This window comes from Esox lucius, chromosome 12, assembly GCF_011004845.1.
Source record: "Esox lucius isolate fEsoLuc1 chromosome 12, fEsoLuc1.pri, whole genome shotgun sequence".
NCBI classification, from domain to species: Eukaryota; Metazoa; Chordata; class Actinopteri; order Esociformes; family Esocidae; genus Esox; species Esox lucius.
This window is the reverse complement of record NC_047580.1, coordinates 32606529-32667476: the sequence shown is the minus strand read 5'-3', so window position 1 is coordinate 32667476 and position 60948 is coordinate 32606529. Positions and strand designations below refer to the sequence as shown.

Genomic DNA, 60948 nt, shown 5'->3' with positions numbered 1-60948 from the left:
AGGCACATACAAACAATGTATTACACATCCAGTCCAAAATGGCCGAAACTAAACAAACCTGTAGTGTCCCTGATTGCATCTATGCATTTTTTTTATAGTTTATACTGGTACCGAAAACATTTATTGGAAAAGAAAAGTGTATGCACACTACTGCATCATGTCAAACGAAGATATACAAAATGGATGCATTTAAAAAGGTGTACCCTCTATACTGCACATGGAACTATAAATGAGATGATTAAATCGAACCTCACTTTTCCTCAAACCTTTGTCACTTCAGCACAGATCAATGTGAGACAGAGAGACCGCTAATGAAGTGTGTCTGTCTTCTTGTATGTCTGAAAAGCAGGCCTGGTTTGTTTGACTGGTGGCCATAGTACCAAAAAGGTGGTGGAGGCCTTATCCTGTCTGCCCAGGATCTGGCTCCAAATCTTGGGCAAGGCTACCGGGACCCGTGGTAGATTTATGGACAGCCATCTCTCACCACAGCAGTTAAAGCGTAATTATGTACAGATATAAAATGGTGGGCTTTATGGGTGTGTTCCTCTGTCACCCGGCAGAGTCTGTACAGAGCCAGCCACAGGGAGGGAGAAATAATGTGAGAGAGGGTAAAGCAAAGAGGAGGAACACATCCACAGAGAGAAAGGAGAGTGACATCCACAGAGAGACAGCCAGAGAGAGAGAGAGAGACACACGCACACAGAGAGAGAGAGTGAGACAGCCTGAGAAAATGACAACCAAAGAGTCAGAGAGACTGCCAGAGAGCGAGATAGACAGAAAGACAGTTGGACCCCATGGCTCCAAATATTATTCCACTAATGGTTATTTTAAGTTTGCTTTGGGGCGTTGAAGGGCGACGCCTTTGTAGCCTTTTAAAGAGAGGTTTTCTAGCTTTGTTTTGTTTTGTTTTTTTGTTCTTCATAAAAAACACGCTGTGATTGTTTTAACAATGTTGTGCTTTTAAAAAGTGCTTCGTGCTCCTTGTCCCAAAGCCTGCGTATACAGTTTCAGAAACCTCCCCAACGCTGCTCCTTGTCCCAAAGCCTGCGGAAGCAGTTTCAGAAACCTCCCCAACACTGCTCACTGTTAGATATGCGCTGTATAGTATATATCCCAAAAAAACACGGTTTGGGCGGTGGGAATTGTTTGAACAGGAAATGGGAATTTCCCGCCTGTCTACCTCGAAGCAGACAGCTGATATCTTGGGGGGAAGTGAGTCAGGTGCCCCTGACCAGAAACTGTAGAACTTTGGTTCAGACATGTCTATGGAGGCAATTATCACCCCCCGTTTGTGTTTCTGTACTATGTGGTGTTTTCATTGGGACGCTTAGGCGGTTGTGTCTCAACATCTCAGGCTTCTCTGATTGTAAGGACAAGGGGGTTAGTTGACACTCAAGGACTCTGCTGGAATGCTGCATGAGAGCTTTATCTTGGACTCAGCAGATTTGCTGGCTGGTGGTGTAACATCTGCTGGTGGTGTAACATCTGCTGGTGGTGTAACATCTGTTGAATACACATTTGTGTGTCACTGGCATGAAAGGAAGCTTTTTTGCCTAATTCGCTTCAATATGGCCACTTGATATTGGACACCGACAAACAAACAACAGGGTTTTGGCCAGCAGTACGGGCTCCGCTGGTCGCTGAAGTATGGCACTGTGGGAAAAAAATCCTAATTTGACTGCTGTGTTGTTGCAGGAACTATAAACAATATTCAGAGTTACATTTTTTTACCAATTCAGGGTAAACTTTTCTTTTTAAAGGTTTGTAGTGTCCACTCCAAACACTCCTTTCTCCCCCCCCCCCCCCCCGCGCATTAATTATAAACTGCGTGTCAATTTACCTTTCCTTTACTATGTGAGACTGGCTCAAATGAAGCTTTGCTGTTTCTCTCCATAAACTAAGAGGCTGATGCTTTCCAACCACAAACATACTGTAACAAACATTCAACTTGAACTTAATGCAGGTTACTCACGTTTCTTCGTGGGCAGTAGCTCTGGGGAAGTGGAAATTAGGGTATTTTTAGAGGTAAACTATATTTATTGAATTTTTTTTGTGGCTCTGGGGGTGGATGGATGGTTTGATGATGAATGTTATGTCTGATGTAAACAAACCCGGAGAAGTCTTGCCACTGAATGTGCTCCAGAGCATCAGAATTTTGACATAAAAAAAAAACCCTTCAAAGTTGTGTGTCTATTTATGGACAATTATGTAAGAATTATGCTATACTTACTCATTCAATGGAATAGGAGCCAATATAGAGGTTATTTACAGTTTTTATTTTTATTTCAAACACACTAAAACTGAACTATATGAACACCATTTGCTAAATTCTTGTTTTAGGCAGAAAACACTACCATTCAACAACAAAACTCTCATCATCGCAATCGTATCACTGTCAACAGTTGCGATGTGTAAACAAGCATAATTAGTCAATGACAATCAGGATGTTGGCGGGAATTTTGGAACAAATGTGTTTTGGAACGGTGGATGACATCATCAGAGAGAGAGAGGAAAAGGAAGAGGAAGATTGAGAGGAGGTAGACGAGGGAGATGAAGTGAAACCAGGCCCATGACCTCTTTAGCAAGCAAGCAAGCACATTTATTTATATAACACAATTCATACATCGAAGCAATTCAATGTGCTTTACAAATAAAAATAAAAATATAAAAATACAATAACATAAAAAACAAATACTCAAATGAAAACATCAAAACAAATGAAAACATCATAATAATAAAAAATACAATAAGAAAACATATAAAGATTAAAAATGGGATTAAAACATAGGAAGCTATAAGGCTAAACAGTGTGGTTAAGTTTAAGTGCTCAGTCATAGGCACGTGAGAAGAGAAGTGTTTTTATTGTGCTGGGGGAGATTGGGTCAGTTCTCCTTCTTCACTAAGTTCTCCGTCTCCACTATAAATCCTTGTTGATATGAGGAATGCATTTTTTGAATTTCCCCTGTCTCCTCCCGTTTTGAACTTAGGAGGGCATGAGGTCCTGGCCCACATCTGCGGAGTACCTGGCTTGGGGGACCTGTTGCTGTCCCTGTCCAGAGTCCTCCTGGTTGTGTTGCAGATCGAGACGATGCCTGACGATTTCAGCTGCCACTGTGCACCCCCCCCCCCCGTGTTGTCCCTTCCTTTTCCTACCTGGACTAAGTTTAAATAGACTCTGGACTCAACCCACACGCATGTATTAATTATTACAATTGTAATCTCAATATGTTCACCTGCCACAGCTAGAAGAGGACTGGTCACCCCTCTGAGCCTGGGTCCTCTCTAGGTTTCCTCCTACATTTTGGCATTCTTAGGGAGTTTTTCCTAGCCACTGAAATTCAACACTACTGTTGTTTGCTCCTTGGGGTTTAAGGCCAGGTGTTTTGTAAAAGCACTTTGTGACATCTGCTGATGTTAAAAGGGCTTTATAAATACATTTGATTGATTGATTTAACCTGGATTTAAAAATGTATATGTTTGGGGCACGTCTAATATCTTCGGGTAGTTTATTCCAGTTGTGTACAGCATAAGTGCTAAAAGCAGCTTCTCCATGTTAAGTTTGGACTCTGGGCTCTACTAGCTGACCTGTGTTCATGGATCTAAGAGCCCTGCTCGGATTATATTCTTCAAACATATCAGAAATGTATTCGGGTCCTAAATCATTCAGAGATTTATAAACTAAAAGCACAACTTTGAAATCTATTCTGTAACTGAATGGAAGCCAATGCACAGATTAAAGAACCGGACTGATGTGCTTTGTTCTCTTGGTCCTAGTTAACATTCTAGCAGCAGCATTCTGAATGAGCTGCAGCTGTTTTACAGTCTTTTTTGGGAGTTCAGTTGAGGCCATTACAGTAGTCAACCCTACTAGAGATAAATAACTTCTCTTGGTCTTTTTGGGACACCAAGCCCTTTGATTCTGGCTATATGTTTTAGATGATAGAATGTTGTTTTGGCGACAGCTTTGATATGACTTAAACGTGAGGTCTGAGTCTATCAGAACACCAAGATTACCAAGATTACAGTTGCATCAATTGCTGGGATTTTCAGAAATAAAAATAGAGTACTTACTGTAAATCTGACTACTGTGCTGACGATTCTGTATTCATCAGCAAGCCCAAGACTGTACTGTTTGGTTTTGTGTGAGAAGCCTGTTTTTTTTCAGTATGGTGTTTTGAGAAGTGTGTTTACAGTTTTGGACAGTCATTCATAGTGGAAGCTGATCTGGAACCGGAGGAGTGGTCCCAGCTGTTGGCCTGATGACTCTCTCTACCTGCCCAACCTGAGTCAACTGACCGAGCTGTGTGGGCGGGACCTCCTGACCTTGCCTCCAGGCTGAAACAGAACCAGCTACTAGACAGCAGGAGCCGCTGCAACCCCTAGTCCTCTCCATCTGTGGATTGGATGAAATACGACTATACCAAGCCAATACGTGCTGTGACCAGATGCCCTTTAGCTATCCAACAAACTTTTTTTCTCTGCCAAAGCAGATCCAGCTGATACCTTCTATGTGTCTCTGGGCTAGCCTGACATCTGAGCCTTGGTTCTCCTGCTTGACCGGGCTTCTGTAAAAGTGGAATCTGTAAAGTGGAACCACCACCACCACACCGATTTCTGTTGGACCATACAGAACTGCAGTTACTGTGGCCCCGGGCGCTCCGCTGGTCTGAGCTGCCGAATCCGGTAAACTGGGATTGCTGCGGCGAGGGTTTGAAACTCTTAATTTACCTTGGGACTGAGTGTGCGGCGTTCTTTCTGTATGTTATACTGATGACCAGCAGAGGGCGCTATGTCCCGTGTGGGACCAGCGCCACATGAAGCCAGCTGTGGAGCTCCTGGCTCTAAGACGACAGAGCAGGGTGGTAGATATCTCTAAGAGGCAGACGGCTACCAACAACAGAGGCATATCTTTATTCAGAAGCTATCGATCTGCAGTCTATCTACAATAACATGGGGGCTTTTACAAAGGACATTGATAGGCTACATAATGCTAATTAATTCTTGGTGTGAAGGTAATCCGTTCACTATGGACTAAATGAAATGTTATATTTTACCTCAGAAAAAAGGGCGTACTATAATCAAGATGGTTGAAAGAAGTAAAATGTTTCCTAAGTCTGCCGGGTCTGTTTCCTGGTTTACACTCGCGCTATCACAGTCTCAAGGACCACAGGTATGTTGACATAAAAGGGGCACCTTCCCTTACCTGGCAACACTAATGTGTGTTCCAAATGGAACACTATTTCCCATATAGAACACTGCACATAAGCCTATTCTATGTCAAAGCACTATATGTTGGGTGCAAATTAAGGAGGGTTCACGGCTGTTGTTTTCACCGCTCACTTATCCTTCGGTTACTATTTACTTTGAATGCGATATCCACACTTTGCCCGAAACAGAAGGCCTTTGCTTGGGAAGGACAGCCAAGATAAGAAAGCAAAGGCGTGTCCCAAATCACACCTCCTTTCTGCCTGCACCAGTTGATGATGGTAGACTAAATCTCAAGAACAGTCGACACTGGCATTTAAAGGTATACAGACATTCAGAAAATATAGCCTGCGAAGTTGGTGAAAATCTCTGATCCAGGTCAGATACAGGATGCTGAGAATAATCTGTTATCTTGAGGACTATAACCCTATACCTGTCCAAAACCACTTGTGCAATGTGCATTCAATTGTGTCATTGTATTGGATGCTTTTGTGTGACATTCGAGGGGAATGTTTCATTTAGATTCCAGATAACATGGTTTTGAGTATACTGTTTAGTTGTGTGTATATTTCTGGGGTTTTGTCAATTTAATGTGAGTTTCGAGACATATTTCTATAGTTTTTGGAAAATCTAGTACATAAAACTGTAATGTGGAGAAGCAGACCGATTGCCACAATAAAACCTATTGAACCGCAGTACTTTGTTTTTGTATTATTTTCTGTCATTTTATGCTTTATGGATTGGAGAAAGTGGGGAAAGACAGAGACGCTGCCCAGTGTTGAACCAGTACAATACCCGGATGACGGGCCTCCCCTTCTGGACCCACCAAAGCCACTCAATCACAGCATATCTACTGCGTTGCATGGTTCAATCAAGCTGTCAAACCTTGTTCCCCAACAATGCGTTTTCGTGACAAAAGACTAGCGTTTTAGCCCGCAGATATCACAAACAAACATATGCTGAACTGTTGGACTGGAGAAGGCAACACAGCTGGAGGAGGCGTCGTCCTCACGCCAAGGAGGTCCAGATATCTTCTAAAAATACCACAGGCAGTTTGCGTTCGGTCACACACAAACACATACGCTTAGAGTCGGACTACTGAGCTGAGCAAAACCGCTTATCTCAGAAGCAACCGAGTGTCCAGACCGCTGCCTTGCTGTATTGCATATTGGTAAATAACCAATACAGGCCTACTACAGGGCTTCTGAGCCACAGAATTTCACTTAGCGTTATCCTGTTTTGCTGTTGATTGTGGTTGAGTCGGGGAACGCTGACCGATGCTAACATCTGCTTGGCAATGCTTACACCAACAGGGATGTGGTTTTGAATGCCTCTTATAACCCTTTGAAAATGCGACTGTATGCGCTTTTCGTTGCCTCCAGGCCAGTGTGTGTTTCCGACGAAGGTTTCACAGTGGGTTGATACGAGGGGAGAAACAGACCAGCGGCTGGGTTTAGACAATAGGCCTTTGGCCGTGTAGAAACAACCTGTGAGCTTTGTTGGGGTTTGCGACGGTGTCAATGTTCTGGCTTGACCTACACAGCCCATCTTGTATTTGGAAACTTTTGTGCCACATTTTCAACGTAACGTTTGCCCACACTGTCAAAACATTGTCACGGCAGCTGCCTCTTCACTGAATCTACATGCAAGACTCATCGGGGATAGACAGGAGGGAAATCCTCTGCAACTTGACGCGTTGGTAAATGCGGTTAAAGGGGACAAGCAGTGAGCAGTGGACGAGACGATTCTTTTCACTGCATTTTACGGATTTAGCAGATGCTCTCATCCAGGGTGACTGACAGGAGCGGTTAGGCTCAAGTGCCTCCACAGAAAGCGTCTGTGCTGATTTTTAAGGACATACTGAATGTAAGAACTCAACACAACCGTCTGTAACAGTTTATTTTGAAACTCCCAAAGGTGTGTCTGTAGATGCTTTACAGATTATCTACGGACTATAATTACATTTTTACTATCTACTAAGTCTAACTCTAACCCTTACTCTATCCTTAAACCAATCCTTAAACTTAACCCTTACAATAAATCTTCATCTAAACCTACCCCAAAAAGTTGCTTTTCAGCAGGTTGTTGAAGGTTTGTTGTTAGTACTACTCTACCGTAGGAAACATAATGTAACCCAACCATTCTGTGAATAATTACCTGCATGTACAGAGGTACAACAGCAACATGGCGGTAAAATAACGTTAATTATTCCCTTGAAGAACATAAATAAAGATAAAAACACCTTTATTCAGTAATTTTGTTTAATAACTCCAACTGTGGTATTATGTACAACAAGCCCATAAATACACATCTCATCAGTATGTTGACATACAATTATAGGTGATTTTGATGTAATGCTTTCCCATGACCCTTGGGCAAACACATGGGCCTGTATTTACAAAGGAAGCAGTTCTGATCTAGGATCAGTTTTGCCTTTAACAACAAACTAAATATAATCAGCCATGAGGCTAAATTAGCACAGATCCTAGATCTGCTCGGTAAATAAGGGTTCCTGATTTCCTTTGACTCGCCTTCATGGAGGTTAAACATCTTCATGTGAAAACTGTTAAGTGATTATGATTATCATTAGAGTTCTGTAGACATCATGTCCCAGTGTTGTATGTACAGAGATTGTCACCCACCCACTGCCCAGCATTAGTCCCTCTGATACAGTATGGGCAGGAAAGAAATATAATAAGAAATAGGAAGAAATGGACCAGGCTTGTAACCTTCAACCCTTGCATTAGATGCAGTAAAGAGGTCAGTGTACAAACGTAAGCAAACAGCACAATCAAAGAAATCATACGCGCCAACATTTCATTAAACTCCTTTAAGATTTATATAAACCGACTCACAAATGTCCAACAGAACTAAACATGGAGAGGGCATTCCTGCAGTCTGGCCCAGACACCCACAGTGTCTGTCCCCCATGCATTTCCATGACCTTTCCATTGTTTAGATGGAGTTCCCTTGACTAAACACGCTCTATTTGACCGGTTAACTCACGGGTCCCAATCACAAAGCCTCCCTGGTGTGCAGTCATTTCCATGGCTATTTCAAGTGTTCCTATTCATGATCCCATTATGCTAGCCGTCTTGGCTCACACAATTAAATGTTTGTTCCGATAACGTCAGTTGAACTGATTAAACAAATCACCACACGGACCGACGGGCGCCCCTCCCTCTCTGCGCCGTGTCGGTGTCCCCCCCCCCGCCCCCCCCCCCCCCGCGCCTTGTTCATCAGATTTCCCCTGCGGAAATGGCGTCTATGTAACACACCTGTGCACATGTACAGTAGACTTCGACATGCCCATCATCACCATGGACCAGGGAGTGTGTGCCGCTGTGATCAGGGACAGGAGTTGAGGGGGGTCCACTAGCCCCAGGAAAGGCTTCTTCACACGAGATAGTAGTAAATGTGACTAACTACCCCAGGAGGCCAATGACCTAAATCCTTAATTTCCATCCCACGTAGCATGTGTGTGGGGGGGCAGGAACCTGTCCAAGCAAAGCATTATGCAAAATGACGCTAAACAATTCGGATGGACTCAGTAATGTTGTATTAAAAGATAAAGTCCCAATCTCCATGTTGGCTTTCTTTCCTGTTCTGGGCCTTGTAAATCCTCGACCAGACGAGCTGTCCATGCAAATTAAAATGCTGATTAAGACCGTGGAAGTGGCCCTGTTAAGTGGTACGCAGTCTTTGATAAGATTAGTGTAAGCCGCGGTCCCAAATGCCCGCCTGCGTGTTGTCCACTATTTAGGGGACACGCCGTCATTTAGGATGCTGCCACACGACTTTCTTCAGAGTGCAAGGGGAGACCAGATGGGATGAGATCAAGAAGCCGGGCAAGTGAAGCATCCCTTTATCTCCCAAGGCTTTTGCCGAAAGAGGGATAAATGTGTCTTAAGAGCTTCTCCTCTCTCGTTAAAGATGCCGCCCTCCCCAGAAACTGTGTGCCCAGAGCCTCAGCCACTCACGCACACAGACACAGCCCCGAAACCAAAGGGCTAGGTAGAGTCTTCTTCAGAAGCTCCCTCAGTTGGAACGATGGAATGCAGAGCTGCAGCCGCCCAGCCCGTTTACCCCCAGTTTCTCCTTCCCTCTCTCCCTCCTTTCTATCTCTCCATCCAGCTTAAACCCAGCCAAATTCCATCCCTTTTTTTCGGTAACGGATCAGCATTAGAGGGAACGAGGGGGTTTTCATTTGAGGGATTACAAAACTGTTGCATCAGGGCCGATACCTCCCTAATGTGTACACATCCTAGCAGGGTGAAGAAGAGGAGGGCAGCGCTGTCTCCTTCCTGTCCTTCTTGTGCCTTAAGATCCCCGAATCATGAGATTGGTGTTTACTCCACAGCTGACCCACTGCTACCTTCAGCTACGTTGAATTCACATTTACATTAACATTACATTCATGTTTGGCGTTAGCCAGCTCAAACCAATACGCCTTAATGAAACCTATGAAGACGAACCTTGTTGTTGGGTAATTGGAACATCTGCAACCCTTTAAGTCACTTGTTATTTTTCTATAATAATTACTACGACAATCTGACGTAGATCAACCAAACCTCGAAGCTCTACGCACACGTTGTCCCCTGAAGGATATCTGAAGGATCAGATACCTTCGAACTTCAAAAACACCCACTGGCCTTTTCACCCCATTGACAGTGTCAGCTGTCAGTCAAAATTCAGTCTTCAATTCCGTTTGTTACAAAGATGTCCGTCTCATGAACACGAAGACTAACACTATTGCACGTTTAACCCTTACATTACCCTGGTTTCACCATTCAAACCCTTAACCTCCCTGAAACGCACAAACATCCCTAAACCTGTCGCTAGCCCCTTAAGGAAAGAGCGCACGTTTTCAGAGATCACGTGTGGACAACACGCATGGCGGCACGTGGTTCTTCTGAAAGGGTTCCCTCAAGCCTTTGCCCCAGGAGGCACCCCCCCCCCACCACCCCCAACACCCCCCCCCCCCCACCACCCCCACCACCCCCCCCCCCCACCACCCCACCCCCAGGCTGGCCGCTACACATTCATGAAAGATAACAATGACGACGCCGTCGAATCCAGTCAACCGCTGTCCCTCTGCCGACACATCCGCGCGGGACTTCCGTTCCTGGGGCAAACAAGGAAGGGTAGAAACTCTGCCTCCTCCGGGGGTCACTTAGATGTTGTTGTGCTCCATTGGGGGTTTCGGCGGCAGGGCGTTGCTCTGAGGGGAGGGTGCTTCGACCTCGGCCGGTCCGGTCGGCGGCAGCAGCTTGGGATTCCTGTTCCCGTTCGGGTTGTCGTCCTCCTTCCTGCCCTTCTCACTGGTCTGGGTCAGCATGGCCGGGCCGTCCTTGCAGCAGAAGTACTGCTTCCATATTTTCAGGAAGGCGTCGCGGAACTTCTTGATGCGGAAGGCGTAGACGATGGGGTTGACGGCCGAGTTGCCGTGCGTGAGCAGGATGGCGATGTAGAGGAGAAACAGGGGTTTGTCGCAGGTCGGACAGAACAGCGTGATGCAGTTGATGACGTGCAGGGGGAGCCAGCTGACAGCGAACAGGAAGAGGACCAAGGCCAACGACTTGGCGAGTTTCAGCTCCTTGTCGTAGTACCGGTTGGGGTCGGCGTGGCTGGTGGTGCAGGCCTGCCAGAAGACATACCACCATCTCTTTAGTACGCAGGTTATTATTTGAGGACACTAATCACCGTTGCCTCAATACACAGACCCCGCGGGCTGCAACACCCCCCCAACCCCCCCCCGAACCAATACGGCAGCCGTGTTGGCCAGTCAATCTGATCTTTTTTAGAAACGGCGTGTCAAACGAATAGCCACTGGACTACTTCATCCCCACCATCCTCTGTCTATCTGGACAGGTACCTTCTTATTGAGCTGTTTGTGGATCATGTAGAAGATCTCAGCGTAGATGAGCAGCATCAGAAGTAATGGAGGCAACACCTGTGAAGTAGCAGACATCATTACTCCGGTCCGCTAGGCCAAAAAGGTGCAGTTAGAAATGCAGTGTTGTTTTCCCCTGCCTCACTCGTTCTGTGGTAACGGAGGATATTCCCGTAAATTTAAGAGACATCGGGCATCTCGGGCTTCCGTTTTTACGATAAGAAATATATGAGGTAAAGAAGGAAAAGAGTTACGATACCCAGCCGAAGAAGTTGAAGTAGACCATGTAGTCCATACTGATGACGTTCTCAAACTGACAGGTGATGATCAGATCATCTTTCAGCGAGCCGTTCTGCTGCAGTCTGCAGAGAGGCGCAAAGAGAGTGTGAGAGATAATATAACATACATATACAGGGACAGAAAGAGGGTGAGATAGCATTTTTCATTTTGAAACTGGGAGCAAAACCAAACAAAACAACTTCAAAAGGCATTTAGAATATAATGCCACCATAATACTATAAACTCAACAGCTGATGAGGGCCCAGTTACTATTTCATTATTATAAGGACACTGTCACGCAGGGATTAGAACCAAACCACTATAACTTTACCGAAACAACATTGCTCCCGGACTAGTTTTGCTTCCTCATACATCAACGCAGACAAGGATACTGTAGACAGCTGGTTGATGGATGACACAACAGCAAACACAATACGGTCGTTTGGAGATAAATACCTCCAGAGATTGTTCCATCCCAGCATCGGGGTGAGGCCCACTATGAAGGCCACGGTCCAGCAGACCACCACCGCCACAGCTGCCCGCTGCTTCGTCACCACACGCTTATAGCTGAGGAGAGAGTGTTTGTTATTTCGTTTGTGCCGACGCCTTTGTTGTTTACACAGGCGTTTGGTTCTTTCTATAATTTTGTAATAAGCACTGGCTAAATATTCCCCTGCCCTGCTTGTATAATATTCTCATAAAATGCTTGTACTTCTTGTTTATAATGCTAATGTTATGAACCAGAGAAACCAGAATGACGAGGAGTTTGGTTTTAGCTGTGCCATTGCTTAGGTACCCGACACTTCCACGTTGTGAGGACAGAAATGCCAGTGTGTCTGTGTGTATCTCTTGAAAAGAAACGTGCAGAGGTGAAAGTATCGGCGAAAAGAAAAGACGGATCGATACCCCTTCTACACCTTCACTCCTCATCCCTCCATCTTTCCTTTCTGATGATGCCCCAACCTCCCACTCTTCCTCTCTACTTCCGTCCCTACCTCCCCTTTCAAACGCAAACCTTTTCCCAACATTTATTCCCCATTGGGAAAAGTCAATAAGGTGAACGTCAATAAGGTGTATTCTGCTTCACCCTCCCTCCTCCTTGCCTCCCCAGCCCCTCCCTCCTCCTTGCCTCCCCAGCCCCTCCCTCCTCCTTGCCTCCCCAGCCCCTCCCTCCTCCTTGCCTCCCCAGCCCCTCCCTCCAAGAACTGCAGCCACCTCTCTCTGTGTTGGCAGTGTTTCATTGTTTCTTAAACTTGACTTCATCTCCATATTCAGGCACAGTATCACTGTATCAGGTCTGTTCTGGTGATAAAGGGAGACTGCAGAGATTTCATGCACCAGCACCATGGTACACACACACACACACACACAGACACACACCCACTCACAAACACACACAGACACACACACACACAGACACACACACACACACAGACACACACCCACTCACAAACACACACACACAAACACACACACACACACACCCACTCACAAACACACACACAGACACACTCACTCACACACAGACACACACACAGACACACACACAGACACACACAACCACACACACACACACACTGTCACTATCTCCCTTTCCCATTCTCTCCCCCTTTTGTTACCAGTAGAGAAAGAGGCAGGAGAGATGTGCGCACAGTCGCACACAAAAGCATAAAACACACACACAAAACACTAGCATAAAACACACATGCATAAAACACACACACAAAACACTAGCATAAAACACACATGCATAAAACACACACATGAAACACTAGCATAAATCACACACCAAACACACATGCATAAAACACACACACGAAACACTAGCATAAATCACACACGAAACACTAGCATTAATCACACACAAAACAAACAAGCATAAATCACACACGAAACACTAGCATTAATCACACACAAAACACACATGCATAAAACACACACATGTATCAGTGGAGCCCAGCACAGGAGACGAAAATAAATCCTTCCAGTCAGGGAGTCAATGTCCACCACTGCAGGGTGAGTCAGGGTGAGTCATGATGAGTCAGTGAGTCAGGGTGAGTCATGATGAGTCAGTGAGTCAGGGTGAGTCTGGGTGAGTCAGTGAGTCAGGGTAAGTCAGGGTGAGTCTGGGTGAGTCAGTGAGTCAGGGTGAGTCAGTGAGTCTGGGTGAGTCAGGGTAAGTCAGGGTGAGTCAGTGTGATTCAGTGTTTCAGGGTAAGTCAGTGAGTCAGTGTTTCAGGGTGATGCCTCTGTTAGCATCATGAGCCTGTTACTAACCAGTAGCCTAACATTGAGATGATGACATAAAGACATCGAGCAACTTGGAGTAGACAAACCCTAGGTCATGACAAAAATCTGAATCAGGATATACTTTGTTTGCCGACTATATTAACGCATACTTAGACTCTGGCGTAATGGCGATGCCATCTGTTGACAACATTGCTACGCAAAGATGACGTGCGGCTACGCGGCGACAGATGGCTACATGATGATCTACTGAAGAAGGACTGCAGAGACCATTTCATACACACAGGTTTACAGGTTTCCACCTTCACAGGCTCAGTCTAGATGCCTGGTGGACAGAGTGCAGGGTAGTGCAGCTATGTAATTTACAATTGTGATGTGGCGATCATAAGCCTTATTAGCCTCTGGTAAAGGTCACAGCAAGAAGCTGTTCAGATATCTATGTTTTTTGGTCATGATTGATCTGTGCTGTTCTCCTGCTCTATAATTACTGGATGTTCATTTTTAGAAGGTTGTTTTCTTTTACAGACTCGGAAACCCCCAGATGAAGTAGCTGAGAATGGACTCATTAAAACAAATCCGGTTGTCTTGGAGATGCTTTTTTTTTCTGAGCTGCCGCACGCGGTAAATCTGCTGCACGTGCTAGAACTGGTCGGGAAAGCAAAATGAATTCAAAAACAGGGAGAATTCTGAGAATGACTTGGACAGTTAATGGCCACATTAGTACAGAGACAGATGATGCTCGATGAAAGCGGCACTGGGACGTGAGATTGACAGGAAATGCCTCAGTCCAGCAGCCCCTCCTTCAGCAGACTCAGTTTTGACAGTCAGGGGTCGAGGACCGTGAGCCAGGCATTGGCCAAGGCCCTCCCCTCAGACACGCCACCCATACTTTACCCATATTTCAATAAACCACGGGCCACCGATTCATTCAATTAATAATATTTGACGACATCAGCATTACAACCCAAGTATCGCGCCGTCCACCAGCAGAACACCCGGAGAAGAGAAATTAGCGGTATCAGCAGTCCCAGGGGGATTCAGGACAGGGCTACCTCCCCAGAGTCAGACCTAGCAGGAGGTACTGTATAGAGGCAAATCCTCTACAGGGGAAGAATCAACAGGCTTTGTTGTGCCTGTCATCTGAAAGATCGGCCTCCCTGGCTGTGGCTCTGAGTAACCGGGCATATGTAACACAGAGACACAACGCTCATGGCCAAGCCAACGCCGAGCTGTTAACTGAAAACACACCCCCACATCCCTCTGCTCCTACATACACGCAAATACTGGAAATTTAAATATCTAAATTGGTGCTGTCTACTTTAGATACATGTAAAGGATACTCAAACATATCCCACTGGCTTTCAGTACATGCTCAAAACACCCATTGGATATGAATGAAGATTCTGAGCCTAAATTGACCTGTGCTAACAGCAACATGACAGGTGCAATTCTGAGTAGATGTAAATGTCCTTAGCAAAATAAAAGTGCTGTCAGTAGCAGGTAGTGAACTAAAATACCATCATACAAACGGTGCAGACTGTATGAAGCATCCACAGAGACTCAATGCACCGACAATCTTACTTGAAACGGAATAACCGATCCTCATTCCCTCCCTGAAAGCGTCAGAAATGGGCAGCCAACCGGCAGGGCCTTGTGCTTGTCAGAAATCGATCAGAATAAACCACTATTGATGTTGTCGGATTTAACACGCCACTTTGAGTCCGGGAATATGGCCTTCGGAGGCAACGCAAACAGAATACGTATGAACCTGAACTGGGTTCCTGTGGGATAGGGAGGCCCAGAGAGTTTTTCAGGGCTACGGCTGGCCCTGTGTCAAACCTGCTGTAGAACCGGTTTAGTTTATTCAGCAAAGAGAGGTTGCCTGCAGCCGAGGGAGCAGTTGTTTTGTAATCTGCCTGATGCAGTTCCACATCCTTCACTAAGGAACTGCACCAGCCCGACTTTATTAAACTGGCTATCCTAGTTCCTGACTGAAGACTCCCAGTATTGGGTTCTGTGTATGCTCCTGAGGTCCTCCTATTAATCACAGCTAAGCTATCCAGTGAAATCCAGCTTGTTACTGCGTGACACAAAGGTTTTGGATGGGATGCAGATTTCCTTACATAGATTGTTGTAGGATCTGACCCAGTCAGTCCATGTCGGCCTTAAAGGGATAGTTCGTCCAAAGATCATATTTCGGTGACGATCCCCCTAACCCAAGTTGTTCCTTCAGGCACACAGTCATTCTTTAAACAATCCATTATTCAGTTCTGTCCCAGTCTCTAATAAACGTTATTAGCATCGTCCAAATTCATGAATGGAAACGGTTGGTATCACTATCGCAAAGCTGTTAAGGGGACTATCACCTAAATATGTCCTTGAATATGGCTCACATCAGTGGCAGTCCTTTATTCCTCAATGGCCCCCCTCATTTCATTTCAGCATGGTAGCTTTGGAAGGATCGGCGGTTTTAAGTTTCTATGTGTGTACTGGATGAAATGGCATGGTCTAAATTCCCCAAGGGGCTGTCAACACGGCCCAGATGTGTCAATAACATACATGTCAATATCTCGTGCTAAACGCTGACAAAAGATGGATGTTATCATTGCACAGTTCTGACAGTCCACGGTACCACACAAGACATGCAATCTATAATCTCTTTACATTCCCCCAAGTCCAGAACAGAGGCTGGGAGAAACACAGAACCAGATTAAGATTATTATCTTTTTTTTTTTTTAAAGCACACTTTCCAAACATGGGGGACTGTGAACAGACAGACTGATATTTTATCATGTAATGTGATTACAAAAGGGCCTATCTTTTGTGCACAAAGTCCAACCCGAGATTTCACTTTAAGAAGTTAACCAAACCCTTTCAAAAACTGAAGCGGTGCAGGGAGATCCTGGGGAGAGTGACAGATGAACTGTTCTTCTCTGCAACATATTTTTCACATTTCAGATTCAATCAAGCAACCTATCATTTAGTGTTGCCCTAACAACCAGACTACCTGCCCTAAGAAACAACTATGATGGGTGATGATCTTGAGCATCCAGGTCGCTCTGGATGGGAGCATCGGCTAAATTACGCACATTTAAAATAGGTCACTCTGGATGGGAGCTTACACTAAATGAGGTAAACGAAAAAGTTAAATGGGTCAGTCTGGAAGGAAGTGCCTGCTAACATTAGATAAATTAAAATGTAAAATGGGTCACTCTGGAAGGAAGTGCCTGCTAAATTAGATAAATGTTAAATAAGTAAATCTGAAGAGGAGCGCCTTCGAAATTAGATAAATGTTAAATGGGTCACTCTGAAGGGGAAGGCCTTCTAAATGAGGTAAATGTTAATGTTAAATGGGTCACCCTGAAGACAAGCGCCTTCTAAATGAGGTAAATGTTAATGTTATATGGGTCACTCTGAAGGGGAAGGCCTTCTAAATGAGATAAAGGAGCCAGTCTGGAAGGAAGTGCCAGTTAAACAAGGTAAATATAAATGTTAAACGGGTTGCTCTAGATTCGGAGCACTGGCTAAATTAGATACGTATGAATGTAAAATGGGTCACTCTGGATGGGAGTGTCTGCTAAATTATCATCTCATTTCATCTTCATCCGCTTATCCGGTATCGGGTCGCGGGGGCAGCAGCTCCAGCAGGGGACCCCAAACATCCCTTTCCTGAGCCACATTTGCCAGCTCTGACTGGGGGATCCCAAGGCGTTCCCAGGCCAGTGTCGAAATATAATCTCTCCACCTAGTCCTGGGCCTACCCCGAGGTCTCCTCCCAGCTGGACGTGCCTGGAACACCTCCCTAGGGAGATGTCCTGGGAGCATCCTTACCAGATGCCCGAACCACCTCAACTGGCTCCTTTCGATGCGAAGGAGCCGCTCTACTCCGAGTTCCTCACAGATGGCTGAGCTTCTCACTCTATCCCTAAGGGAGAAGCCAGCCACCCTTCTGAGAAAACCCATTTCAGCCGCTTGTACTCGCGATCTTGTTCTTTCGGTCATGACCCAGGCTTCATGACCATAGGTGAGGGTAGGAAGGAAAATTGACCGGTATATCGAGAGCTTTGCCTTCCGGCTCAGCTCTCTTTTCGTCACAATGGTGCGGTAAAGCAAATGCAATACCACCCCCGCTGCCCCGATTCTCCAGCCAATCTCCCGCTCCATTGTCCACTAACTCGCAAACAAGACCCCAAATACTTGAACTCCTTTACTTGGCGTAACGCCTCATTCCCTACCCGGAGGAGGCACTCCATCGGTTTCCTGCTGAGAACCATGGCCTCAGATTTAGAGGTGCTAATCCTCATCCCAACTGCTTCGCACTCGGCTGCGAACCAGTCCAGTGAGTGCTGAAGGTCACAGACCGATGATGCCATCAGGACAACATCATCCGCAAAAAGCAGCGATGAGATCTCCAGCACAACGAACTGCAACCCCTCCTCACCCCAACTACGCTTCGATATCCTGTCCATCAAAGTTACAAAAAGGATTGGTGACAAAGCGCAGCCCTGGCGGAGGCCAACCCCCACTTGGAACGAGTCCGACTTACTACCGAGAACCCGAACACAGCTCTACCCTTTGGACGTACAGGGATTGGATAGCCCTCAGAAGGGACCTCCTCACCCCATACTCCCGCAGCACCTCCCACAGTATCTCCCGTGGGACCCGGTCATATGCCTTCTCCAGATCCACAAAACACATGTAGACTGGATGGGGATATTCCCAGGCCCCCTCCAGGATCCTTGCAAGAGTAAAGAGCTGGTCAGTTGTTCCGCGACCAGGACGGAATCCACATTGTTCCTCTTCAATCTGAGGTTCAACTATCTGCCGAACCCTCCTTTCCAGTACCTTTAAGTAGACTTTCCCAGGGAGGCTGAGAAGTGTGATACCCCTGTAATTGGCACACACCCTCTGGTCCCCCGGTCCGCCACTCCTTAGGCACTGTCCCCGACTCCCACGCAATGTTGAAGAGGCGTGTCATCCAAGACATCCCCTCCAAACCCAAAGCTTTCAACATTTCTGGACGGGTCTCGTCAATCGCCGGAGCTTTGCCACTGTGGAGTTGTTTGACTACCTCAGTGACTTCTGCCATGGAGATTCTTCTAAATTAAATAAGTGTAAATATTAAATGGGTCAATCAGGATGGGAGCGTTTGCTAAATGTAATAAATATAAATGTTAAATGGGTCACTCTGGATGGGAGCGTCTGCTAAATTAAATAAGTGTAAATGTTAAATGGGTCACTCTGGATGGGAGTGTCTGCTAAATTAAATAAGTGTAAATGTTAAATGGGTCACTCTGGAAGGGAGCGTCTGCTAAATTAAATAAGTGTAAATGTTAAATGGGTCACTCTGGATGGGAGCATCTGCTAAATTAAATATGTGTAAATGTTTAACATGTCAGTCTGTATTGTCTGCTAAATTTCTAAATGGTTAGGATTGTGTGCATTATATATATGTTTATTCTTTTATTGTTGTTATTCCTGTCTAGATCCCAAGAAGTGTAGCAGCTGCCTCGGCCGCAGCTACAGGTGATAACAATATATACATAAATATAAATATATATGGTGGGAACTTTCCATAAGTTAGTTAATTAACATTTATTCTTAGCCATAAAAAAAATCATTCAAGCTGCTATAACTCTAAAGATATTAGTACTTTATGAGGCTGTCAGGTCCTCGGCAGCCTCACAAGGTCAGATTTATGGACCTAATTGGCCTTGGGATTTGATATTAAAGAGTAATGAGTACTGATCCCCTGTGAACTACAGGACGTGTGGTTCCTTTAGGAGGGTTATCCTGAAAATCACATCAAAGGAAAAAACCCAAGACTGTTCCAAGTCAAACAGCTTTCAAGGAGTGTCTACTGTGTGTGCACCATGACACACTCACACTCTCGCACAACCACACACAGATCCATACACACATAACCGTAACTCTCTACTTAATTCCAGCCTTCGTCCCCTCATTTAAAAAATGAGGTATAAAGTTGTAGGTGGGCGGTTGTAGCATAAATATTCATTTTGGGAGCAGGTGTGCTGAGTGCTACAGGGACAAGGCCCATTTCCATGTGGCTCATCTCTCAGAGAAAGAAACACTGTGGAAAAACACAGCAGAGTTATTTTAGATCCTCTTAAAACATTTAAGGTTTTAACTTTTTTTTATTTTTTAAATGGACAGGGACGCGTTCTACCTCCAAGGGGATACTGGTTCCATATTTGGGCGCCAGGACGAAGGAAAAGCTGAGGGCAGAGTGTGGGCGTGGCCCTCCCGTAGGAGATCCTGTAGGGATGTAGAGCTTGAGCATTGCCTGGAGGTTGGATGGGGCATTTCCCCTGACTACTCCTTATTATAGTCTTCCACAGGACAGAAGTGTGCGGAGGACAGGGGTGACATGGGGGAGAGTAGACACAAGGTGGGCTGCGGCGTTCTGGGTGGGTTGCAAATGGGGACCCCAACCTTAAAAAAGAGTTGCAGTAGTCCAGAAGTCACATGACACGTGCCACTGTGCACGGTCCAATAAAATGTGGCCTTCTGGGAGGGGACTTACTGGGTAACTTTTTTGTCATCGTTTAAACGTGTCCAATAACAACACACAGAGGCGTGTCTTCAAATGGAGGCGGAGCTCTAGCAGGAAGTGGCAATGCTATTTAATCGATGAAGAAGGCGAAATCTACTTGGCACTCTGGACCCCAGAACTTCGCGAAAAGGTTCAGATCGGGTGGCTGGGGAGGCCATCGAAGGTGCTCAGAAGGCAAAGTGTGGCTCTACTCCTCGTTAGGTTCTTGATATTAATATATTGTTAGGTGTTTTCGATATTTTGTCCATCCTCTGCATGTAGCACTTGTCAGCATAGATTAAAATCCATCCCACAGCTCTTTCTGCAACAGATTTCTCCTCGTGCTTTCTCCACTGTGTCTGCACAACGTAAAATGAAAATAACCCAAAAATGTTTCCTTCAGAAAAAAAAGTGAGGAGAAGGTTAAATCAAATTGGCATTTAATCTTTGTTATTTATTCTGACAAATAAAAATATATTTTGCTATATTTTGAAATATTATTCAAATGAGAAACAATGTCATCTAATGGCAAGTTAGCTAGCTGTTTGCCCTGAAGTAGCCAAGGGTGATGGCAGAGTAGATTTAATGGCTGCCTCTGGCTCCCAAAGATTGCGTGTTTGATCCCAGCGCTTTCGTGTTTTATCGCAGTATGTTTGACAACCGTTTCAGCCATAATCTCTAAGTTCTGGGGGCAGCGGCTCTTCTTTCCATGTTTTATCAGATAGGACTGTGGGGAAAGGCTGTGACAGAATGGCAGTGGGGCAGATTCAATCCCAAACAAGAATTTGCCCCAGTGATCAGTGGGCTGCAGTGCAGATCACCAGAGCAACACTGGACGCTCTACAATCATCTCTTATATAAGCTCGGCAGGTCCGAGGAACATTTTCTTGGACCGGTTCAAATTAAATGTGTCAAAAACAAGGCTCCGTTTAATGAGAAGCACTAGGAACTCCCCCAAAAAAATAACCTGCTAAATAGGGACGGGAAACCCATTGTAAATCAGTGATGATTACGTTGAAACCAATCAAATGCCTTGCTTGGGTGGACCTCAAACAGTGCTGACTTGATTAGTATAAAATGTAGGGTAACAGTGAGTGAGGATGGTCGGGAAATGCTCTGATTTCACCGATTGCTGATTCAATTGCAGAAGTCTACTTACTGCCACTGGGTTGTATGGACTGTATGGTGTGAGATGGTGTGTATATATCACACTACTGTTCAAATGGGGAAAAAACTCCCTCCAGGTGTTTTCTTCCATATTCTGCAGTGTTGCAAAGTGGCATTTGTAATAACTGCAGAAAACATCCGTGAACCAAGGAGCTCGCAGTGTTTTTTTGTTTGTGAAACGTAACAATGTCGTTGTTTAATAAATATATTTGAAACGTGAAAACAAAACACGTAGCTTCAATCGAGTGGAAGAGTTTGGGGATTTGAAACATCCAATTAAAAATCTTGCTGCTTAAATTGTTTTGGCTCTTACAAAATGAAACGGGCCCCAGAGAGTGTTTCAATAACAACAGCATGTGTGACAATATCATCATTTGAGGTGTGGCTTTGATAGACTAGGGTACATTATTAAAGCGTCCTCGCATGTGACTGTCATAGGAATTGGAATTTGATCATAATCCAACACTGACACTGCAGATCGCTGTTTTTTTTTTTTACAAACCCTTTTCCCTTTTCTCACATTAGAGAGAAGAAATATGGTATAACCATGGAAACCGTGAATGATTTACAGCCATAAATATTTCAGTTCCAGTAGTGGCTCATTAGTGGTTCAGAAATAACATTATGGGGTGTGTCCTAGATCGGATAAGGAATAGAGAGCCGTTCAGGACGTGGCCTACAGTCCTCTGGCACACTTGTGACTCGCTGTGATGTCACCAGTGGATGTGTTAAACTGTCAGGAAAGGGACAACGACAGACAGGCAAGTAACAGCACATGGTGAGTAACCACATGAGAACCTGAGAGGGGTTTAAAAATAGACATGGATATCAAAGAGTCAATAATGAGAATTCAGATATGCCAGCTACAGGAAATGACAAATTCCCAATCTCCCAGTCCCTCTGTGTGTGTCTCTCTCTCTGTCTGCCTGTGTCTCTCTCACAACACACACGCCGGCCCTGATCTCCCTCTCTCTCACCACACACACAACCAGTCACTACTCTGTCCCGTGTCCAAGTGGCTTCTTTAAGTCATGATCAAACAAAGTCAATCGCCGTCTGCCAATATTCCCAAAACAAATGGCAAAACGGGAGAAAGGAAAATAGTGCACCTCCGCTTCTGGGCTTTTTTCTTCTCCCACGCTGGCTCCCCCGGGCCTCTTTCTTCCTGCTCCTCAGCGGCGCATCCCTGAGCTGTTAGTCTTACCCTGAGCGCGGCACCGGTGCTGTGGGTGTGTATTGTTCAGGGGACACGTAACCAGGGGCTTTACATTTAATTTGCATGATGGGAAATGTGTCATTTCTCTCACTGTCAATAGAGGCTGCACTCCATTCCGCTGAAGCATAAACCTACATCCTCATCCTTCAAGAGAGAACGAGGGACGTCGTCTCAAAAACAGATGGCGTGGTGTATTTTTTAAATGCCAAACGGTACCTTTCTCCTTCGTAATCTCTGATTACTCTCTGAGTCCTCCATTGTTTTTTTTAAATCCACCAAAACGTCTTAGTGTAGTTTAAATGGAACAGATGCAGAGTGGCAGCCGAGGAAATGATGGCAGATATGTGATTTCCACCACATCTCCACTAAAAGTTGGCCTGTTAGTCTGACTGATTCCCTTCATCCATCCCTGTATTCCTGATGACATAACAGCTAATTAGGGCTAGCTCTGTCAGCGGTGCTCTGGTAAACTGCTGGTGTTTCGGGCGCGTGTGAGAGGAGCAGAAGGAGAGAGTGCTTGTGTGAAAGTTTGAGTGCAATAATAAGTGTTTGAGTGTAATATTTAAAGACGTTGTGTGTGAGTGAATGTGTGCGCGCGTACGTTTTTGTGTGTGTGCATGTGTCACTGTGCGTGTGCGTGTGTGTTGAGCTGTCATGTCAATCTCGGTGTCTGAGGCACCCCTCCTCTCTCTGCCTACAGGGGCTCAGATTTGTACAGGATCCTGCTGAAACGACACACAGACAAATTAATGCCAGGAAGGTAACAGGCATCTGTGTGTGTGTGTGTCTGTGTGTATGTGTGTGTGTGTGTTATGATTACCACCATTATCATCATCAGCAGCAACTCACCTGCTCACTTCCACCAATCAACCCCTCTTCCTCATCCCCATTCACCACACATCATCATCCCAACACCTCCTCAACCCAACACCTCCAACATCATCATCCGTTCATCCTCACATCCCTAAAAACGTAAGCTCGTCACCAGATTTTCCTCACCTCCCCAACACCTCCTCAACCCATTCTCCTCACCCCCCCCCCCCCAACACCACCTCCACATCCCATTCCACTCACCTCCCCCAACACCTCATCGCCCCAGTCTCCTCACCTCCTTATTCAAACATTAACATCAACATCATCACCATCATCCCCTCCCCTGCTTCATAACAATCATAAATCATCAGTGTCACGTTTGTTTTCATTACCTGGTCGGGATCTTGACCCTGAGATATCGGTCAATCGCAATTGCCAGGAGGGCTAGGATGGAACTTTGCGTCAGCACCAGCACGGTGCACGCGACCATCAGGCAGCTGTAGAAGTGAGTTTGGAGTCCGATGCTGATAGTTATCGCCAAGGGGATGACGAGCGCTCCCACTGCGATGTCCGCCAGGGCCAGAGACACGATGAAACAGAATGTTGTGTCTCTCAGAGACTTGTTAATTTTCACCGCCCAAACTACCATCACATTGCCCAACACGGAGAAGACGGCAATCACCACCTCCATGCCGATGTACAGCGCCTGGGAAGGGGCGAGTGCCACAGGCATCCTTAAAGGTTATTAGAGGTCCAAATACCAGAGGACAGTATTATTTCCAAAAGAAAAACGGTATATCTTCCAAATATGTGTGTGCGTCGTGCGTCCATTCAATGTGGCAACTTCACTTGGAAATGCCGATTTCAAACATATTGAAAGCGCCAATACACATCCAGTCTGTAAGGCGATTGAGCATCATAGGGACTCCCGGCAAGCTTCGGCATGGTTATTCTCTTAAGATGTGGTAGCTAGGATTACTGTGGTCCGCCGCTGTTCCGGTCCTCGCAGTTGAATACCCTGTTCCACCACTTCGCTTGACCCACCTGCGCTCGGGAACGGACCATTCTTGCCCTGTAGTGTTTGTTACCCTGGGTATCACATCAACACCATATTTTATATACGTAGGTTCTAACTAACCATTTGAAAGGCACGTTGCAGGATAAAAAACAGCCATGGAATATATTCAGTGGACGATACACAGCTAATCAATTGTCAGCGGGGAACTCGTGCGCCGTGCTCTTTCCGGTTACCGTTCGCGTAGTTTGAGTCGAAGCAATGCGGTTGCCCAAAATAGCTCTCGGCGCTCAGCTCTCGCTATCCTTTGGTTTTTGTTCTTATCTATTCCTTTCCCTCTCTCTCCCTCTCTCACCGATGCTTTCTGTTATCTCAATTCAATTCAGACATTTGGAAGACCAAACCCTGAACCATTGCTTTTGACATAATTCCAGCTGTGTGAATCGCCATGGCAGGTGCTTCGGTTTTGTTTCTTGGATGGAGAGATTTTTTGTGTTGTGCGGCCAGGACGTCCCATATGTCTCTCTCCCTCTCTCCCTCTCTCCCTCTCTCTCTCTCTCTCTCTCTCTCTCTCTCTCTCTCTCTCCCTCTGCTCTAGCTGACGAATGGTAATTTATCCATGTCTCTTAGATTTTTCTAGAAAGACTAATTCCTCTGACAACCTAGACTAATTGGGAATGGCATTTTCGGTTTGCCAAGCGACTCTGGTGTGGATTACATTGAGTTACTGAACAGTCACCCCTGGTGTCTCTCACAGGGACAGCTGCTGTGATTGGTTACCCCTGTGATTGGGGTTGAGTGAGTGTGTCTACTCTGAGGGGTGGGTCAATTGATCAGAAACTAGATGAAAAGTGCATAGGTTTTTATTTTTTAATTAGTACTATGGACCAAACATTTGGTTTGATACAATAGGCTACAACAATCATAATATCGTCCACAGAATATATTACCTATATTGATTCCAAAAGCGAAGGACGGTTTGTGGTCAAATGTGACTTGGCGTAACACGATTTTTAGTGAAACCCCATTTCTTTTCTTTTTCAGACCTGCATGCTTCTCTGTGCTGGTGGGTGCATGGGACATTCAGCAGCGCAATGTCCTGGAATCACCAGACAGCGACTTACTGTCTACGCTCTAGTTCAAAGATCTAACTCCTTGACAGCTGAGCAGTGTGACTTTCCATCTTCCATCCACAGCAGAGCTTGTGTTCTCGTACATGCCCACAGTCATGAGCTGAGCTGACAACCTTGGTTCCAAAAGCAATTTTTTGTTTGTTTACTTTTCCAATTGCTGGATTGAGCCGGCTTGGTCCAATTAAATCCAAGAAGTAGTCCCAAGAACCTGTCCAGCAGGCACTGCAGGCCGGCTTTATGAAGTCAGCAATATTTTTGTTTTAAAATACTGCCTGAACCCAAGTGCAATGGATTATGCTGTACTGGTTGGGTTTACTGTACAGAGAAAGACGGAGAGATGGAGAGAAGGAATGAGAGATGGAGCAAGAGGGAAAAAGAGAGACAAAGGGAGGGAGGGAGCAGGCGGGCAATACAGAGAGGGGTGAAGGTAGTGGGGAGGGGGGTTAGAGTGAGACAGTGTGTGAGAGAAAGAGAGTGAGGGAGAAAGAGCAGGAAAGAGACAAGAGAAGGATTCTGTGTGGGATGGGGACAGTACAAAGAAAGAGAGTGAACGAGAAGGAGAGGCAGAGAGAGGTCCCAGATGGTATAGGCTGCACTGCGCTCTGACTGTCTTATGTAACATGGATACAGAGGAGCTGAGCTAGGGAAGGAGGGAGGAGAGGAGATGAGCTAGGGAAGGAGGGAGGAGAGGAGATGAGCTAGGGATGGAGGAAGGAAAGGAGCTTGGCTAGGGAAGGAGGGAGGAGAGGAAATGGGCTCGGGAAGGAGGGAAGAGAGGAGATGAGCCAGGGATGGAGGAAGGAGAGGAGCTTGGCTAGGGAAGGAGGGAGGAGAGGAAATGGGCTCGGGAAGGAGGGAGGAGAGGAGATGAGCTAGGGAAGGAAGGAGGAGAGGAGCTGGTTTAGGGATGGAGGAAGGAGAGGAGCTTGGCTAGGGAAGGAGGGAGGAGAGGATATGGGCTCGGGAAGGAGGGAGGAGAGCAGATGGGCTAGGTGAGGAGGAAGGTGAGGAGCTCAGGCAGGGCGGATGGCACCACCTCCAGTGGGTGGAGGAAATGTGATACTGACAAGCACTAAAATGAAACACGGCAGGATAACATAGCAGTGCCCAGGATTATCGTGTGTGTGTGTTTCATAGTGTGGTCAGGGGTAGAAGGAGGCAGGGAGGAAGTGGGGAGGAGGCAGGAGGAAGTGGGGAGGAGGCAGGGAGGAGGCAGGGAGGAAGCAGGGAAGAAGCAGGAAGGATGCAGGAGGAAGTGGGGAGGAGGCGGGGAGGAGGCAGGGAGGAAGCAGGGAGGAGGCGGGGAGGAAGCGGGGAGGAGGCGGGGAGGAAGTGGGGAGGAGGCAGGGAGGAAGTGGGGAGGAGCAGACTCAGTCTTCTGCTGATGGATGAATATATGGGATATATGGAGACCGAGACACAACAGGAAAGGTGGCCATATGTTTGTATGTGGGCAGGAGACAGGATGAGACAGGAAGCAGGCAGTGTAGGAGATAGGAAAGAGGGCAGGGATGAGAGAGGGAAGGATACAGGGTAGGGGTCAACGAAGGAGACGGGGTAGGAGACAAGGAGCAGACAGGGAGCAGACAGGCAGATATAACATGTAATAGATACGTTTGTGATGTGTTGTTGTCTTAAGACAGGAGCATCTGCTCACTGACTCCAATGGAAATGTTAGTGATTGGAAGCCTGCAGCATATTTGATGGCGTGGTTACAGAACTGAATGCAGCTGGATGTCCCTTTACAGTGAAATACCATTCCTATAGGGTTAGGTGTGCGTGTGGGGGGGGGTTAAAAGTGAGTGTGTGTATGTGTGTGTGTGGGGGGGGGGGTGAGAGAGGTAAGTAACTGTCTGCTTAGTGAGTTGGGGAAAGGGAGGAGGAGGTCTGCAGCTTTGCCTTGTTGGTGAGAGGTGAGCGAGGAGGAGGAAGGTGAAATGGAGGAGGAACATGCTCAACTTCATCAGCTCCTTTACACCCCACTGTCAGTTATCACAGCCAATGGGTTTTGGAGAGGCTGAGGGTGCTTCCAAAATATTATTCCAGAAGGAGGACTGGGTTCCCATGACAACACGCTTGGGCCTGCTGTTTTAAGCTCAGGTTTTCATTGCGTGTTACTGTTTTTTTGGGGTCATCAAGTTATTGTTAGAGAGGTGGAATGGGGTGTTTTGTTATCTGTCCTGCCCCCTACAGAGTCACAGAGTTACAGAGTCACAATCATAGACTTACGGAGTCACAGAGTTACAGAGTCACAGACTAACATGTCCTCTGTCCTCTGAATGTCCTCTGTTCACTTTCTTTTTTAACTTCATGCCTTGGTTTTGTTGGTAAAAACATAACCAAGACATTAAGTTACGACCACATCATTAAAGTGTCCAGGTTCATTGGGGTGCAATGTTCCATCCGTATTCCTTAATGTTCCATCCGTATTCCTTAATGTTCCATCCGTATTCCTTAATGTTCCATCCGTATTCCTTAATGTTCCATCCGTATTCCTTAATGTTCCATCCGTATTCCTTAATGTTCCATCCGTATTCCTTAATGTTCCATCCGTATTCCTTAATGTTCCATCCGTATTCCTTAATGTGCCATCCGTATTTCTTCAATTTGCCATCCGTATTTCTTCAATGTGCCATCCGTATTTCTTCCAGCCTGTGCAGTTTCACTAACACACTATTCCCAGTATAATGCACTACTCATGACCAGGCAATAGTCTCCTTATTCAGCTTTATTAAGCCTTTATTGATAGAAGTGTTGTACTCAGTGTGGCCTTGTGAATGCAGAGCTCTCAATTAATTGCCTCTTTGGCTGTTTGCTCCTGGGAGTTACGGAAGGAAGGAAATGAAGGATTTGTTGCTAGGCACAATGTAACGTGTCAATTGTCTCCATGATTTGGGTGGCAGGTGGACTAGCGGTTCGAGCATTGGGTCAGTAAAGTAAATTTCAATCCCCAGCTGACAAGGTGGTCAATCTGCCCTTGGGCAAGGTTCTTAACCCTAATTGATCCAGAGTCAACATCAATAATGCTGACGCATGTTGGGGGGGGGTACGTTGGAAGAAGCAAAGAATTAAAAAAGTACATTTCAGATGTGAAGTAGTACAAATACAAGCACCAAAAGCCCCTACCCTTTCTGATTGGTAAGATATTACTGAAGCAGGGATAGTAATGGCTATTGTCCCTGAAAGAACAGCTATGAATGTATGATAGAGCTCTGAAAACAACATGTTACTTGTAAGCTTTTCATGAATGCTCGTGTGAAAGGCATTTTCATACAATAGCATGGCCGTTTACCACAGTATTGTATTCACAACCTTTGGGGAGCGATAACTTTGGCCTTTGTTTCTTCCAGATGATTCGGTGCATGTGGACTGTTTAGTTTAGAGCTATTGATAAAGTAACTACTAATGACGTCATTTATTATTGATGCTGGTTGATTGAGTGTATCACTGGCTAATCTCATTCCCAGACACCTCAGCCTGGTGACGTAGTCACCAACTAGTGTTTAGATCAAAAAGAAGAGAAACTACTCAATGAGGATGTCAAAACAGGCTGTATTCTATTACTGATGTCAGAATCTACAGTGTATTGTATTGTGTATATGTTTGTATATACGTGTATATATTGTTGTTCAAAAGTGTTGTTCAAATTGTGCTCAAATTAGAGCTCTATGTTTGATAGAGGACACACTGTCACTTCAGGCTCTACGTGTTCTAGAGGACAGACTGTCACTTCAGGCTCTACGTGTGCTAGAGGACAGACTGTCACTTCAGGCTCTACGGGTTCTAGAGGACAGACTGTCACTTCATGCTCTACATGTTCTAGAGAAACAGACTGTCACTTCGGGCTCTACGTGTGCTAGAGGACAGACTGTCACTTCAGGCTCTACATGTTCTAGAGGACAGACTGTCACTTCAGGCTCTATGTGTTCTAGAGGACAGACTGTCACGTCATGCTCTACGTGTTCTAGAGGACAGACTGCCACTTCAGGCTATGTGTTCTAGAGGACATACTGTCACTTCAAGCTCTACGTGTTCTAGAGGACAGACTGTCACTTCAGGCTATGTGTTCTAGAGGACAGACTGCCACTTCAGGCTATGTGTTCTAGAGGACATACTGTCACTTCAAGCTCTACGTGTTCTAGAGGACAGACTGTCACTTCATGCTCTACGTGTTCTAGAGGACAGACTGTCACTTCAGGCTCTACGTGTTCTAGAGGACAGACTGTCACTTCAGGCTCTACGTGTTCTAGAGGACAGACTGTCACTTCGGGCTCTACGTGTTCTAGAGGACAGACTGTCACTTCAGGCTCTGGAATAGACTGCTGGTTACATCACCTGCACGGAAAGAAGAGCACTGCCCGCTGGCCGCAATGAAAACAGCACGGGATCCAGGTAATGGCTCTAGTTATTCGACCTGTCGAGGCTGAGGACTGAGGCTGCTCAGGTGGGCCATTTCAGGGACAGGTAACATTGGGTGCGTTTATGTATATGGATAAGCAAGTCTGTTTGAGATGCATTAGTTCCACGGCCTGGTTTAAAAGAACATGCATTGAGTATTAGTGCCGTGAGTATAGCGTCATGGGTATACAGCACTCAGCTGCACCTCGTGCCTCTGCTCGACGCACAAAAGAGAGAAGCCATAAAAAGGCCTGTGAACTGCAGAAGCCTCTCAAACTGCACACTATTCCCTAGACAGTGCCCTGCCTATGTCCACGGAGCAGGGGAACACAGGGTGCCAGTTGGAACACGCCGCGATGTCCCCGGGGCGATAAAGGAACGCTCACGTTGCGTAATCTCCAGTACGTTGACATTTTCAAGAAACGGTAGATCGTTGCGAAAGCACAATCGCGCACACGCTGTCTCGAATTCTTGATCCGTCCCTTCCTTCCTTCCTCTCTCTCTGACACACACACACACACATCATATATTTCTAATCCCAGAGAAAACCACTGTGCATAATTAATTATTATGGTTATTGAAGCCATTTCCTGGTCGGGGGAACTGCTAAATGCATTATTGGAGAAAGAAAGCTTTTCTTTCCATGCAGTCAGACTGTAACACACACACACACACACACACATACATATATTTTAGCTTTAACTATCCTTTTACCTCCTAACACCTAAGCCTAACCACATTGTAATGTTCACTCTAAACCAGCTTTTTTCATTGATTTGCTATTCCAAGGGAGCCCTCACAAGGATAGTAAGACATAGGACACACAGACAGACACACAGAACACACACACACACACACACACAGGCAGAGCAGAGCGTCAGGTCGGGCACACAGGGGAGAATGGCCAGCATCACGAAGGCGCCCCACACCTCTTAGCTCCGTGTGAGTGGCCTGTTTAGCAGCTAATGTCCACATTAGGCTCTTCCCGCAGTGATCTATGGCTGTGCTCTGACACGGAGACAGCGCCACTGCCTGCTGTACCCATGTGGCACAACCTAAACACAACGGAGACCGTAGAAGTACGAGCAGATCAGGCAACCCGTTCAGGTCAATCGGGACGTAAAGAGAGCAATGCCTTGGTGACCGTTAACAGTAAGCCACCCACCACCTCATAGGAACAAAACAAAAAAAAGACTGTTATTTCTCGACAGACGGGAAGCCGCTCCTAACACTCTTCATAATTTTTTCTGCGACGTAGACGGCGTCTGATCTGGGCCCGGCGCGCGCATGAGATACAATCCCGCAGAGTCCTGGCACCTGTTAGAGAATATTCCCCCCTCACATGCGAAGTGTGGCACTGTGGAGTCTAATGAGGCCAGGCATCGAGAAATCAGCAACAGCTGCACTTTGTTGATTCCACACTTCAGCATAATAATAATAATCCACTGCTGTCGCCGCGTGACGCACAGTTAGGGAGGCTTGTGTCCTAAACGCCAACCCTACCCCTGCACAGTGTGCTTCCTCTGACCAGGTTTAAGCTATGTAGGGGATAGGGAGCCATGTTGCATGCGATCAGGCTTTTATCTAAAACCCGACGTGGAGCTGTGAGAGTCCGCGATGCTGCCCGCCATGTTGTCAGCCATCAGGAGAGGCCGTTAAAAAGCGCTGTTAACATCTGCCACAATGACACCGTGAAAGACGGATGTTCAACAGGCTTTGAACGGTTTCCTCTTGATTTCTCCCATCGTGACCACTGAGAGAGAGAGTGAGAAAGAAAGCAGCAGGAAGCTGGGTCTCTCGGTCCAGTGGTCTTAAATGGGTCTTGAGGAACTCTCAGGCATGCCAAAAAACCTTTCCTAATCTCGATAACATTTGAACACGCGGCCATAAACATTAGACTGTGCAACTCCTGCGCTGTTCAAGTAATACGTTTCCAAATGTCACATGGTTTCTTACATGTTATTGTCAGCAGACATATGCCCAAAAAACGTCATGGTCATGCCGGTTCTGGACAAAGCAGTTTCATCCTTTCACATTCGGTCTGATTAGGGACTCTACATTCATGTATAATTTGCGCAGTGTGCATGACGAGTAAAGTCATTTGTATAACTTTTCCTGGTCATGAGATTTCACTGTATGATTGGGCTCTGTCGTATCACAGCCTCGGCCAAGTTAATCTCAATCCCAGAGACATCCGCCCCAAAGGGATGAATGGTGTGGTGGAGTCATCCGTCAATGTTGGCTTTCATTAGCCAATATGCATGCAGTGGGAAAGTCCTATTTCGGCAGCGGCATAATCCATCGAGTCCACCAGCCAATCATCTACCACAACACCTTACCACTTATATCATGTGCATTGAAGGTCAGATAAATGTTATTTTATGTAACCTAGTGCATTAATGTCTGTTGATGAAACAAGCACATACACAGCAGTAAATGCATGTGTGGTTATGCAAACTCATTAGATCGAAAAGAAAAGTCTGTCACTGGAATTGGACACACAGACCCGGGGCTACTTCAAAAAGACCTTGGGGCTGAAGTCCCAGAAGCCACAGCCTAACAGAACCTAGGGTATGTGTAGTTATACTGGATCCACAGTTTCAGTGACTTTAAACTCCCTGGGTCCATCCTCGTCTGTTTTTTCAATATCAAGAAAGGTTTGACACTGGCACTATCTATATTCTTGTCTGTAGTAATAAAAGTGCTATGAAAAAGTGATTTCATAAATGAAAGCAGACTGGACACAGGAGACTCTTTTGACAGACAGCTAGGCTGCAAAACACCTGCCCTTCTCAGGGCATCTCCATTTTAAGTACCTCTCATATCAGTCAGTCCGCCTGGAGTTTTCAGCCTTGAGTGGTTAACTTAATCAGGTTGGTTATCCAGACCATTTTCGTGTCAGTGTGTTTAGAAAACAGCTTCTGGGCATTAAGTTAGGGAGAGCTCGGTAGAACCAATCTCTGCTATACAGGGGTGACCATCTGTTTCCAGAGATCTCTGATATTACAGGGATGACCGAGAGTTCACTGTTCTGTCAGCAGTGCCAGGGGCCTCGTCGATCACAGACAGTTTTACATATTTAAGGCCGCAGCAGAAACCGAGGGATCTGGGGCCCAGTGTTTTACATAAATGTCTGAATAAAAAATAGATATGAGAAGCTGAACACGGTCAGTTACAAGTGTAAAATATGTTATTTTATGTAACCAAATCGATAAGAGTCGTGAAATTAATTTGTGATCTACTTGTAATTACGGTCTCCCTGAATAAGAAACGATGAAACCATTCATGTGAGGCAAACAACCGACGTGAGCAGGCAGAGAAATCAAATGTGTGTTTCCATGGTGCCTTTGGTAATGATGTAGAATTAAGACTCACCATCGAGTCCCGGCACCTGCTAGAGAATAATCACTCCAACACGCGAAGTGTGGCACTGTGGAGTCCAGTGAGAGCAGGCGTCTGGAAATTAGCAGTAGCTGCGTTTTGTTGGTTCCCAGCTTCAGCATCGTAATAACAATTTGAATCACTCCCTGTTGTCTGAAACGCCACCCTATTCCCTAATTAGGGTTCTACTTTTGACCAGGGCGGTAAACGGGCTGTGCCTGGGGATACGGTGGGATCATCATTTAACAATCTGCGGTTGATTAACAACGTAGGCAGCGCCACTCACGTGACACGTCAGAGAGCGATCTGTGCCATAACCAGGCAACTAGGAGGACACCAACCGGCGTGCTGAGAGACCAGCTGTCGACATTTTTCATTGTCAGTCTCAGTTATCTTCGTGAGAGGTGGCTGTCGGCTAAGACACAGTAGTGCAGTCCGTGTGTGTGTGTGTGTGTGTCCGTGTCTGTTTGAGCGTGTCCGTGTATGTGTGTGTGTGTGTGTGTGTGTGTGTCCGTGTCTGTTTGAGCGTGTCCGTGTATGTGTGTGTGTGTGTGTGTGTGCAGAGGTTAATTGGCAGAACAAAGTGGGCTGGGTCATGGACGGTGTCAGGATGGCATATGTTTGCAGGGTCATGTTGTGGACTCCTCCACGCCCCCTAAGGTGTCATCATGACAGATGTTAACAGGATGCCGCTGACAGCATCTTAGAGGCCTCACGTCAGGCAGAGAGTTATGTGGTGAACGGCGCCACGGATTGTAATGGAGCAAAGGAGTAGAGGATTGAAGTAGTGTTGTATTGTAATGGAGTAGTGGAGGGTAGTAGTGTGGTATTGTTGTGGAGTAGTTGTTGGAGTAGTGGAGTACTGGAGAGGAGTAGAGTAGTCGAGTAGTGGAGTTGAGTAGTGGAATGTGTGTAGTGTAGTATTGTGGTGGAGTAGTGGTTGGAGTAGGGGTGTATTGAAGAGGAATAGTGTAGTGGAGTAATGTAGAGGTGGAGTGTAGTATTGTAGTGGGGCTGTGGAGTGGAGTAGTGTAGTATTGTAGCGGAATAGTGGTTGGGGTAGGGGAGTATTGGAGAGGAGTTGTGTGGTGGAGTAGTGTAATACTGTAGTGGAGTAGTGGTTGAAGTAGTGTAGTACTGTAGTGGAGTACTGGTTGGAGCAGTGTAGTACTGTAGTGGAGTAGTGGTTGAAGTAGTGTAGTACTGTAGTGGAGTAGTGGTTGAAGTAGTGTAGTTTTGTAGTGGAGTCGTGGTTGGAGTAGTGTAGTACTGTAGTGGAGTAGTGGTTGGAGTAGTGTAGTACTGTAGTGGAGTAGTGGTTGGAGTAGTGTAGTACTGTAGTGGAGTAGTGGTTGAAGTACTGTAGTAATGTAGTGGAGTAGCGGTTGAAGTAATGTAGTACTGTAGTGGAGTAGTGGTTGGAGTAGTGTAGTACTGTAGTGGAGTAGTGGTTGGAGTAGTGGTTGGAGTAGTGGAGTACTGTAGTGGAGTAGTGGAGTAGTGGTTGAAGTAGTGTAATACTCCACTACTCCAACCACGGCTGTTGGGTGAGTGGGAAGGAGTTTGTACGCAAGTGTCTTTGTGTTTGAGTAATATCAATGGGTATGTATGTGTGTGTGCGTGTGTGTGTGTGTGTGTGAGAGAGCGAGCGAGAGACAAGGAGTTGGAAATTAGCTAGGCCATAGGAGAATAATGACATATCATGATGAAGCTTTATCTGAAGCCTTGCTGGTATGGGCTTCCTGAAGCCTGCTGTTATGGGCCTCCTGATGCAGCTCTGTCTAAAGCCTGTCATTATAGGCCCCTGATGAAGCTTTATCTGAAGCTTTGCTGGTATGGGCTTCCTGAAGCCTGCTGTTATGGGCCTCCTGATGCAGCTCTGTCTAAAGCCTGTCATTATAGGCCCCTGATGAAGCTTTATCTGAAGCTTTGCTGGTATGGGCTTCCTGAAGCCTGCTGTTATGGGCCTCCTGATGCAGCTCTGTCTAAAGCCTGTCATTATAGGCCCCTGATGAAGCTTTATCTGAAGCTTTGCTGGTATGGGCTTCCTGAAGCCTGCTGTTATGGGCCTCCTGATGCAGCTCTGTCTAAAGCATGTCATTATAGGCCCCTGATGAAGCTTTATCTGAAGCATGCTGTTATGGGCCTCCTGGTGGAGCTCTCTTGTCTGCAATGGCCCTCTTGAAGCAGCTGTGATAAGCCTCTAATTAGAGGCAGCTCTCCCAGGAGATTTAGAGCTTCATGCAACACCCCTCAAATATGACTACTTTACACTTTTAGCTTGACTCTCTTCTCTGCACACACAGTTTTTGTTTACTTTTATTTTTGGATTACAGATCTCACACAGCTCTTGGATTTCATCCATGAATAGACTAGAACAGCTTGAGAGGGAGGAATAGTGTGAGAGGAAAAGAGCAGAGGGGGGGTGGGTTGGGGGGAGAGAGAGGAGAGGGGGCAGGAGGAGGTCTCTTTCTAAATGTCAAGGTTAACTTGTCCATAAGTGACACGTTGACATTTCCTGTTTGACCAACCCAGCATCTTGGGCAGAAATCTATTGGAGCAGAACAGATGCATCTCAATTAGTCTCGTCAATAGCTTTTACAAGCCTCTCCGGCATAACCGAGACACACACCCCACTAGACCTGTAGGCACTGGTCAAAAGTAATGTGCCGCATAACGGATAGGGGGACATTTACGACACCACCTCAGGGATTCAATCGGAGAGCTTTCAAGGCATAGAAATACAATGAAATAGATTTCTAAAAACATTGACCCGCCTGGAGACTCCTGTTCAAGTCTCTATGCATTTAATTCCGCAGTGTAAGGCAAAATCCCCGGTACATGTAAGATCCTACCAAGGCAGAGAGCTCTTTACATATTGTGCGCCGAATTTTGTTCAAACCACTATTTGTAATGATGCGTGAGTTTACTTCTCCACTGACAGTTGTTTGAGTGTAATGAAGTGCTAACTATTGTTAGAGATAAGATTTTTCTGATAGATGCTAACCTAATTAAAAACATGGAGAGCAATTAATCATCGGGAGGCTGCTAAGCTCTAGCTGCATACTCCTGCAGATAAGGCACCTTAATCTGCAGCCAATTCCACCTATCAGGAAAATAAATCCGGGAGAAAAAAAGTGAATTCTTATGTGGATCATGATGAATGTTTTTTTTTTTGTACAGGGTTGATACATTCAATGTTGAAGTGGAAATGTGAAACCTTTTGAAATATATATTTTTTTATTATTTCATTTTATCCTTTATTGACAGGGGAGGGTGTGCTGAACAACCAGTGTGGTGTGTGGAGTCAGTGGCACATGAGGGGGGGTACTTCAGAGGAATTCAAGACAGTGTAGAATTCATTTGGCGGCACAGTAACCCCCCCCCCAAAAAGGTCCAGGACTAGGCTCAATCGTTGTCCTCAAAAAAACCACCCGTGGATATTTTCCATTTGGTTTCATTTTTAGTCCAGGACCAGCCCTAATGCACATGCCATTAAATAATGATGCAGAGTTCTCCACGCAATGGAAAGGAAGCAATCATTCACCTAGATGACACATTAATGAACTCCACCATTTAGCGTCTTCAATGTCAACAGAATATTGTTTAATGGAACGTAATTAAAGAGATGATCCCAAGTCTGGTTTATAAACAATTCCTCAGGATTAGAGCACATGTAGCTCAGGTGATGTGTAATGTGTAATGAAATGTACCTTGATGCAGTCTTTCTACGGAGTACAGATAAACATGCGTCCTGTTGTGTCGTCCGTTTTGTGTGTAAGGATCACACGCAGGTTGAACATTCATCTTTAACCCTGAAAGTGCCCACATGGTTATGTGTTGCTGAAAACCTAATAACAAACACAATTATCAGACTTCTCCGTAGGTTTGTAAGACAGCACTTTGACTTGTGATTTGATGTCTTTTATTTCAAAATATATTTCAACCAAAATATATTTTCACCCTCCTGTCCTTTCTCCTCCTCCCTGTCCTCTCCTGTCATCTCATCTCCTGGCGTCTCCTCTCGCCTCCTCTCCTGTTCTCTCCTCTTTTTGTCCTCTCCCTTCCTCCCCCCCTCTCACCTGTCTTCACCTGACCTCTCATGGCTGTCCTCTCCCCTGGCTTCGCTGAGAGCTTTCAGAGTCAGCTGGTCGTCCTGTTCCTGTAGGGCGGAAGCTTTTTAGACGGGCGAAAAGAAGGGATGTGGGAATTAGGCAGAGAGTGAAAGAAAGCCAGAAGAGAGAGAAAGAAAGGACGAGTGGAACAGATAAGAGGCGAGAAAGGGATGAGAGAGCGAAGGGGTCAGAGAGAGACGGAATAGGTGTGGAAAGAAAATTAGAGCGGCGATAGTGGGGTAAATTAAAGGATGGATGGATGGATGGATGAAGGATGGATGAAGGATGGATGGATGAAGGATGGATGGATGAAAGATGGATGGATGGATGAAGGATGGATGGATGAAGGATGGATGAAGGAAGGATGGATGAAGGATGGATGGATGAAGGATGGATGAAAGATGGATGGAGAAAGAGAGGAAATAACCAAATAACAAAACCCCACAAGGCAGAGAGTATCTGTGAGGAATACAGCTTGTTTATAGAGCCAGTACCAGAACAGTCAGAGGGCAGATTGAACATGCCCCTTGTCTCATCCCAGAGATGTTTCTCAGCTTTCTGATTAATAAAGCTTTCTGTCACGTTGCTGTGAAACCATTTGACCCTCTTTTAGTTTTCTATGCTTGTTTGTCTGTGTACATGTGTGTGTGTGTCTGTGTATGTCTGGGTGTGTGTGTGTGTCTGTGTCTGTGTGTGTGGGTAGTTCTGTGGATGAATGTTGTAGTTGTTTGTTGTTTTTTGATAGGAAAAAAAGAAGAAATAATCACAGAGCATATCAAGCATTGAGATTGTAGGGCAGCAAGCAGAGCACCATTTTAAAACAGAGCCCTAACTAGGGTACTGGCCATCGTTTGGGAATCAGCCATAATAAATGGTTTACTTTGCCTCATTGACGTCATTAGTGTGCTTCTTAATTCAGGGCATCATTGGAAGTCAGCTGAACATTCAAGAACTTGACGTACCATCTATTCCTGGGCTCCCCAAACTAGTCTGCCTATTACCATCATGTGTAGAAACCAATGATGATGTTCTTTCTCCACAAGTCTGGTTCTGTCTACTCTTACCTGGTTCTGCATACTCCTTCCTGGTCCTGTTTGATCTTACCTGGTTCTGCCTACTCCTTCCTGGTCCTGTCTACTCTTACCTGGTTCTGCATACCCCTTCCTGGTCCTGTTTGATCTTACCTGGTTCTGCCTACTAGTTCCTGGTCCTGTCAACTCTTACCTGGTTCTGCATACTCCTTCCTGGTCCTGTTTACTCTTACCTGGTTCTGCCTACTAGTTCCTGGTCCTGTCAACTCTTACCTGGTTCTGCATACTCCTTCCTGGTCCTGTTTACTCTTACCTGGTTCTGCCTACTAGTTCCTGGTCCTGTCAACTCTTACCTGGTTCTGCATACTCCTTCCTGGTCCTGTTTACTCTTACCTGGTTCTGATTACTCCTACCTGGTCCTGTCTGCTCTTACCTGGTTCTCTCTAGTCTTACCTGTCTACTCTTATCTGGTTCTCTCTAGTCTTACCTGCTCCTGTCTAGTCTTATCTGGTTCTCTCTACTCTTACCTGGATCTGTCTGCTCCTACCAAGTTCTGTCTACTCTCACATGGTTCTGTCTACTTTTATCTGGTTCTGTCTGCTCCAACCTTGTTCTGTCTACTCTTACCTGGTGTTGTCATATTTCTAACTTGAGTTCTGTGTAGCTAAGTTGGTGAATTATGGCACTTACACCACTAGTGTTGTGTGTTGAATTTCCACATGGGGCCAGCACAGGTGAAATAGGATAAACATTTTTGCTCTCACCTTTAAGTCGCTCTGGATAAGAGCATCAGCTAAATTATTTAAATGTAGCCCAGGTCTGTGACATAAGTGCTTGTTTTTCCAACAACCCTAATAACAGGTCAGTCAGCCACACATTGGTTTGCTGTCCCTAGTTTAGGAAATTCTACAAAATCCCCTGATGGTCATATTTCTGTGTGAAAAACATGAACATGAATAAAGGCCTTGCTTGAATATCAATATCATATTTCTCTTATTTCCCTGGCTGTTACAGGTGAAATTGAAAATAAATTGGGTTTGCCATTCTGTGAACTGAGGATGATCTACCCCCCACTTGTACTCTTTCAGAAAAATAATCAACAGATATGTGTAAAAAATGTCTACCATCTGCAATTTTTAAATATAGGAGTACACTTTCTGACTGCCAAATTGAAAGCTCCTCAGAGAAATTGAGAGGGAGAGAGGGAGAGAGTGAGAGAGAAAAAAAAAGCGAAAGCAGTTGAAACGGTTTTAATAAAGGACTCATTTATGCCCAGTCACATTTGATCTCTTTGTATCCGTTTTAACTTGCTCCCCAGTTCCTCTCTTTAGAGTGCTCTGTTTAAAGAGCTTTAGAGTGCTCTGTTTAAAGAGCTTTAGAGTGCTCTGTTTAAAGAGCTTTAGAGTGCTCTGTTTAAAGAGCTTTAGAGCGCTCTGTTTAAAGAGCTTTTGAGTGGTCTGTTTAAAGAGCTTTAGAGTGCTCTGTTTAAAGGGCTTTAGAGTGCTCTGTTTAAATATCTTTCCACTACTCTGTTTACAGATATGTACAGGTCTCTGTAACTCTGTTTAAAGAGCTTCAAAGTGACCTGTTCATAGGAGCTGGGAAAAACATCCACTGCATACAAACAAACTCACTTTTGCCATTACACAGAGGTGAGTGTGTGAGGTCTTGTCTGAGTGAGACCCCCCCCACCCCACCCCACACTTCCCTTGGTATGCTAACTAACAGTTTTGCACGACCTCCATCAATATAATATGACACTAATGGAGGAGGAGATGCTCTCTAGATTTCAGCTCCGAGGAGGGTTTGAAGTATTATACTCTGAGTTAAGAAGTCCATTTGGTTTTATCTAATGCGATTAGACCAGTTCATTAGACCTGGAAAGTGGGCAGATCACAGACTGGGGAAGGGAGCAGCATGGAAGACCGGAGAAGGGGTGGCGGAGGAGGAAGGAGTGGCGGTGGAGGAACGGGAGGTGGTGGAGGAATGGGAGGCGGTGAGGGGGTGCAGGAGACGGGGTGGAAAGGCAGGAGAAGAGGCGACCGGCAGGCAGGAGGCGAGAGAGAGGAAGGCTGGACTAACTTTAAGCTAACCCTAACCTTAACCTGAACAACCTAACTTTTGCCTAAACCTAACTTGGGACTAATGCCTAACCCTAACCAGTAATAACTAGCCTTGAAATAATGTAAATTCTATCTATATCAATTGTACTTTTTTGCCTAAACCTAAACACCAAGCCGAAAATCTAATTTTCTCTAAAGGGGACCTGTCAGAACACCCTGTGGGGATGGATTTGTCATGTTTTACCATGTTAGTGGGGACTTTTGGTACACTTGGACCTGTCAGAACACCCTGTGGGGACGGATTTTGTCATGTTTTACTATGTTAGTGGGGACTTTGGGTACACTTGGACCTGGTTCACTCACTCTCAGACTTCGGCTGTCCATCCATGTTGCTAAGTCGAAGACACATCAGAGAGCTGACCCGCTTCAGTTGGCTTCTCAGGGCCTGGACGCGGCGCCACCGAACCGCACAGTCTGGGTGTATCCCGCCAATCCAACCCTCACACAGCTATTGGCTTGAATGGGAATTCCTGTTCTAGTCCATGATATTTCTACGGCTCAAAGTAGTAGGGTTGTCCAGTGCTATTGGACCGGAGCAGTTATACAATCATCCCATGTATTGTCGCTAACGCCATGTACTCTCCCTAGAACCCAAAAGATCCAAGAACCCTATGGAAAATAATCACGTTGAATGTTCCTAACAGTGGCAACTGTTCCACCCAACCGTTATTCAACGTAACACAGGAAGCTTCATATGAATGAGGCTTACTGTGACTTTACAAACGCGTTGCAATATCACATTCCTGCAAAAACTATCTGATCTATTGTACACGATAAATGTTGTTATATATGATTAACCACAGATAGTTTGTGGATCTAAATAGCCCAGTTGTGTTACAGAAAAATAATACCAGTTTTAATATGTGGAAATATTCCCTAATGGCCCTGGTCAACTCACCAGAATAATGAATAGTTCTCCTTTTGTGAGTCAGACCCAGTTTTACTGTAGAATAGTATGTAAAACTGTATTCCGAAATTACAAGATGGTCTGTGTAGAAATATTGTATGAATAAATCATATAATTTCCCTTCTGCCCAGCTAATAGCTGTCTTCAAGCTGCAAAGAATCAATCAGGTGAAAAATTGTAATACGTGCAGCAATGAATCAATCAGGTAAAAAGATAATCGCGCGCCCTTTCCATTTCCCAAAGCAATCTTGCCTGTGGCTTAGGGCCAGTGTGTGTGTGTGTGTGTGTGTGTGAGTCTATCTGGTGTGTGACAAATGGGGACTTTTCTTCCCAATCCCCAATTTAGAAAAGGCAATTTTCTGTCTTAAGTGTTAGGTTTAGGTCAGATGTTATAATTGGGGTTAGGGTTAGAATTAGGATTAGGGTAAGGCATTAGGGCTGGGTTAACAGTGAGGGTTAGAATTAGGATCAGGGTAAGGCATTATGGCTGGGTTAACAGTGAGAGTGAGGGTTAGAATTAGGATCAGGGTAAGGCATTAGGGCTGGGTTATCAATGCGGGTCAGGGGTCAGGGAAACATTGTTTATTTAATAAATAAGGGATGAGAAGTGTCCCTCACCATGGATTGCTCCTTTGATTTAATGTGTATGAAATGCGAGTGAGGTCAGTAAAATGAACACCAATAATCATTCTGCTTTGTTTGACAATGTTACTCAGTCAGTTCATACACTTTTAATTCAGATTACCAAAACAACATATTATATTAGAAGTCAAAAGGGATTCAATGAAATACCTGTAGACGATTCTATGTCCTGTCCACAATGAAGCTATTCGATGAAGTTTCATCAAGAAGAACAGGTGGTGATTTCCCTAAATGTCAAGTCCACATTGGCTTCCAGACTATAAACTATAGCTAATTGCCAAGGTATTTGTATCAACTAAAACCATAACCCTAACCACCACTGTAATGAAGTGTCTGTAATGGAGTGTCTGTTATGGAGCGTCTGTTATGGAGTGTCTGTAATGGAGTGTCTGTTATGGAGTGTCTGTTATGGAGTGTCTGTAATGGAGTGTCTGTAATGACTGTAATGGGTCAGTGTCTGTAATGGAGTGTCTGTAATTACTGTAATGGATCAGTGTCTGTAATGGAGTGTCTGTAATGACTGTAATTAATTAGTGTCTGTAATGGAGAGTTGTAATGGATCAGTGTCTGTAATGGAGTGTCTGTAGTGACTGTAATGGATTAGTGTCTGTAATGGATCAGTGTCTGTAATGGAGTGTCTGTAATGGATCATTGTCTGTAATGGAGTGTCTGTAATGGATCAGTGTCTGTAATGGAGTGTCTGTAATGGATCAGTGTCTGTAATGGATCATTGTCTGTAATGGAGTGTCTGTAATGCGGTGTCTGTAATGGATCAGTGTCTGTAATGGATCAGTGTCTGTAATGGATCAGTGTCTGTAATGGATCATTGGTTGTAATGGAGGCATGCAGCTCCTATGAAGTTTGATATGTCTGTCCGAGATGTTTAGGAACATAGTTCAGCAGGGTGGTGGTTGCTTCTTTCATCCCTTTCCCTTGGAGTCTTGGAGTTTTGCAATGATTTCACTCTAAATAACACGTTCAAAGCCTTCAACGTTAGTGAGGTGAGGGCAACCTGTCTATAGTCATTCCATATGTGAACGTGTGTGTCTGTGTGTGTGAGTGTGTGTATGAACCATTTCCCAGTCCGATTAAACAGCCCATTTTGCCTGTATGTACCACCCCTCCTTACCAAATGGATGTTCAGTGTCTTTCACCTGAATTCCACCATTAAGGGCCAGGCCACTTGCTGATACCAGAGAACAGACCGGGGCTATTCCTGATAACGTAAACACTGCGGACAAATTTAGACGACCCTGAGAATAGAGGAGATGCACGAAGCCTAGTACACAGCACACGCACACACACACACACACACACACACACACATAACAAGCAGCGAACACCTATACACAACATGAGCACATATGCACACACACAATGTTCTCTCTTTGATTAGCGTTTACATGCAGTCATTCTAGAGGTATTTACCACTGGCAGTGCCCTTCAAGAGGACCCTGGGGTTAAAGTGACCACTTTTAGCAGGGTAGGATGAATGTTGGAATGATCTCTTCTCCATCCTCAACTCTCCCTATCTCTCTGTCTTTCTATCTCCTCTCTCCCTCTCTCTCTCTTTCTATCTCCTCTCTCCCTCTCTCTGTCTTTCTATCTCCTCTCTCCCTCTCTCTGTCTTTCTATCTCCTCTCTCCCTCTCTCTGTCTTTCTATCTCCTCTCTCCCTCTCTCTCTCTCTCCTCTCACCTTTCCCTTTCTCTCCCTCTCGGTGCTCGTGTTTTCCCCTCTGTTACACAAATACAGTATATCCTGGTTCAAAAATGCTTTCCAGATTTCTATCCAGTAGCTGTGGTATAATAAAACTATTATAGGATTCATTGCAATATAAAATACTGTAAGAAAACCCCAAGAAGAATCCTGTATTATTGGTTCCTATAACATTTTCATTAGAAGCAAAAACATTAAGATTCTTATAGGATAGTTCTAAGTCCTGACAGAAAAGGATTTTTTTGAAACTAGTGTTTCTGTGGAAAGGTTATACATTTTGGATGAGTGAACTGATATATTGCAGTTTTCTCTGAAAACCCAAAGTCACTTAACTACTTTTGAGAAAACTTTTGTTCAGCGTTTTATTAACATTACTGGAAGGGTAGGAGTGTATTCACTTTTGTTGCCAGCGTTTTAGACATTAATGTCTGTGTGTTGTGTTATTTTGAGGGGACAGCAGATTTACACTGTTATACAAGCTGTACACTCACTATTTTACATTGTAGCAAAGTTTCATTTCTTCAGTGTTGTCACATGAAAAGATATACTCAAATATTTACAAAAATGTGAGGGGTGTACTCACTTTTGTTAGATACTGTATACATGGTTGTAGCACTGCATGTGATCTATGTGTGTGTGTGTGTGTGTGTGTGTCTGGTGTCAGCACACATGTATGTTCATGTCAAGTTTATGAACAGTATGTGTGTGTGAGTGTGTATGTTCATTTCTTGTGTGTGGGTTTGTGTGTGTGCGCAGACATTCAGCGTTGACAAGATAACGCCAAAGAATTCATTTGATAATCACTGACATTTTGGTGATCTTTTATTTGGTGGTTTTATGGCCCGGGCGTTGGGAGTTCTACAATGTCCCGGCGGTAACAGACTCGAGGCAGATCTGGTGCCATTGTATGTCATGCGGTGATCCTGTACATAGAACAGCTGTGGCTTGGATGGCTGGGGTCATTAATTATTTTTAGGACCTACTTCTGAAACTGCCTGGCATGGAGGTCTTGGATGACAGGGAGCTGGGTCTGACAAAGAACCCGGCCGTTCGCGCTACCTCTGAAGTGGCCTGCGACTAAGATGTGGTGACGCAGGCTGTCGAGACACTGCAGTTGAGGAACTTCTTGAGCCTGTGCCAAAACCTCCACGGGATGCAGAGATGCTGACATGCTTTCATGAGAGTGTGTGCAGACCACATTGGTGGTTACGTGGACACCAAGGAACTGGATGCTCTCTGTGAAGGGGTTGTATTCGCGTGGTGAAATGCGTCCTCTATCGTATGTCTTGTAGACCGAGGAGCCCCTTTCCAGCCTCGTATCTGTCGTCCCTCGCCCCCAGGAAGTTGCGGGTACACAGCTTTCACTGTCACTGCCCCACGTCAAAGTAACCAGCGGGGAACGGGGGGATTTTACAGCCGGGGAACAAGTGCTGTGGTGGCTCTTTGACGGATTTGTTGTCGCTGATTGAATCTTCGAAGAACCTGCTGCCTGAACAGCGGTCGTGTGTGTGTGTGTGTGTGTGAGGGAAGACAGTTAGAGGACACTGCCTCATTAGATGTCTCCTCCAGGCCCGGTTCTGACCTCCCACTACATGAGGGGAACCTCCGTTTGACGCTCGCCTTCTGCTAACGATACATGCGGATGTCTGCAGTGTTTATTCATGTGTCATGAGCATCAACACTGACCACAACGTATCCCTGAGCAGTCTGAGGTTCTTTCAACGGACAAACAAACAAAATACTATACAGATTGATTGTCCTTGCAATCATAATCAGCGTATTGAAATCCCAATTTATCAAGAGGTTTAGAGGAGATAGGACAGGGCAGTTATAGAAAGAACAAGACAGAGAGTCTGGAAAGAGGGGACAAGAGAAAGGGGGAAATGCACTATGCACTCAGTACTATCTGTTGCTCTGGTTGAAAGCATCTGCTTAATGACTTAAATGGAAAATGGAAATGTGGAGGGGAGGGGAGAATGGGAGAGAGAGAGAAAAAGAGAGGTGGGGGGGATAGAGGAAGAGGGGGAATGAAGAGAGAAGGCCAGCAGATGAAGTCCCAAAACATTGTTCGCATGATGGCTGGCCCACTGCACATTATACAGATGAAGTCTCCTGCGTTTTCATCTTATATAGTAGAAATCTATTAACCAAGGGAAAAAATGTGGATCTTCATTGAGGATCTGCTGGCTTTAACAAACTCTGAACAGGTGTTCCGACAGTGCTTTATGAAGCTGGTTAACGGTTCCTAGGTTATTGCGAATAATGAGGAAGCTACTGAGAAGGGTGGAATACTCAGGAGGGCTCTTTGCTTGGGTCTGCAGCCCGAAAACGTGGCACACAAACACGTGCTCTGTGAAGTCCCTCTGTCATCCCTTCCTGCTAGTTTCTTAGCTCTGCTCAACATAGCAGGATAATTCAAGAGGAATTCAAACGCAATATGGCAATGGCCAGTCTCAGTGGTTGTTCTTCTGTTTGTTATCCTCCCTCTTCATAATTCCAGCTGGGGCAACATGAAAGACACATTCGTGGCATCTTTAGTTTTTTCTTTCCATTTCCCTTTCATCTCAGGACCATATCCTCCCTCGTCCTCTGGTTGTTTTACCAGTTGTCTGATAATGACGGTTATTCAGATGAAAGGCCCGTTTGAAACTCCACTGTGAATCTGTTGTCCATCCATAGAAGAATAAAATAGCCTGACTGACTACAACTGAAGTCAGAAAATTATATGCCCCTCATGGTGTTTAAAAGATGTGATCTCAGATCGCTCTGATACCAAAGACTTTCTACAAATTTTTGAAATAAATAAATAAAATGATTTACAGTTATATTGCAACTGTTTCTGGTGGATTTTCGTAGTACACATCCATGCATGCGTTTTGTGTCAGGATAGACAAATACATTCGCTGGCTTAACATACAGTAGTTACGTTATAGTAAGCCTTAACTGAAACTGTATATGGTTATATTGCGACTGTTTCTGGCATGGAAATGTTCATCTTCAGTCTCGCTAGTAATTGCTCAATTCTTATGATTATTCCTAGGAAGTTAGTAGATACTAGTAAACCTATTACTGGCTAATAAGCTGTTAAAACGGCCAGTGGCAAAATCAATCCAGTTCATAGACGCTATGGTGAAGTAAACTTAATAAGAAACGTTAGTCAGTTTAACACAATCCTCAATGGAATCTAGTGACTGCTGTTGCATAGTGGTTAAAGACAGTGCCTCTCGTGAGGAAGACCTAGGTTCAAATCTATTGAGATTTATTAATTATATCTGGTAGATTCCACGATTCTCTCATCTTTTCCCTCGATGAAAAGGTTTGTTATCATCGCCTTTATTTATAGTTATTGTATAAATGTCATTCACGAATGAAAGTATGTTGTTTTGCCATGAAAGAAAAAAAGATGTTCTTATGCCATGAAATGAAATAGCTTTGGCGGACTCGCTAGCAATTGCTCAATTATTATGACTTTTCCAGGAAGTTAGTAGATACCGGTAAAGCTTATTACTGGCTAATACGCTGTTGAAATGGCCAGTGGCAAACGGCATACATGGACGCTATTTGTGGTGGAGGTAAACATAGTAAGAAACGTTAGTCAGTTTAACTGTATCAATGTCATTCATTAATGGCCAATTAACTATTAAAACGGCCAGTGGCAAAAGAAGATTTTTTGCAGGATAGAGAGAGGCTATACTGACACCCATTAAATGTACAGCTCTGAGGTGTAGAGTTTAACAACACAGCCTTTCATCTGGACAACCCGGGTTTGAATCTCTAGATGGCAACACTTTCTAAAGCGGGCCGGGTGAACTAGGTTTCTTGTTTTTTTATTATAAAATGTACTCTTAGTCACATTTTTGACATGTCTAATACTACATTTTACTGCAGATCTGCCCCAGATCTGCCCCAGATAGCACATTGTATCTTGGTAGCATACTGTGATAGCGGACTGAATCTTGTTAGCACACTGTGTTAGCTGAATGTATCTAGGTAGCACACTCTGATACCACACTGTATCTTGGTAGCACACTCTGATAGCACACTGTATCTTGGTAGCACACTCTGATAGCACAATGTATCTTGATAGCACACTCTGATAGCACACTGTATCTTGATAACACACTCTAATAGCACACTGTATCTTGGTAGCACACTCTGATAGCAGACAGTATCTTGATAGCACACTCTGATAGCACACTGTATCTTGATAGCACACTCTGATAGCACACTGTATCTTGGTAGCACACTCTGATAGCAGACAGTATCTTGGTAGCACACTCTGATAGCACACTCTGATAGCACACTGTATCTTGATAGCACACTCTGATAGCACACTGTATCTTGATAGCACACATTTGAAGGGTTTTTCTTCACCAGATAACGGAGTCGCTGAGTATTTGGTTCCTGCCTAGATTCCAATCTGGCTTTTGCAGCAGCAGTGATGTTACTGAAATAATTACTTGGAAGAAATTTCAAAGCAATATGCGCAGTTTGTATTTTCAAAGGGAAACCGCATTGGGTTACATTGGATGTTGTTAATGTTTTTAGTGTTGTGTAAGTTGGCCAAATAAATGATAATATAAAAAAAATATTATTCTGAATTGATCTAAAGGATCCATTAATTTGAAATCTATAATGCACAATGCAAGCTCCAAAGTTAGTTAGGTTGTCTGGGAAAGGCACAGGCCATAGGCATGGAATAGAATCTGTCTGGTAGAAAGGGTTTGTGTTTTTTCACTTGGACAGGATCAGATGGCAGGGAGGGAGCAGGTGTGGTTCAGAGCATTTGTTTCTTTGGTTTCCTATCAGTCTGCACAGCATGCTTTCATACTGGAGCAGAAAACTCAAGAGTTTGCTCAAGTGCTGGTTTTGACAGAGCTCTCTGGAATACCCCTCTGGTAGCACAACATGGAGTAGACCGACCCAATCAGTGGGTACAATCACTGTCTACGTGGACATGGTCAACAAACCAAACCAGCGAGGATGTTTCATTTCATGCTACAGAGGCAATCAAGACAAAAACAGGAAGCCTTTCTGCATACCAACAAACTCACTATACAAATATCGATCCAAGCATCGGCGTCTCGGCCGTCTTCCACGGACAACAGCCACCTGTTGGTTAGCTTGTTTATCTTTCCTATAAACCAGCGCTCAAAACAATATTCCTCCACGAAATTAAAACAATCTAGACAGAAAGCGCTGCCAAGTCGCATACCTAAATTAACCATGAACTGTATGATGCCAAGCTTTTAAACCTGGTGAGTCAGCCGGTGAGCTGGAGAATGGAGAAGCGCTCACTGATGAACTTTCCTTTCAAATCTCGGCCACCTGTCTTGTCTATCTGTTCCCACTTTGAGGAGGCTCACACATCCTCATGTACTCGGCCGCGATTACAATTGTTTAGTTATCTCTACCACACATATTATCTGTAATAAGGCTGCCCTTAACATCTATTCATATGTGTATCTAATGCCTTTTAAAGGCACATAGCAATATCCAAATAAGTGTTGGGCTAATAGTTGACTAGCAAGAATATGTCTGTGATTTTTCTAACAAAGGGCAAATGTTGAATTAGATTAAATAGTTAATGTTTCTTTTATGTTTTTTCATTCTTTCAGTAAGTCGCAAGTGGTCACCAAATGTGATGTGACTGAAACAATATTTTGCCTCCAGCCATCCTCTGAAATGTTTTTTTCATCCTTGTCAGTTTCGTTTTTCTCAGTAGATAAGTCCCGGTATGAGTAAATTAGCTGACAGAGTTCTCTGGTACCTGAAAAATTTAAATACATATGATCTAGTGGCGCAGATGACTGCAGTTTCACCATCAAACCTGAAGCAACAAAGAAACAGGGACCTGGAAAACCAAACAGGCCAAAGTGGAACATGAAACATGGCATCCAGCCCTGACTGTGGGGGGGCCCAATGGGGGGACGCAATCATTTCAGGAGTGGGAGGGATCACCAGAAGGCGTTTCCTGGTCTCATGCAAAGTATTAATGTGGCCCAAAAAAGTGATGTGCTCTTATAATCTTCAACCGGAACACCCAGAATTGGCTTGACCACCTCTCAGAATCAGGCTCCTCTGTGGGGTTCTGGTTCTGACCCTACTAGAGCCTTTTTCCACGGTGCATCAATTTCCTTTTTTTGCTTGCTTTTCGGGGTTTCAGGTTGGGCATCTTTAAAAGCACTTCATGGAAACTGTTGATGTGAAAAGGGCTTTATAAAATGTGACTGGTTGTTCATTAGCTACTACTTCAGGTGGTTTGGGAGGCTGCGAAGCTTATTGAACCACGTTGTTGCCTGTTGGACAGTGTAGGAAAAAACCTAAATGTTTGTCATGGATGGCCAGGAGGAAGCCATGCTGATTTTAAACAGGTTTATGGAAATACTTCTGACATCCAGGTGGTGACAAGCAGCTGCATGCCTGCCTGACATATCTGCTTAGATGTCTGCTCACCACCTCAAGCTCAACCTCAACAAGACAGGGCTACTCCTCTTCAACAGGAAGGCCTGTCTGTTGCAGCCCATATTCATTCTGGTTCGCAACTCCACAGTGTCTCCCTCCTTGAGTGCAAAGAACCTTGGTTGACCTGAGACAACAAACCTGAGGTGGCAAACATCAAGACGATGACCTGCTTCTGCAGGTTTGTGCTTCATAACATTTGTTGAGTGTGACCGTACTTTAGACAGAAAGTGGCACATGAACTTATCCAGACACTACTACCAACACATTACTGTTGTGTACTGCAGTGTGTCCCACCAAACGCCTGCAATTCACCCTGAATTCACCATCTCAAGTTCTCTCAGGTCTGCTCACTCCTGTGGTCTCTAGCATCCACTACAAGGTCATGGTATCTCCCAGGAAGCAATGGAAGCTTCCCCACATACCTTTAGACTTTGTCAGATAACTACCACATTGAGTAGAATGTCCTTAATACTACTAAGTTGTACAGTTGCTCAACATAGCTATGTCAAGATGTTTGCATGTAACTGTAAATCAGAATTAGGTGCAGAAGCTCCACAAGGCTTTTGACCTAATATTCTATAACAGGAACCAAGAAAAATGTAAAATGCTGGTACTCCACTCAGTTTTGGAACAAAATCTGCAAATAAGTACTTGTCAAATATATTGTCAAATACACTCACCTAAAGGATTATTGGGAACACCTGTTCAATTTCTCATTAATGCAATTATCTAATCAACCAATCACATGGCAGTTGCTTCAATGCATTTAGGGGTGTGGTCCTGGTCAAGACAATCTCCTGAACTCCAAACTGAATGTCAGAATGGGAAAGAAAGGTGATTTAAGCAATTTTGAGCGTCTGGCACCATGGTTGTTGGTGCCAGACGGGCCGGTCTGAGTATTTCACAATCTGCTCAGTTACTGGGATTTTCACGCACAACCATTTCTAGGGTTTACAAAGAATGGTGTGAAAAGGGAAAAACATTCAGTATGCGGCAGTCCTTTGGGCGAAAATGCCTTGTTGATGCTAGAGGTCAGAGGAGAATGGGCCGACTGATTCAAGCTGATAGAAGAGCAACTTTGACTGAAATAAACACTTGTTACAACCGAGGTATGCAGAAAAGCATTTGTGAAACACACACAACCTTTAGGCGGATGGGCTACAACAGCAGAAGACCCCACCGGGTACCACTCATCTCCACTACAAATAAGAAAAAGAGGCTACAATTTGCACGAGCTCACCAAAATTGGACAGCCTGGTCTGATGAGTCTCATATTCTGTTGAGACATTCAGATGGTAGAGTCAGAATTTGGTGTAAACAGAATGAGAACATGGATCCATCATGCCTTGTTACCACTGTGCAGGCTGGTGGTGGTGTTATAATGGTGTGGGGGATGTTTTCTTGGCACACTTTAGGCCCCTTAGTGCCAATTGGGCATCGTTTAAATGCCATGGCCTACCTGAGCATTGTTTCTGACCATGTCCATCCCTTTATGACCACCATGTACCCATCCTCTGATGGCTACTTCCAGCAGGATAATGCATCATGTCACAAAGCTCGAATCATTTCAAACTGGTTTCTTGAACATGACAATGAGTTCACTGTACTGAAATGGCCCCCACAGTCACCAGATCTCAACCCAATAGAGCATCTTTGGGATGTGCATCCCACAAATCTCCATCAACTGCAAGATGCTATCCTATCAATATGGGCCAACATTTCTAAAGAATGCTTTCAGCACCTTGTTGAATCAATGCCACGTAGAATTAAGGCAGTTCTGAAGGCGAAAGGGGGTCGAACACAGTATTAGTATGGTGTTCCTAATAATCCTTTAGGTGAGTGTATATTCTATGAATATGCAGGGCAACAACCAAAATGTGTGGAGTCCCTCAGAGAGGGTTTAGAACCACTACTACGGTGCAGGTGTTTCCCACCATGTCAGGAATGTGAGGTAGAGCTCTTTTAATATTTCCGAGGGCTTCCCCACAGTTCCCCTCTGGCACGCAATATGTTCACTTATTATTATGTTTTAACCGTGAACTGGCATATATCATATTGCGTTTATGAATATCCACAGCGTGAATCTCAGCGTGTTTGATTTCCTTATTATTCACTGCCTGCATTCAATTAGTCAAGTGATTCTCAAGCCTTGGACTAACTGAAGTGCCATTTTAGGGTTTCACATCACTCCAGGGTTGAGGCTAAGGAACTAGCTCCGCTTCTCCAGACAGCTATTGCAATTTTGCCTTGTAATAATAAAAAATAAAAAAAGCTCCAGGAAATGTTTTGTCTGATATGATTAGAATGTTGTTAAAATAATTGTACCATTCTTTATCTTGGCATGACTCTTGCTCGCCCCTTTCAAGGACTTCCTATCCAATTCTGTCTGCAGCCCTTAATTTCTCCAGAAAAAAGGAAAACCCCCATCCATTAATCCAGGCACTTGTCATCTACCGTCTGGAGTAATGCAACTCTGTTGGTAGAGCCGCTTGTGCCACTGAAACCCTGCAGCTGATCCAGACTACTGCAGCCTACCTGGTGTTCAACCTTCCCAAAATCTCCCATCCTGCTCCTCCACACACTCCAGGGACACCGTTTGAAGCACCCGTGGTGTTTTTCTACAGAGCAGCAAGGGGAACTGCCTCTACCAACATTCACACCATGCACAAACCTCATATGCCTGCTGAAGTTATGAACTCTTCCGCTTCCTGGCCTCTTTGCCGTCTCACCAATGTGGGAAGGAAACCCATGTTTTGCGTGTCAAAACCAGCCCCCTGTCATGGCACACCAATGACAGAACCAACTTCCTAACCAAGCGAGACAGCAGCCCTTGTTCAGGAAACTCCTGAAACGGACAATAACTTAATAGCTTCAGCTTGCATTAAAGCTGACACATCCTGAAGGTATGTGACTAACACATGGCTAACGACACACATGAACACACATGCTACAGAGAGTGTGAGGAAGTAAAGGTCTAGCACAACATATCACTGATGAGTGGCTCGGAGACGCAGTCCGCGGCTTTCACATCACTTTTGGGACGTATAAATTAATTATGTTCCCGTTGATTCTTCAATATAATATTAACTTATACATTACTCATGAGCTAGATTCCTCTGACAATCCCCATCAGAATGCTTGTTTTCCACCAATGTCAGTAAACAAAGGAAAACAACGCTGTATAGCCTCATATGGTTAAACATGGGTAAACCCATAACAATGATATGGTCAATGATCAACCCTGGCGTTCATAACCAACTCTAAACTTCACCCCAAAAGAGAGACGGAGGGACACTTTGCTATTGTTTCAACTGCTGATCGCTGTTATAAAGAAATTGGTCAGAATCTCGTAAATAAACACGTACACATCAATGTGATGTGGATAGAAAGCCAAGAAAACCAACACCAGCAGTGTGAATTCAACTTCTCCATAGGCTGGTCCCACCATGTCATGTTGTATGAAATGTTCTTTACAGAGGAGCAAGAATGGTTTCCTTTAGGAAATATCACCAATTCGTTCTAGATTTAGAAGTCAGAACTGTGAGTAAGTAATACAGGCCAAGAGCAAACAATTGATGAAGCACCCAAATAGCGCTGCCATTTCAACTCCGTAACGATTCACCAACAGCCACCAGTTTGATGCAGAAACAATGTCAGCAAACTAACAAAAGCAATTACAAAATAAAAAAATAAAAATAATATAATGATTTCCAGCTTTGTCAAGGTTAATCTTGTCCATCATCCAGCTCTCCAGCAGATTGAGCCTCGAGGTGAGATTATAACTGAGTGATTTCCAATACTGAACCCACTCATCACACCAGAAACAATTATGCTAACTATCACACCAGAAACAATTATCCTAATTAGTACACTGCACTCGTTAATCATAAACTCAGCAGATAAAAACAAACCACTCTCACACTGAGCCCTGACCTGGTTATTCAAAGATCCTTTGGAGGCAGGAGGACATTTTTATACATATAAGAAAATAATATGTCCACAATTTTGTAACACTCCCCAGGGGTTTATTGAGAAGCACATAATACACATTGATTTACACACTGAGTGCTGTAATTCCTTGGGGAGCATTAGACTTTACTTCTCATGTAATTACTGTTCTGGCTTGATAATATAAAAGAGCAGAGCAAAAGGCAAACTGGTCAGAGGGACCCTGAGGGAAACCGTGAACAACAAGCCGGATTATTATACATTAAAGCCTGCCTTACCTAACACATGACCACATGCAAATCTTCTTCCTGTGGAGAGGATTCCTCTTCTACCACACACAAACCCATGGGTCTCTCAGTGGCACCGCTTTGGTCTCAGAAAAGAACACAAACAGAACGAGACAGTCAGTGGGGTCCTTACCGCAGCACGAAGAGGTTTGTTTACAGCTGACACCAGAATGGCCAACCTGCTTTACATGCTAAACAGTGACAATGCAACGGTTGGGAATCTCCCGCCAAATGGACATAAGGAGGGGAGATCTCCCCCCAGGCCAACATTCTGGGCTTCAGGAGGATGGGTAACTGGACATAAGGAGGGGAGATCTCCCCCCAGGCCAACATTCTGGGCTTCAGGAGGATGGGTAACTGGACATAAGGAGGGGAGATCTCCCCCCAGGCCAACATTCAGGAGGACGGGTAACTGGACACTCATAACACAGTTTGGTGGCCTGTTCAGACGAGCCGGCATCAGTGTTCTGTCCAACCGGTCTGGACTGGCGATGGGTCTGAGCAGACCCATGCATGGCTGCAGAGGGACCGCTCACCCATGATGGGAACTGCTCATTCTACATTGAGGATGACACTTGATGCAGCTAAGACAGAAAACCCTTAAGTCAAGGTTACATGTTCTGTCAACAAAATAATATAGAGCAATCTAGCACTCTCGTACCCTACGAACCCTGACCCTACGAACCCTGACCCTACGAACCCTGACCCTACGAACCCTGACCCTACGAACCCTGACCCGTTCTGTGTGGAACATGAAGTCAAATGTCAGTGTCTGTTGTACAGGAAGTCAAATGTCAGTGTCTGTTGTACATGAAGTCAAATGTCAGTGTCTGTTGTACATGAAGTCAAATGTCAGTGTCTGTTGTACATGAAGTCAAATGTCAGTGTCTGTTGTACATGAAGTCAAATGTCAGTGTCTGTTGTGCATAAAGTCAAATGTCAGTGTCTGTTGTACATGAAGTCAAATGTCAGTGTCTGTTGTACATTAAGTCAAATGTCAGTGTCTGTTGTACATTAAGTCAAATGTCAGTGCCTGTTGTCGATGTTATGTCTTGGCTGATCTTACAACCTGTATATTTCCAGAAATGACTGCCATGAAGGTCTAACTGCCACTGAGACAGGTAGTCCACAAACATCATTATGAAGCCCCTCAAATCACAGCCCCTCAAATCACAACAGACAAGCTTGGGTTATCTGTGCAAATGTGAAGTACTGATATTCTGTATGCTGACAGTATGTGGCCTTCATATTGCAGGCCTACATAGTAAGTCAAGAGCAAAGCCGTTAGTGAGGTCCATGTCAGAGTTCATGAACTGAAGGAATTCTTATCTGTTCCCTTCTTAGTTGTCCCTGCATACAGAGACCTCAAAAAGTATTTGAATTTGCACTTGAATTTTACCATTTGATTTCAGGGCTCCAATGAAGCATTTAAAATGTGTGTGTGTGTGTGTGTGTGTGGTAGAAGATGAAGGACTCAGCAGCAGCTTGCCAAGAGACACATTCACATAATAAATCTTCCAGGGAGTTTCACATGGTATGGAGATTAATTCTGTACCACACACTAACACACGCACACACACACACACACTCAAACACACACATGCACACACAAACGCACACTCACACAAGTACGTGCACAGAAATCTGTTGTGTCATCGGATGTGACCCCTAAAAACAAACACTGGCTGCTGATACAACAGCGTCCTTTGGTGGGTTCTGTGAACAGTGTGTGTGAATGTGAATGCGTGTGTGTGAATGTGTGTGTTTTAAGGGGTTTGTATGCAGCGTGTGTGTGTGCGTGTGAATGTGTGTGTGGTTGAATGTGTGTGGGGGGGAGTTGCAGGGGGTAGTATGCAGTGTGTGTGTGTGTGGGGGGGAGTTGCAGGGGGTAGTATGCAGTGTGTGTGTGTGTGGGGGGGGGGTGACACATATGCAGTGTGTGTGTGTGTGTGGGGGGGGGGTGACACATATGCAGTGTGTGTGTGTGTGGGAGGCGGGGGGGGGGGGGGGGCGTATGCAGTGTGTGTGTGTGTGTGGCTTGTGTGTTCCCCAGCACCCCCTGTAGTTCTGTCCTGGTTAGTATGACACCTATTGTATAAATAACACAGCACTCCCCAGGAGATGGACTCTCTCTGTTAACACCATTCCATCTTCCTCTCTCTCTCTCTCTCACACACACACACACCATCTGTAAAGAACACACACAGCTACACACAACCACACACACACACAATATCTATACTGAATACACACACACACACAAACTCTCTCTAACGAACACACACAGATAAACACACACACAATATCTATACAAAACACACACTGCTACACTGCTACACTGCCAAACACACACACACACACACACAAACTATCTATAAAGAACACACACAGATAAACACACACACACACACAATATCTATACAGAACACACACAGCTGCACTGCCACAGACACACACACACACCATCTATACTGAATACACACCCACACCTAAACACCAAACACACACAACATCTATATAGAACACACACAGCTACACTGACACACACACGGCAAAGCGACGAGCGAGAACCAGTGCTATCTATCCTGTACTGCTGCAAACCCTTACCCAGGCTCAGGACCGCCCACGGACATTTCGTCCCCACCAGTCTTTGCTGCTGTCCACCCTCTCGCTCCCTTTCATTCCCTCTCCTGCAATCAAAACAACACATGGCTTGTTAACACACTCATGTCAAAGACGTGTGGTGGTGTGTGTGTGTGTGTGTGTGTTTTGGTGCTGACAAGGTGGTGGGGGAGTGGATGATTCAGATGAAAGTATGTATCCTAAATGGCTCTCTATTCATCACACCGGACACTTCGTTCACATCCTACTCTCTGTAGTTCACTTCACGTGGAATCGCTGCTTTTGAGTTCATCATCTGGCTGTTTTCAACTGGGCCTGGTTTTCAATCAGTTTTTCCACAATGGATACACAACAAAAGCAAATCCATGAACTACATATTCTCTACTCTCCAATCCGATGTGAAGTTCTATCTCACCATCCTGTCGTGAAACGAACGATACGACCCGGCTGTGGTTTACCGTCTCAGTGCCAGCAGGCAAATGTCCCCCTTCACCCCACAGCCCAGCCCCGTCCGGCCAGCGTGCTATTATCCCTGGTCAAAGGTAGTGTACTACATAGGGTGCATGGTTCCATTTGGGAGTAAATCTTTTCAGCAGGCTCTCGACAGAAGACAGGACCGCACTTCCTACCTTCTCATTATCATTTCATGGATTGGCAGAGTGCCGTGCCGGGCATTGAGGAGAGACAGGAGTGCCTCTGGAACTCTGAGTGAATTTACTAACCCTGAACGGAGAGATTTCCTCTGTCATTTTTAGCATCCTGAGTTGATTTAAGGCCAGTTGCGGAGAGGAACAGGGAGAGTGAGAGAGAGAGAGGAGGGTGAGTGAGTGAACGGAGTGAATGAAAGAAAAGGAGTGAATGAAGAGGAGAAGGATGAAGAGAAGTGAAAGAGAAAGAAGGGGGCCGGAGGAATACAAGCTGTGTTGCTAGGATATTTTGACAGTTTAAGTTTTCCAGTTTTTCACACAAACACGTCTGCAATATTTAACAGCTAAGTCTCTCACAGGCTCCAGTTCAATGAGAGTAATGCGTATTGAAAGAACGGTTCAAATTGCAAGAGAAAAAAAAGAAACTGTGTTCATCGTAATTGAAAGGAGATGCGTACAAAGCAGAGGAAGATATTGGATTCTCTTTTTCAATTTACAAAGGATGAAGGGTTGAGTGTTTGGCACACTTGTAATCCCAGTGGGTTGGCTGGAAAATGAAGAGACTACAGACTATCACTGCGTTTCGGTTATGCATATATTTTCAAGATGGGTTGTTTCCATTTCCTTTCCTTTCCTGGCTTTAACAGGATTGCATCAGCACAGCCGGTGAGGTAAATTACATTGGCACAGCCGGGGATTCAAACCAAAGGTACCAAACCATTGGGTACATAAAACTACTGGGTCATGGCCAGGGTTAACTCAAAGCAAAATCTTGTTAACCTGGGTGGGACATACATGACTAGCACCATCTCTAGGACAGCCGAACCCTACACTCCAATGTTCTGTTGGTGGTGTCCCTGCGAAGAGCTGCAGTTCTTCTCACAGTCTGCTCCCCCCGTTAACCCATGGAGAGGCCTCTAACCCATGGAGAGGCCACTAACCCACAGAGAGGCCACTAACCCACGGAGAAGCCACTAACCCTCAAAGAAGCCGTTATCCCCTGGTGAGGTGATACTTTACCAGTTGCTCTGATCCAAGAAATGTTGCAATCCCTACAGAAATGATACATTAAAAAATACCATTCTCCACAGATGTATGGATTGGAAAGTTGGAATATTGTTTTAGCAGCAAACTGTTTTAACCATATTGGCCATTATAAGCCAGGATAATTCCCCCCTCGCTTAATGTCTGTCTGGAAAATAAAAGTGGTGTTGAATGTCCCAGGATGACTTAACGTAATTAACTCCTTCATATGCCTGTGTTGTAATAGATGATGGAAAGCAGCAACAACAGAACTCCCTCGTAAATGTCCTGTGTTTTCAGTCACAGTAAATAAAGTTGACTGGAATTGTGTCTGAAACTGACATTTGTGCTGACGTCAAAACAAAAAAGTAACATACAAAATGAACAACCGATTAAATCCTTGTGAACCCAGCACCAGGCCAAGTCAATATGCACGCTGGGATCAATTGAGGGACCTGGTTGTAAATAGCAGCTTGAAAATCCCCGATATCAGTGTTTATCAACAGACGTCGTTGTCATCTCTCGGCTGTCCGAAGCGATGTACCGAGCTAGTGATGACGCGCTGATGTTAGCGACCCGCTGCTCATGAGCCTCACTGGTTTAAAGCTGAAGAGCTTTCGACCAAAGCAGAGCAGGATGCGTGGCTGCTTTTGGCCCTTGTCAGTCGTCCGCCGGGCTGCCAGCATAGTGACAGGCAGCCTGGTCTGATATCAGCTTGCCTCCCATTGTGTTGCCTCATATGGTCAGCAGCGGTCAGCAGCGGTCAGACCATTGCAGGCTCACTGAGGTAGCGGCGTCCTATTTTGGACTTACACATGTATGGTGCTTATAAAGACACTTATACCTCTTCTCAATCGTGATTTATTTTTAAATATTTATTGTCCATATATATTTATAATCAAACACTGTTTAACTTCAAAACCTGGTTCAAGCTAATATTGTTGATCACATTGTATCCAAATTAATTTTAAAATGGTTTAATCTCTCCTGGCTTATTCCTTGTTATTTTTTATAGAACAGGGACTGGGAGAATGCTTTGTCATTGTTTCAACTGTTAGTTCAGGCTTTAAGCCTCACCCAGCCAGGCAGGAATGAGGTGAGAAAAAGGGATTAGTTTTTTTAAGGCTGATTAAGTCAGACAGGCAGAGGTGCGGAAGCAGAAGTTGTTTTCGTTTTGACTGTTGTGTGAAACCTGCAGGGCAAATTATTTAAATATGCAGCAGAGGTAAGTGTCAGTTTGGGGCCGACTAGCTGAGCTCTGCAGAATACCATGCTCTCTGTGGTTTACAATGTCACTCAGCACACACACACCTCCAAACACCTACACACACACACATACACACACACCTACACACACGTTTACCTAGCTATTTAAATTGGTATACCAACATTGATTTTCTCTAAAATGTCATACTTTAACTAAACATGAACCTAACCCTAAACCATAACATAACCCCAAACCTAACTTTAAGCCTAACCTAACCTCAACCTAACCCTGAACCTAACCCTAAACCATAACATAACCCCAAACCTAACCTTAAGCCTAACCTAACCTCAACTTAACCCTAAACCCTAAATCTTCAATAATCTAACATGTATGCATAAACCAAATTTTAACGGTTACCCCAATTGTACATTTTGTCCTAAACCTAAAACCTAAGCCCAAAAAGGCCTTTTTTTAATGGGGACAGAAGAAAAGGCCTAGTTAGTCAACATTTTCAGATTTAACCACAATATGGGGACATTTCTCCTTAACATGAGAGAAACACACACACCGCTTCAACATTTCGAGTGTGTCACTGAGGTCTTAGAGAAGTTAGTATTTGTGTTTGTTTGTGTTTGTGTGTGTATGTGTGTGTCTGTGTGTGTGTAACTTCAAGCCTACAGGGGATGGTAGCAGCTTCTATTAGCCTAATCACAGCTTTGCTTTAACTGTCATGTTTTCCTCCAGGCTGAAATGGACACATGCTATGCAACAGCCCTCTCGGCAGATCTAATCAGGAAAATTTAATATGACTGTCCCTCTGCTCGATATTAGTGTTTCCACAAGAAACCACTTTACTAAGGCTTTCTTGGCTTGAGCCTTCCTTTGATTCAGTGCTACTTCATGGTCCTCAAGA

General features: G+C 44.9%; 1 protein-coding gene across 4 annotated transcripts; it reads right to left on the bottom strand.

Annotated features, from left to right (window-relative positions):
* Window positions 1–10232: 10232 nt before the first annotated feature.
* On the bottom strand, window positions 10233–57159 carry adora1b (adenosine A1 receptor b). Of its 4 annotated transcripts, XM_020051441.2 has the most exons (6): window positions 57144–57159; window positions 54528–54622; window positions 11834–11944; window positions 11358–11460; window positions 11081–11158; window positions 10233–10846 (listed from the first exon to the last, which is right to left on the bottom strand). In XM_020051441.2, exons 2-6 carry the CDS (start codon window positions 54542–54544, stop codon window positions 10379–10381), a joined length of 777 nt encoding a protein of 258 aa, XP_019907000.2. In that variant the 5' UTR covers window positions 54545–54622; window positions 57144–57159; the 3' UTR covers window positions 10233–10378. The 4 variants fall into 4 exon arrangements, with proteins under 4 accessions (XP_019907000.2, XP_019907001.2, XP_019906999.2 ...); XM_020051442.2 differs by lacking the exon at window positions 57144–57159 and having other exon boundaries at window positions 54528–54698; XM_020051440.2 differs by lacking the exons at window positions 54528–54622; window positions 57144–57159 and adding an exon at window positions 33295–33455.
* Between the last annotated feature and the right edge of the window lie 3789 nt (window positions 57160–60948).

Excerpts from the sequence above, each read along its gene's own strand:
- adora1b (XM_010893187.3), bottom strand. The coding sequence starts at position 24,106 with ATGCCTGTGGCACTCGCCCCTTCCCAGGCGCTGTACATCGGCATGGAG. Across the intron at positions 11,159-11,357 it reads ACTTCAACTTCTTCGGCTGG|GTGTTGCCTCCATTACTTCT; the intron begins GTATCGTAACTC and ends GCTACTTCACAG. Across the intron at positions 10,847-11,080 it reads ACAAACAGCTCAATAAGAAG|GCCTGCACCACCAGCCACGC; the intron begins GTACCTGTCCAG and ends GTCTTCTGGCAG.